The sequence below is a fragment of the Pinus tabuliformis genome, chromosome 3_1 (genome assembly GCF_031772625.1).
Source record: "Pinus tabuliformis cultivar Carrire ecotype Pingquan chromosome 3_1, CPIR1, whole genome shotgun sequence".
NCBI classification, from domain to species: Eukaryota; Viridiplantae; Streptophyta; class Pinopsida; order Pinales; family Pinaceae; genus Pinus; species Pinus tabuliformis.
The window spans coordinates 762,029,307-762,101,395 of record NC_142301.1 but is presented as its reverse complement, the minus strand read 5'-3'; the positions used below and the strand labels follow the sequence as shown (position 1 = coordinate 762,101,395).

The window sequence follows — 72,089 nt, the reverse complement described above, 5'->3', positions numbered from 1 at the left end:
TAACTCCTTCATGAGATACAATATGACCCAAATATTCCACCTCCTGGACTCCAAAGAAACATTTGGATCTTTTTGCATATAATTGTTTCTCCTCCAATAGTTGTAGCACCCTGTCAACATGTTCAACATGATCCTTCCAAGACTTGTTGTAGATTAGTATATCATCAAAAAATACTAACACAAATTTTCTAAGGAATGGTTTGAAAATTGAATTCATCAAACCTTGAAATGTTGAAGGTGCATTGGTAAGGCCAAAAGGCATGACCAAAAATTCATAATGACCCTCATGAGTTCTAAATGCCGTTTTTGGAATGTCTTCAACCTTCATTCTGATTTGATGATATCCCGAACGAAGATCCAACTTGGTGAAGTAAATTGATCCATGCAATTCATCCAGTAATTCATCAATAACAGGAATGGGGAACTTATCTTTAATAGTGAGCTTGTTGAGCTCCCTATAATCCGGACACATGCGCCATGATCCATCCTTCTTGTGCACCAATACTACTGGAGCTGAGAAAGAACTTTGACTCGGTTGAATTATACCAGCCTCTAGCATTTCTGCAACCATACGTTCAATTTCACTTTTTTGGACATAGGGATATCTGTACGGCCTGATGTTTGGAGGAACACTTCCTGGAATCAGATGAATAGCATGATCATGATCACGCATAGGTGGGAGACCCTTGGGAGTCTCAAATACCTTGGAATGATTGTCCAGGACTTTTTGGAGATCTGGAGAAATAGATGATTCCAATGTGGAAACATCTAGCGAGCATAATTGTGCAATTACACCTCTTTGCTCCTTTTTTAGAAGCTTTGTCATACCATGAGAGCTGATTATCTTTCCTGGTTTCCCTGCAATACCCCTTAATTCAACTTCCTTTCCTTCCGTAGAAAATTTGATGAAAAGTTCTTGAAAATTAAAAGCTATTGTACCCAAGGATTGTAGCCATTGGACTCCTAGTACAACATCAGCACCTCCCATTGGAATGGAAAGCATTGGGCTAGTCAATACATATTCTCCCATGGATAGCTTGATATTATGGCACTTTCCAGAGCAATTTATTGTTCCTCCATTTGCAATCATCACTTGACACTCTGGTGCTGGATATAAGAAGCAATTCAATTCTTTTGCTACCCTACAATGAATAAAATTGTGGGTGCTTCCTGAATCAATCAACACTATTACCTTTTTCTTCTTGATTTGTCCTTCTATCTTGATGGTTTGAGGAGTGGTAATTCCCGCCAATGCATTACAAGATATGGTCGGATTTATTTGTTCTTCATCTAGGCTTTGTTCCTGAAGTATATCTTCTTCTTTTGACCTTTCTTGCTCCTTTTCTTCTTCCTCTTCACAATCTATGTAGAATAATTTCTTCTCAGCACACTTATGACCTTTAGTGTATTTGCTATCACAACTGTAACAAAGCCCTTTTGCTCTTTTTTCTTCCAATTGTTGTGGTGTCAACCTTATAGGTTGTGGAAGACTAGGGGCAACAACACTTCCGTCTTTATAGTTGTGAGTGGTATGCTTCCTAGTTGCCATAATTTTGCTTTCCATTTTTCTTGCTAACCTGAATGCCTTCTCTAATGAATCAGGTTCCCAAAGGCGAACATCATGTTGGATATTATCCTTTAAAGACCCTATGAACACATCAATCCTATGCTCCTCTGGAATATCTTTTACCCTTATGTTCAATTTTTGGAACTCCTCAATGTGCTCCATTACTGAACCCTTTTGTTTGAGACTTATCAATTGGCTAAAAAAAGTGTTGCTTTTTGTATCTTCATAATGTGCTATCAATTCTTCCGTAAAAATTGCCCAAGTGATAAATTGTTTACGAGAGCAAAGCCATTGATACCATACAAACTGATTTGGTTCCAAATATATAGTTGCCATACGTACCTTTTGTGCGTTTTGCACATTATTGAGATCGAAGAATTGCTCCATCTGTAATATCCATGTGGCGGGATCCTTGCCATCAAACTTCCTCATATCGATTTTTGGAATATGGTGATTCTTCGATCCAACATTAGCGTCTATGGAATCATGATTAACATTTCTTTTGTTCTCATCATGAGTTTCCTTTACTACCTTTTCACCATTAGTGACCCTTTCTTGTAGCAACTTCTTCAATTCTTCCATGTCTGTCTTCATATCTATCTTCAAATCTGCCATGTCTCTCTTCAAATCTGTCTTCGAATCATCCATCTTAGCTTCCATGCCCTTTATCTTAGATTCCACGCCATTTATCTTAGATTCCACGCCACTTATCTTAGCTTCTGTTAGCATTTGTGAGCGTGACATTTGTTGCACTTGTTCTTGTAATTTTGATATATCATGTAGCATTTCTTCCTCTTCTTCATGGGTCATGCTAGAGCTTTCAGGTTCCTTACTAGGTGTTTTCATTTTCTTTCCTCGGGGCATCAGTTACCGATAATAATGCTTTACTATGCCCTTTGAATTCCGTTAAACCAAGCTTACACAAAAATTTAAAAAAAAAACTACACACCTTTTTTCACTTTATAGAAGCCTGATATTGAATCTGATGTATCTCTGTAATTTCGGATCATCCAATTCTGAAATTGCTACCTGTAGTAGCCTTCTGCGTCCTCTTTCCAATGCCACAAGTCTGAGCCAAATTGGATTCTCCAAAGAAGAGTTATGTGAAATCTCCCACAGTGACTTGTTTTTAGACTGGTTCAGTACAGCGAACTTGTACGACGTGCCACGAGTCACTATTTCAACCTTTGAATCTGAAACACACACACAAGAAACTACAGTTCATCCTCTTTCTGTACCTTCTTACGAAATTTCAATCCGATCCCCAGAGAGAAAGTTATGATGATTTTCCCCAGGTCACCTGTTTTGAAAGTAATTCAGGAGTCTGCAAAAAGACCAACTTCCTCAGATCATATCTCCGCAAATATCGTGCGAAAAGCTCTGAAATTTGAACCCAAGGTTCAGCGCGATTTCTTCTCAAATGGGTTTTTTTTGCGACTTCTGAAACGTCACAGAAAAAAAGTTATAGCGAAAATGCCACGATGACCTGTTTAGAGCAGCGAAACCCTAGAATCCAAAGCTCTGATACCAAATGTTATGAAACCAGCTCAAGAAAAGATAGAAAAGATAGATCAACGCCTTAGAATTCAGCCTCTTCGAGGGGGCAACCTCCTTTACATTACATAAATGAACAATTCTTGGATGATACAAATGACAAAACCTCATTTCTATATATAGGAGTCTAGGGAGTCACAATATAATCCAGCCGACCTAACAATAATAATATAAAGCCACAAAAATAACAATAGAGGGATTCTATGGGGCACAGAAATAACAATATGGGGGTAATAGGGGCACAACAATATAAATAAGGGGTATAACTACAATAGTAATGGGGTAATCACTAGTATTATAGGGACCCAACAAATTCCCTCCTTTACGTTGACTTGATACTGCCAGGGCCAACTTGCACTTTGGGAGTTGCCAAGACTTTCTAGACTCAAAAATAATTCTTTTACAAGATACATTTTGCCCGGAAGGGTCTAGTAAACATGATGTTGACTCTTTGACTCATGAGAGTAAATCCTAGGACCTAACAAACTCTAGAAGCATGAAGAACATGCTTTTACCTATAATACCATCACTAAAAAGCATGAAACCTGTGCTTTAATAATAATAACTTTTTCTTTTCTTTTCTTGTTTGTTACATAGAGTACATATTGAAATGAGTACAACAACAATTATGAAGATCAAAACTAGTTACTTTTCCAACACTCACTCTTAACTAGGGAGGCATTCATAATTCTACAACTAGTACAATATCATATCTCAAACTAAAGAGTTTTCTCAACAAGAGTTGGATTGATAAACCATATTGTAAGCATCACCATTATGACCAGCACTATCTCTAAGGCCTAACTAGACAAGCTCTTCCTCATTCAAGAACATTATGCTGAGAGGCTTTACGTGTGATACCGCACTACCTCTACAAGGCACATACCCCATCCAGATGTCCACAAGGCATGTCCTTTAAGGACTGTTTTTATCTTGGATTGCCATACTTGAGTCCTCAAAGAATATCAGTCCTCTTCGACCACTCTTCTCTTGAATGCATGTCTCATTCTCAAAGAGTGTCGGTACCTTTCCTTTCTTGGATGTTATATCCTCAAGGAAACCACAAATTCTTATCCAATACTTCGCCATTCTCTCTACATACCTGAAGAGGAGAATGCACATGTGATGTCCAACATCACTCCCTCACACTGAGAGGATATTCCAATTCTCCTGTTTGATTGGAGAATCAATCCTTTTTCCTATACAAGGAGACTCTTTTGCTCTTTCTTAAAACCAGAGGAGCTTCCTGACTTCCTTTCAAACTGGAAAGTCAACATCACGAGCCCCATAGCTTGTCTTCATGAGAGTATCAGCTACTTGTTCTTCACAGTTACATGGCTCTCTTTCTTCCACATCTCTTGCATCAAGCTTTGCTTCCTTTTGAGGTATCATGGAGCCATCTTCTCAATCTTGTGACAGGATCAAGGTCAATATTTTTGCTCATCACTTTCATGTTTGTCATGAAGGGATTGTATTGAGCCTTTCCAATTCTTCAAGTCAATTATGAAAGTGGTCTTCTTTGACCTTTAGGTTATCTACTTGCATTGTTACCTTCCAAGATGAACACATCTTGACTTCATAGTTGCCCAGTACTAGATATTGAGCTTCCTTCAATATTCTTTTATCCATAAAGTTGAACTTGCCTCAACTTGTCATCATGTATTCTTGCAGCAACCTTTTCCATGTAGAAAAATAATATGTTAAACAGATAACCAATAGTTAAAAATCAGATTTACCTCATCATGATGACCTTCTTGAACCATCAACATCCTCATCAACCATCTCCACTTGAAATTTCCTTCTTACATCAAAGTGCCCAAGGATCGAACTTGATTACCAAGTTAGAACTTACCTTCCGGAGATTATACTGCATGTTAATCTTTGTTATATATTATTCTAGATAAAGTCTTAATTCTTTATTCAACCTAAAGTAAGTCAAATTCTATTTTCTTCAAGCATCATAAATACTTAAGCATATTTTTATAACCACTTTCTTCAATAAGATTCTTGAACATATGAATCTTATCCAAAGTTTTACTTTCAACATGCATTCCTATGCTTTTATCCAATCATCTAGCTATCTTCTTTATAGAAGCCTATTTCATTCCCTCATCCTTTTGAGGGTATTGATTTCACATTACATGGAATGTCTACTTCCCTTGTCATGATGTTTTCCCAAGGATCATTCAAAATGATGGTCCTTCCTAGATCATGATGATCCATTAAGCAAGATGACAACCTCTAACATAATGTTAGATAACACTTGGATGAACACTATGCAGAAAAAAAGGTCTATCCATCTAGATGGTTTCTATAAAGCAACTTATTCATGTAAACGCTAGATATGCTACTATCACATGCTTCTCTCTATCATGCTCTACATAATCAAGATTTAACAATGCATACTTATCCTAAAGGAAAGAACATTCTATATAAAGAACTTGCCAAATAGAGTGCCTCCTTTAATAGTAAAGATCCTTTACTTCTTTCTTCTTTGGCTTCTTCTTAGGTTCTCCTACATCCTCAGCTACATGGGCTTCACTCCTTTCCTTTCTTTTGTTGTTTTGTTGGCTTGGACAATCCCTCTTAAAGTGTACAAACTCATTCCACTTGAAGCATTGAACCTTGGACATGTCTTTCTTCCTGGACTTACCAAACTTTCCCTTCTTCAGTTTTGACTCGAGCTAGAAAGGCTTGTGACTCCTCATATGAACCAATATCATCTTTTACCTTTGACCCTTGATTCTTCCAATATGCATTGAGCCCACAACTCGTCAAAGGGAGTTGAATCTTTCTTAGAGTAGACGCTTGTTGCAAAGTTGCTCCATTCTAGTGGCAATGCATTTAATACATAGATGGTTACTTCTGAATCAGTAATTGATTCCCCAAGCCCTTGCAGATGGTCTCTTAGCTGAGGGACTCTCAAGAGAAAGGATGCCATTTCCTCATCCTTTGATTTCTTCATCCTATATAACTTATTGTGCAAAGACATCTTATATCCAAATGTACTTAGAGAGTTGTTATCGCTGCTACAACGCCCTCCAAAATTTTGGCCCGCACAAAATTTTGGAGCCTACCTTGATCTTGCATTTTGTCGTCGCAAACATTGAAGTCCATTCCATGTGTTTTCTTTAAGTTTTTTGGTCCCTTTTGCAAGAAAGGCAAAATGTCGTCTTTTCGCATGTTAGTTGTCGCATAATGTGTAGAAGCTTGTTTTGGTGGTGTCAAGGGGTTATCTTTGTGCGAATGAGTTGATCTAACCATGTAAACATTTGTCGCACTCATTCCCAAAGTTTTAAGCACTGTCGCACAAGTATCGTCACGGTCGTCGCAAAGTGTACCTTTGGTGTTGCATTTGTCGTAAGTCATCACAAAGTTGTTGCACTGAGGGAAATGTGTGGTTTATGTGTCACGGATGATCTATGTTGTGTCATCAAGTGTTTAAGTGTGGTCATAGTCAAGTCATGTCATTGATCACATCAGTTCACTGACCCCACACTTAGCCAATTTTCAGAAATTTCCCAACAACTTAGCCTCATCCGGCCTTCCCCAACTACGCATTGTGTAGTTCCAACCCTCAAGTTGCAGTCTTGGCCCTTACCACTGTGCAATGCACAGTTCCCACCTCCCAGGACTGCGCACTACGCAGTTCCAGTGCTCAAGCCTGAATCTTGGCCCCCATAATTGCGCAATCCAATCCTCTAGCCTGGCCTTAACTACGCATTGCACAGTCTTTGAGCTCAAACTCAACCCTTAAGCTCTTAAGTAGCACAATTGCGCAATCACCCAGCCTCTTTTGCCTCCCGGAAATGCGCAGTGGGATGAACCAGTGCCCATCCCCTCAGTCTGTCATATTGATCTCCCAGACTGCGCAGTTTCCTTCCTCAGTCTAGCCTGGACTGCACACTACGCAGTCTCAAGACTCAAGCTTCACCCCTAAGCTCCTGAGCTGCGCAATTGTGCAGTCATTGAGTGTTAAATTTGGCAACTAGGGCCAAACTTCACATTGGACAGCTCATATGAGGCAGCTCATATTTTTCTTGGATTCCTCTCTCCAAGAGGTGTAGGATTGATCTAAAGATCATCCCATTCTGACATGTACAAATGAAGTTATGAATTTATTTTGATTATGGACAAATTGTCAAGGTTGGCCAGCAAACTCATGTAGGCTCAGAAACCCAACAGTCACATCTATTCATCTTCAACGTTTGCCTATAAATACATGATGCCTCCTCCTCATTTGGACACACTTCACTCACTCATCTTCTCTCTCCTACTTTAATTGGGGACGAAAATCAGAAGCTGCTCTCCACATGTGCGAAGGGAAGGAAGGGTTTTTCTATTTCAACGTTAACCAGATTTGACCGAAAATTTCAAAGGCTGTTTTGGACTACGTTGACCTATTTTGGTGCATTTTTGGGTGGAGAAATTATATCTTAGCAAGCCGCAGTTTTGGGCACAAGAACCGAGGCAATCTGTCCTCCTGTTTGACCAGCGTTCACTGTACTAGGGTTGGCCACAGAGTTGACTTTTGTTGACCAGTTTTGACTGGACTGTTTTGGGCTTATTAGACTTGTTGTTGGAGGCCAAAGTTGACTGGGTTTGACTGAGCTAAATTGAGGAAGTATTCTGCACTGTTGACCAACATTGACTTTTTGGTTAGGGCTTTTTGTTTCTGTTGTTTGACTGATCAAATTTTCACTGTAATTAGACAAGTGAGTATTAGACATTGTACACTCTCTCTATGCTCAACTTTTGAAGAATTATAAGAAGAATTGATCAAGGGTTCCCCACATTGGGGTTTGTCCCTGGCTGGTGCCATATCTTGTGTCCTCTTGTCTTGGCTAGTTTTCTATTGTTATTTTACTATCATGTTGATGTGATTGCTAGACTAGATATTGATATTGGACTAATAAAGAAATTGAAGTAAAATTGCTCTAAGCATAGAACATACCATTATTATCCTAAAATTAACAATGAGCCTCTCTCCTAGCCTGCAACCTGATTCTCACTCAGTCAGTGGATCAACATGTGCCATCTTAGATTAGGGGTTTTTCACACTAATTTCGTCTCGTCGTGAGTGAATTGCAAATGCAGGTACTCTATCATACCATGACAAGATGATGAAGAAGGAGATGGAAAAGGGAAACATGCTAATTTATGTAGCGGATTATGCAAGTTCATCAATCAAGAGAAGACAAAAGGGACACCAATTTGCACCCACAACTCAAGAATTGATATCATTGAAGACTCCTTACCTCTAAGCCATAAGGAGGTTGATATAAAAGCATCCTCAAAGAAGGTATTTAGCAAGCAACAGCAAAAGTGGCTTGACATTGCCATGTCATTAAGCAGTCTATGTCAACAATGTCATGTCATGTCATGTGATAAGTTGTCATATGCCACATCATCATTATGGGTTATGTAATTATCTATTCAAAATGTATTGTAAAGCGGAAGTCCAAAGGACACATTCAAAATATGAAGAGACATGTAAAGTCAAAAAAGTCATGGGAAGTCAAAGAGTCATGGGGGTGGTCAGAGAGTCACAAGGAAGGTGAAGCATCACTTCATTGGTTATATATACACCCTCATTTTATGTGCAAAGGACTTTTCACCTTGGCTCCTCCCACAAGGCATTAGAGAGACAAGCTAGTTCCTTTGGGTAGGAAGGAGTGGCTCCAACACTGCACTATTAGAGATAGCGGTGTTCATTGTAACTTTTACTTAATATAAGAAGCCTCATGGCCAGCACGTTCTTCATGCATGGATTATGAATATTTGTTAGACTATTTTGTGGATGTTTGTAATTCATGTTTGCTTTCATCTATGCTAAAGTAGTTGAACTATTTCGGTTATTTTAGTACTTATCATATCGAGAATGTGTTGTGATGGTTACTATTGTTGTCACATCCTTGTGGACTATTCCGTTGGATATTAGACAGATCCCTCTTGTTGATTGGTTCTATTGACCGTCGCATCTTTGTGGACTATTCCGTTGGATGTTAGATAGATCCTTCTTGGTTACGTGTGTCTCTACTAGGTTGGTACTATTACCTCTCTCTTAGAGGCTCACTTTCTTTTCCCCTCCACAATAGAAGAACCTTGACACACTTACAACCAAACACTCACCAGGCACACTCACTTGCTTTTCGAAGGCACATTTGCATTCCTCTCTCTTGTTGACAGTTAGAGCCAAGGAAAATCTTTAAGAAATCGACAATTGGGCCATATTCTAGATGGGGCTCCTATCCCAAACAGTGTGAGGTCTAATTGGGACCACATATCGAGGAGTCCCCTTAAATGTTGGTGAGTCCAACACCATCAACAAGAGTACAAGTTCACTAGCTTGTCATACATGGAATTGGAATTTTTAAGTTTGCAACAAATGGAAGAAGAGAATCTTTAATGGACTCAACTATGATCCTTTGAGCCCTTACTTCCCCTTTCTTGTATTTTGCTAGTTCTTGTGTCTTGTCTTTGCTAGGTTCGATAATTTCCCCAGTAACATACTCCATTACTTCTTGTTCTATTAGTATCAGGTCAACCTTTTTCTTCCATGCTAGGTAATTTGATGCTCCAACGAGCTTATTGCTCTCCTTGCAGAATGAACCCATATGACCTGTAGATTCAGACACGATGTAATAGAATGATACTTACTTGATAGCCAAGATTTTCCTTGATGATGTCTCCAACTTTCCTGATGCCTTCACAATCTTCTTCTAGGAGAGATCAACAACTTTCTTGTAGGCTTCCTTCCAAACCTTCCTTCCTGATTAATAGGTTTTCTACCTCCTTCGCTGAGTCTTTTCTCAAATAATTATTCTTGACAATCATCTTCTTGAGAGTTTCCTTCTTGACAAGTAATTCCTTCTAGTGTCCTTCCAGCTACCTTCCTTGTTCACCTTAGCTCTGATAACATGTTGTAAAATGTAAAGTGGCAGCAATTAATTCTTATTTCCCTTTACTTTAATATTTGCTTGTGAACATATTAGTCTTCTTATTGTTCTTTACTTAGATCTTTTCATCAAACAAATATCAAGAATAGAAACATCAACAATAGAGGACACAGATATTAGGTCTCAACCACAACAAAACCCCTCCAAGGGGAAAACCTAGAAAACTCTTCTCTTCTTAGCATTTGCTTGAAATGAGATACAAAGACCTAAACCCTAGATTAAGTTCTTCTCCTAGTACCATGTCAACCCTACTCCAAGTCCTCATTTTGTTCTGCATCAACCAGCTACAAACTGCAACTTGGACTTGCCAGCTTCAACATTGCAACTTCGACCCTGCAATTTCGGCCTTACAGCTTCCAAGAAAACTCTAATTTAGCCTCCCCCTAAGACCTTCCTAGAGCAAGACAGCTCCTCCTAAGGTCAACGAAGTCCAGATAGAGTATCCTTCCTTCCAGCTACAAGATGTTACACTTCGTCCTACTGCAACTCGAACCTGCAACTTCGGCCTCCTTCTACAACCCAGAAACCCTAGAATTTTGCACATGTGAGAGAGATAAAGCCCAGAAAACAAGATATTTTGTCCTCCTTTCTTCTTCTAGACCTTTGTTCTCCTTTCCTGCTTCTCCCAACTACAGATCAAACTTCTTTTGATATCGAACTTGTGAAGTGAGTGAGTGCCAAATGAGGTAGAACTACTCCTTTATATAGCCTTTCCAAGGGGTCAAATTCCCTCCTTTAGGCTGACTTGATGCTGTCAGGGCCGACTTGTACTTTAGGAGTTTCTAGGATTAGACTCAAAAATAATTCTTTTACAAGATACATTTTGCCCGCAAAGGGTCTAATAAACATGATGTTGACTCTTCGACTTGTGACAATAAATCCTAAGACCTAACAAACCCTAGAACATGAAGAACATGATTTTACCTAGAAGACCATCAATAAAGAGCATGAAACCCATGCTTTAATAATAATAAATTTTTCTTTTCTTTTCTTGTTTGTTACATAGGATACATATTGAAATGAATACAATAACAATAATGAAGACCGAAACTAGTTACTTTTCCAATAGCACTTGGCCCTGAAGTCTTCTCCCCCCTGTTACCATCATTGTTCACATAACACCTAATGATTGAGTGGCGGATTGAGGAAATATTACTTCCCCTTGGGGGCTAGAAACACATAGGTTTGTCTTTTAGCAACTCCAACTTAGGGAGGAAACATCATGGCCAGAACAAAGCCTCAATTTGAAAGGGAAGCCTTATTTGAAGTGTTAAGAAGCCCCTTATATTCAAGCTCAGTTCAATTAGATGCAAAAATAATTATTGTAATTGACAAATGGTTGCTTGCACTAGACGTTATGTTGTGATTGTCAAGTGGTTCCGTAGCCATGACCTGGGCACCTCACCCATAGGTACCCAGCCCTCCCGGGAAGCATATTGACACCCACAAATGAAGTGTTCAGAGCCATGGGACTCCAAGCAACAACAAAGTGTCATGCACGCCCTTGAGCACCTCCAACACTTGGAGTGTTTTGGCACTTTTCCCTACATTTGATGACTTTTTGGGATGATGCACCTAGACCTAGCATTCCCCCGGTCGGCCTTAGCACTTTGTGAGGGATGGCAGCTGATTTGGGGCCCAGATGAGGATGGTCTCACCCCTTGAGACATGGGAGGGCTAGCACCACCTTGGAAGCCCTCAACGTTGGAGCAGAGACTAACACTATGACCAGTTGGAGACCCATGAGACCACCTTTGGTGCCCCAAGTTGGATTTTGGGGTCCATGGAGGAGTATTGACAAAGACCTAAGGGCCAACCCTTAAAAGATGATTTTTAGAGGTTCTACACCTTGTTTGGCACTCAAAAGCCTCAACGCATGCCACATAGAGCTCAACACTAGATGACATCAACATTTTTAGCCCTAGCAAACACACATAAGGGAAAATAATGTGACTTTTTATCTAAACTAGTGGGTTGGCTTATAACCCAATGCATCATTGTGACTATAGTTGTTTTCCTCGAGGCTTTTAAGCTAATAGGCATTATGCCTCCTCGTATAAATAAAGGAGAGGCTCATTTTTAAATCATCATCACTTGGACTTGTGAATTCATCCTCTTTAGAGATATCAACCTCTTGTTCTAATGGGAAAGATGTGATCTATGGAGCAAAATTTGTCTTGAGCATTTGTTCTTGTCTTTGGAGAGGTCACTTTGGATCGATATTTGGATTGCTTCATGCATTTTGTCTTATAAGTAACCATGTTTATTGCAAATTTCTAATTCCATGTCTAATGTATGGAATGAATTAATGACCTAGGTTAAATTGTGTGCCCTAATTTTGTTGGATATCAATTGAATGAAAACTAGGTCATATTATTGGATGCATTACATTATGATATGTGAATATCGATTCCCTTGGTGATCTCATGTTAGCTCTCCCAAGTGATCTTTGATCCCCCACAAAGGTGAGAGTTAGGGTTTTGATGCAAGGGCATCAAGATATCCTTACTCCTTTGCAATATTAAATCAATTTTAAGAACCCATAGATTCCATTGACCCTAGGACTAGGCACTGGCCTTCCTTGTTGGTGATCAATTCAACTTTTTATCCATAAATTTTCTCCCTTTCTCTATTGACCTAATTCGACCCCTTTAAGGCCAAGCGACCAAGCTAAGGCTTGGTATGAATTCCTAGGGAAGAAGAAATTTTGGTGTTGGAGAATTTAAACATCAAGAGAATAGTGGATGCCACAAAATCCTTCCTTTTGGTGGACATGCACTTCAATTTTGTCCATAATTTTCTTTACCCTAGGGTAAACCCTAGTTTGGTTTTAGCTTCAACTTAGGGGCTTTTTGAGGGTTTCATGTTCCTTGCCCTCGTTGGAAAACAATGTGGGAAACCCTTTCTTCTTACCTTGACCTTTGGCCATCCCAACTATCAACTTATCAATCAAGCCCTAGGTCTTTTGTTGTACAAAATTGGCCTTTGTAAGGAAAGCAAATTGCCTTCATTCATTGATTGGAGCCTTGTACTTAAGCCAAATATTTCCCTTAGAATCTCTTGGTCATCTTAATACCCTTATACTTAGAATATCCATCATAGGTGACCTTATACCAGGACTCCTCCCATTGGCCCTTAGAAGCCTCTTGGTCATCCTAATACCCTTATACTTAGAATATCCATCATAGGTGACCTTATATCAGGACTCCTCCCATTAGTGAAAGTACATAAAGAGTAGGGGGTTTTGTTTGTGGTGATAGTGGGCCATTACCCCATTGTTGTCACTTGGTCTAGTTATAGCCTTGTAGGGTACTCCTCTCCAAGGCCAACTAGATTTTGCAGCAACAGTCACCACATCAAACATCTACTTGGGAGTATAGTTCACAGCACCTCAATTTGGTATGCGGCAAACCCTCCAGTCTCGACTTAGCAAAGGGTATGGTTTCGTGGCCATTCTCAAGAGATAGTGCTTCCAAAACCAATTTCAGGACATCTCATCCAAACTCTACCTCATGGATGTGATTATTACACCCACGATCCCCTATGGATTTGAGATTTGGGGACCGAGCTTGGTACAAATAGACTTGGCCTAGATGAAGAGAGTCTAAACCTTGCTTCTCAAGCGCGTCATCAAATGCAAATGTATAGTCTTGCAACCCATTATTCAGGCATAGTTTGGAATGCAAATGTATAGCCTTGCAACCCATTATTCAGGCATAGTTTGGTGCCCACCCCTTCTGCCTCAAATATCATCTTTTGCCTAGTTTCATTCCTCCACAAAGTCAAATCTTTTAGAGATTCATCTGTCGAGAGAGATTGGTACCCCACCTTGCACTTTGTTCCTCAAAGGCCCCCGCTTCGAATCACCCCTTAGGCTGGACATGAGGTTGGTTCTCAGATGATTTTTGACTTCTCCAAACATTGACCATCTCCCCGAAGTGTCTTTCCCCCTTCATATTCTCCCTTGCTGCACTGACCCATCTCATGCCGCCAAAACATGTATTAAATCAGTCCATAAGAGGATATCTACAAATTGTACATTCTAGTCACTTGGACTTCCCCCCCGACAGGCTTGGGCCCAAAGATGTCCTTTTACCTTGAGCATTTCCTGGAGTTACAGGATGGCATCATCGTCCACCCCCATACACATCCATACATTGGATGCACTAACTCAGGATCCCTTTGGGACAACTTTGAGTTGGTTTTCATCGACTCCAAGTGGATATTGACCACTATATACCATGATCTAATAGGATCCACTATATACCTTCAGGAGCCAGAAACAGAGAAACACCTAATTTTTAGGTGCCCCCTATAATACAAGATCAGAGGGAATTACCACTGCCTCTATAGACATTCAGGAGGATCCTTCTCTACCTTCTTTTGATATCCTGACTAAAGATGCCTAGCCCTCTTCATCATGAATATATTCAAACACAAATCTCAAATCCTACATACCCTACCTCACTCGGGAACGATTCGGATGAGCATTTCCTGAAGTTACAGGATGGCATCATTGTCCGACCCATACACATGCAAACATTCGATGCACTCACTTAGGATCCCTTTGGGACAACTTCGAGTTGGTTCTCATCAACTCCAAGTGGATACTGACCACTATATACCAAGATCTAATAGGATCTACCAAGTGTGTCACCTTCAGGAGCCAGAGACAGAGAAACACCTAATTTTTAGGTGCCCCCTATACTACAAGATTAGAGGCACTACCACTGCCTCTAGAGATTTAAGAGGGTCCCTCTCTACCTTCTTTTGATATCCTGACTAGAGATGCCTAGCCCTCTTCATCGAGAATATATTCAAACACAAATCTCAAATCCTACATACCCTGTCTCACTCGGGAACAATTAGGATGATCACATCATACTTTTAGGTTGATATTGTTGATCGTGGCAACAAGCGATGAGCTGAGTTCTAGAGTATTTCAGATAGTAGAACCGTGACACCTTAGGTCTCCCCTCATCCTCCCCTTTAGGAGGCCAACCAATATCCTTAAGACTATTATAGAGATGTTGAACAATACATCAGTTCTCATGATGGGTTATGTCCATGTACTATACCATTCTGCTGCTCATTCCTCTATTTTATACTGTAATTTGTGTCATCTTATGTGTTGTCACGCACACATAACTGTCAACTAATCAAGTATAAACATATTAATTAATCACCTTGGCATATCAACACCAAACATGCTAATATGAAGTTGTTCATGCAATCACAACATTCATCATTTACATATTCTGGGAAACAAAAAGACATATCAACACTTTATCAAGGTTAGCAACCACATCAACTACAAGATTAAAATCAACATTCTTACAATACTTAACCTTATGGATATGTTATGAATATGGGGCTACCACAACCTCTTTTTATCACACTCTTCAAATCTTAACATTAATACCACCATTATATTTAGCTCGCCAAGAGCTTTCAAGCGATATAAATTTACCTCAATTTGAGTCTTGGTTAGAAAGTTATGTATGTTAGAAGTTTAGCCCTATTAGACAAGGCCATGTCATCAAGAAGTTACACGTGGCACCCATGTCGCTCATCTGGCCCATGTGTTGCCACACCACCACCAAGTGGGGCCTACAGGGTACCCAAACCCTTGCGATTGGGTTACTTGATGCGTTAAAATTTCGAGGTAACTAGCAGAGGGCCAATGACCAAAGGCCAACATCAGCCCTTCAACACTGGGCTTATCGATCATGGGTTCATTTACCTACACTCATCATACCCCAATGTCCCAAAAACCTGACAAATCTTCCCTATGGTCCACCCAATAAATGTCACATTGGGTTGGGTTTTCGGCCACAGATTCATCAATGCAGCGCTTCCATCGCCTGATAGCCTAATAGGGCCCACCTGCTTACGTCATGTTAAGTCAGGCTTGCTCCCTACTTAACTACTTAACTCCTTTGACAGTTGGTGGCCTGAGGGCCCGACAGGGCCCACCCAATATACATCACCTTGGCCCTGACATATGTCACCTCAGCATCAGGGTCTATTATCCTCCTCATGCACATATGTTTTGTGGCTAATGGCCAATGGTCGATATTGACCCATTAGCATTAGGCGTCTCCATAGAATGGTTCTTGAAACTACCCTAAGGGTCCAATGGCCCAATGGGGCCCACTAGTCACGGTTATGATGGGTCGAGGTTCTACCATCAACCGCTTAGTGTAGGGTGCCTCCCATATATACGTATATTGAATCATTTCATTCTGCCAATCCCAACGACCAATATCAATGCAAAGTTGGGAGTGTGCATAAAATTAGGAGGGGTGACCACCCCACACCAATTTCCTAAGCATTGTGGCCCAAGGGCCTGAAGCCTTGAACCTCAAATTTCAAGGTATTGAGGCTCACGCCCCCCCTCGAGGTCATGAGACCTCAAACTTTGGTGCATATGTATATATATATCAAAGGGGTGACTGCCTCGAGTTTCATTTATGTGCGATGATTAGTGACAAAATCAAACGTCCCAAAACATACTAGTTTCATAAATAAGGAAAGGGGTGTGGTCCAAATGCCAATTTCACTCAAGATTGCAATGTTGTACAAGGGGAATTACACAATCACTCCCACTCTACCGACCTGTTGCAGGTTGGTTAAACATACTCATAGGCATTTGATCTATCAATTAACCAAACATGAAATGCATATACTTATAATTCAATCATAAACATAACAATCGACAACATTGTCCAGACTAACTGAGCACACAAGGCTTTGATAAAACACAGTGTTGAGTGAGACAGACCAAGCTACTTGAGCATAATTATACATGTTCATATCCCTACCATGAACTAAATTATTGAACAACATATCATGGTCTTTCATTACAATCATAGATAGAAGATATCTTGCCAATCATGAGCATAACACTAAACTTCACAGTTCAGTAAACTTCACAATTCAAGCATTCATTCACATTCATAAACACACAAGATCTTGCACCAGTGATAAACATGACAAGGAACATCTTAGTCTGTAATACAAATGTGCATATGAAATTTATACTCATCTATGTATTTTGAGATGGTTGGCAACTAAAGGAGGGACTTCCACTCTCCACCCAACCATATGCCAGCTACACAACAACTTGCAACTGACCACCCCTAGGCTAGATCCAAAGTCTGAGGGGATGCTTTATCAAGGAAACTTCACCAAGGGCTTGGTCATACACTCAGGTGATGGAATCAACTTTCCAGGTGGTTTATCCATTGCTCTTTGGCAGTAAGCACCACAACGACCCACTCACTCCTCTAAACTCATTCATGAGGCTTCACCCAAGGTCCAGGTGGAGTATTTCTTAGTCTAGGAGATTGAATCCACCGTCCAAGTGGTTTATTAGAGGTCTTTGCATAACAAGCACCACAAGGGTCTACAGTCCATTGTCTAGGTGGTTTATTGGCTCCCTAGCAAGCACCACAATGACTCGGATTTCCTTGTCCAAGTGGTTTATCAACTATACAGCAATCACCGCAATGACTCCAATTTCCCTGTCTAGGTGGTTTATCAGCTATATAGCAAGCACTACAACGACTTAGATTGCCCCATCCAGGGGGTTTATCAACTATACAACCAACACCATGGTGATTTTGTAATCCACTAAGCCTCCCACAGACCGCTCAAGCATGGAAACTCAGTCTAGGGGCCTCAAACAACATTATGGGGAATAACACCCCAACAATCATAGAGCACAAGGTTCAGCGACCAACGCTAGCATTGCTCTATCTGCAACTAACACTGCTCCAAAGCTCCACGCAATTCACAACTTGCCTTGATCGACCTCTTGCCTACAACACAAATGTGAGAAAAAGCTATATGTTCTTAGTTGTGTGTTTCCTCCACTTTCTCCTCTTGCTTGTCCTTTATGGCCTCTCATTTTGTGTCCCTTTGAGGCTGTGGCACTCCTCGATCCACGAGGAGAATGGGGATGGGCACAGTCCTTTGTTTGCATCGCCCAATCCCATCTCATGAATTTTTGTCAAGAAGAGTAGATTGATTGGCCAATAACCAACCTCAGACATTAACTCGAGCTAGCTTGTATTTCTTCAAGGTACACAACAAACCTCCCCTTAGATTGTGGATCTGTGTTGCCCACTCCTTCAGTCAGCCACCAATTAAACTTTAATTTATTTTGTGTTCAAAATCAGTTGTCTTGGCTAGCCATGGCTCCCACAATGGTGCTACACAATTATATTTACAACCATGGCATGAAATGAAAAGGTTGTTACATGTTATATTTAAAATAATATAAATTTTCCAAACTAAATGTACTTCTATTAGGAAAAATAGAATCAATGTTTTCATTTTTTTTATAACGTTCTTTCTGGAAGAGGAAGTTAAGCATATTTAAACATATAGAATAATCAAAATCTTAGAATGCAATGGAAAAAGCCACAAGGGAGTAGTGTTGCTTATTAGCATAATAGTTTATTCATTGAAAGCTATGTATGCTTAATTCCTCAACTTTACCCTCGTCCTCTATGGGACATGCTTTGTGTGTGTGTGGGTGTGTAAAACAATAGGAAAAATCAGCTCCCTGGTCATGTGTGAGAATGTGCATGGAGTTGGATGATGATGCCACTTAGGCTAGAAAAGGATCAAGCTCTAGTCATTTCTAGATGCCTTCAGGTAAGGCAGATTATGTTCTTTTTGCTCTAGGTTGACAAAGAGCCTTCTTTTGATGTCTTGCATGACAACCTACATCGCCAGGCCAATTTTGATGCTTAGGGTCATAACTAGAGATCAAAACACATGTTGTAGCCAAAGGGGTTGAAATTGATGGTCTTTACATAAAACTACAAGCAAATAAACTGAAGCATGGTGCTCTAATACATAGTAGTGACACATTGTGTGAGCTTTGGCATAGGAACTTCGGTCATTTACACCACGGAGCACTTCTTCTCTTGAAGAACACAGTGCAGGGATTGTTAAACTTCAAGATCAAGAAGGATGTGAAGGATGTACACTTGGCAAGCACCCTAAGGTTTCTTTTCTAAGAAATGAGCAAAGATCAAGAGGGATTCTTGAGTGCATCGATTCAAATGTATGTGGACCTATGGTTTCCTCTTCTTTGAATGATCATCTATATTTGTTACTTCCTTTTATGATTCCTCGAGTAAGACCTACATTTTTTATGAAGATTATGATTCCTTTTATCTTGTTGCATCTTGGAATATGTGTGGATATAGCTATTGTAATGAAAGCCCGCATTTCCTTCCCCATTTGCATAGAGAAAGCAATGCAAAGCATTCTAATTCTAGCATACATTTGGTTATCACTCAAAATGAACTTCTTAAAATATTCTCTTGCTGATTTGGAATCAATAATTAGTGGATATATTAGAAGTGGATTCAACATCCATAGTTCATGGATACATCTTGATTGATTAAAAATTGAGTGCTGACATAACACATGGTCACAAAAATTACTTCTCAAGGTTTAACATTGAACATGCTTCTTGCAAATGATATTCAAAGCATTTAAGATTGAACATGCTTCTTGCAAATGATATTCAAAGCATTTTCTTAAGAGGACAACCCACATTCATATTAATATAAAGTTCGACATTTTCTTGAGTTAAATAGGTTTCCCACGATTGCATGTAATGTGTAATACTTGGCATGTGCATGGGAGAGAGTTTTAAATCAAGACTTATGAATTTGGGAAATTTCTATTTTTTTTAAAGTTCAAATTTTTGGAATCTGATCATATTTTTTATACCCCTTATGGAGGTATCCATATACTTAGTTTGATGATAATTGGAGAATATCAAAACACATGGTACATTAGCTCAAACTAGGGTTTCTACCAATTCTAAATATAATGAGTACCCTGGAATTGACCTTCTAATATTGTAGACGGGGTATTAGTTTTCAGAAGATTCCAAATACTTTGATATTTTTCAACGCAATGTATTTTTAACAATAAAATGAATTCCCTACTTTATCTTTGGCATGTGAATTTTCTTGATGTTATTCAAACCTAGAGAAAGTGTGCCATGTTGATCAATGACAAGTTATTTTGATCAAAGGAGGGACGCATGTCTCTTGGAGGACTTGCTTTACAAGTAATTTCCATGTTTATCTATTACTGGGTAGTGCACTCACCTTGAGTGGTTCACTCTCCTTGCACTGCATTTTTCCTCCAAAGTGACCTGCACAACATGCAAGTTGTTTTAGGTTGACTTATGTTATGAGCAACTTTCTATTCTAAGGTTGCACACATTACTTGTGGATGCATGCCACTTGTGATATTTCTTGGAGGACTTGCTTTACAAGTAATTTCCTTGTTTATCTATTCTTGGGTAGTGCACTCTAACTTGAGTGGTTCACTTTCCTTGCACTCCAATTTTTCTCCAAAGTGACCTACACACCATGCAAGTTGTTTTAGGTTGACTTATGTTACAAGCAACTTTCTATTCTAGGGTTGCGCACATTACATGTGGAGGTTACATACCCACTAGTTTTGAGTTCAACTGGTCTATTATGTGTTCGAGGAGAACACCATAAAACAGAGTATCTGGTTATTAAGATGGTTATTAAGATGTTTATTATGATGTTTTCTCCTTCTGGAGAAGCATGTTTTGAAGAGTTTATGTGGCATAGACATGGCCCTAGAAAGTGGGAACCATGTGCTTTTGCTTTCATAGAGTTTAGCATAAGAGACGCAAGTATTAATTCCTTTAAATGGCAATTCAATAACAACCTTGAAAATGGGTATGATAAGATGCATACATTCATGAGTGGGAATTACCTTATTTTACTACTTGAATCAAGTGTTGAAAGTACGCGGGAAGATGAAAATGCCAAAGAACATATGAATGGTAGATTGGCACTTGGCCATCCATTGGTTGTTCATTTTGTGGATGAAAATTCTGACAATCCAAACATTTCTTACATGTCTTCATGCACTGTGAGAAAGCGTACTAAAATTGCAACAATACAAAATAAATTGAAATCAATGGAGCAGGCTACGTCAATAAGTCCAATGTCACCAAGTTATTCTGCTGAATAGATGACCAATATTGGGACTCTACTGGCATCAATGCCATGATAACATGATCACATGTAGGGAAATTTTCAGTCTATACTCTAGATACAAAAATACAAGTTCTTCATACACTTGGAATTTTATTAATAGGAACCATGAGCCAGACCACTAAAATATCTCAGCTCTCTGGCACACTTGCAATCTGTATGATCCCTCAGCATTTTGAATATGTGTTCCCTCTTCCTTTTCATAAATATATACAATCACAATTGAAGAACTGAATGATTTCCTTATTTTCTAAAGTAACCTTGTTAATCCATATATTCTTAAGTTTACATTTCAGTCAGAAGTTGGGAATGGGAATTATTGGAGCTGCAATTATGTTGGATATAGCTTTGTGGATCCCTTTGATTGGCCTGTTTCTCTATATAGTTTGTGGGGGTTGTCTTCTCACATGGAAAGGATTCTCATGAGATGCATTTTCAGATCTCTAGAGCTTCATCAAACTATTTTTTGCTCCTATTGTAAAGATATGCTTGGAGACTCTACAAAAAGAGAGGGAGGTCTCACCTATTTGACTATATTAGAGACAATTCATGGCTCCAGAATTAGAAAGAACATAAACCTCTACAATTGGATTCACCTGGGAGTTAAAGCTAAAGACTCAATTTTCAAGTCCAAATGAATCCTCTACGTTAATGAGAAATTTCTGCACAAATACAAGAACAACTACCATTACACCTAGTATAATCTGCTAGTATAACAGTTGAGAGTGTCAAAGTCTGCAAGTGGTTTTTCACTTGGTTATAAAAAGTGATTCAGGAAGGCTTGATAAAGAAAGTGAGATAAGCATAAAATAATTTATCTTTGGAGAAAGGACAACTGGCAGGTTACCTTGATAACAATGATTAATAGGAAAGATAGTAATATTTTTATTTTATTAAAATAAGTTTATGAGGACTTAAAGAGTTCAAACTACTTCAATCTGCATCAACCCTAATCTAAATTTATAATTCAGTTGTGCAATAGGAGGAAATAAATCAATATTAGGGAAAAGGATAAAAGGAAAGAGGATTAAAAGGTTTAAGTGTGTGCATCAGAGAGGCTGAAGTGTTCAAGAGCACACAGGGCCATTATTTTTGCAATATACCAAGAAACCAACCATTGCATTCATCACCCATTTTGCAGATTCTATCTTCTTCTCTGTTGATGTATTCTTCTCTTGTAAATAACAAACTTCTCTTATCTAAGCAGCTGCAAACTCTTCTATTGTTTTGTTTCAGCCATAAATAATTGTGTTGCAAACCCATTCTCATTATTTCTTTATTACTTTCTTGAATATTTTCTCAGGCAATGACCAATGAAATTTACATTTTCTCCTGTGTTTGTATTGGCTGATATTCAATGTTTTGAGTGATTATTTGTCTTTAAAAGTTTTAAGAATGGGTATAGCATTCATTGCTGCCTATTAGTAATGAAGATTGCATTTCTCAAAAATCAAGATTTTTGAAGGGTTTGTAGTTGTTGCTGAGCTATTGGATTTACGTGAAGATGATTTCATCCAGATTTACCCAATATGCTTTCTTTTTACCAAGAAGTTTAAAGACTTCCACCCTCAATAACCATCTTGATACTTGTTCCTTAGTGCCAAGGATTACCATGCTAGTCCCATTGGTATCTAAGAAATTCTTCTTCATGTTCCATTAATGTTAAAATTGGAAACTAGGGCAAAACTCCATGTGGGTCATCTTATTTATGGCAGCTGATATTTTTCTTGGATCCCTCTCATCGAGAGGTGTAGGATTGATCTAAAGATCATTCGATTCCGATAAGTATTCATGGAGTTATGAATTTATTTGCATTATAAGACAATTCGTCAAGGTCGGCCAGCATCCAAATAAACCCCACATGTGCTCAACGTTTTAGTATAAATAGAGGTGGCCTTCAAATCATTTCAACACACTTGGGATCTCTTCCTATCTCTACTTGTATTTGGGTTTTAGAAGGAGGAGAGATCCTAAGGAATAACGTTGCCCTGATCCAGAGGGCAAAAAGTCGGCGAAGACGGAAAAGCCGGAACTGCCGGAAAAGCCGGAACTACAGGAAAAATCGGAAAAGCCGGAATTGCTGGAACTGCCAGAAAAGCCGGAACTGCCGGAAAACCCGGAAATGCCGGAAAAGCCGAAAAAGCCGAAACTGCCAAAACTGCCGGAAAAGCCGGAACTGTCGGGAAAGCCGGAACTACCTGGAACAACCTGAACCGCCGGGAATAGACGGAACTACCGGAACTGTCAGGAACTACCAAAACAGTCGAAGCATCTATCTCCGAAGGAGAGCAGCATGCAAGGGACAACTAACTAAAATTGGGACCATTGTATGGTACTTAGCAGCAGATACACCAAGCATCCAATGTTACAGCTAGCATGCAAGGGAAAACTAGCATGCAACAACAAGCATGCTAAGGACAACAAGCATGCTAGGGACAACAAGCAAGCAAGGGACAACAAGCAAGCAAGGTGCAGCCAACACATAGGTCAGGATGACAACATGGTGCAGCAATGGCACATAATGCAGTATAGTGATGGGTGCAGTCATGGTTAATGAAGCGTGATGAGATGCAGCGTAGTGATGATGGGTGCAGCATGGTGCAGCGCAGTGAGGTGCAGCGTGATGACAAAATGCAGCACAACGATAGGTGAAGGAGTCACCTTGGAGAATTAGTTGAAGCAACATGTCTTCAACTGATCTCATGTATCATCTTCTTAGAGATGATCTATGCTCTTATCTAGATAAGTCAAAGTGTTGACTTCTGTTGTAAACGTACTATCTCTCTCTCTCTGCTGAACTATTGAAGAACATATAAGAAGAATTGATCAAGGGTTTCCCCACATTGGGGTTTGTCCCTGGCTAGCGCCACATCTTGTGTCCTCTTGTCTTGGCTTGTCTTCTGCGATTTATGTTTATGTTCTATCTGCAGTTTACTTTAATGTTGATGTGATTGCTAATCTGGAAAAGATATGGAGCTAACTGTGAAAATTGAAATAAATTGCTCTAAGCATAGAACATACCTAAAATTAACATGGTATTAGAGCTGAGGTGAAGACAATGCCCAAGCAAGAGTGAAAGAGAAATCACCAAAGACAGTTGGGAAAGGACAAAAGGATCAGTGGATTCCTCATCCCTCTTCAAATTCACCAAGGGTGAATTTGAAATAGAGAATATTATCAGAATGGCGCAGCGGAATATGGCCTACCTAAAGATCACTTCATTGGAAGACCAGATCTCAGGGTGGAAGGAAAGGCAGATAACTAGTTCGTCCATTATGCGAAGGAGTGTCCGAATGGCAAGGACACATCACTTGATGATGATAACAATCATTCCAGGGACATCTTCAATGATCAAAGGAATGACAGGTAATGCAGGTCATCAAGGAAATGGCCGACTCTTCATAGAAATCAAGGAACCCCGGGCATGAAGAATCAAATGTTGTTTCTTATAAGATAAAGAAGCGTTATCTTGTATTGGCCCCCTCCTTCAAATTCTTTGGGAATCTGGCTTATAGATTGTAGTGCTTCAAGGCACTTCATCGGATAGATGGGTGCACTCTCTAATTTGGTAGAGATGGAAACAATCATGGGATTATACTTGGAGCCGATGCCACCTATCCCGGAAAGGGTGTAGGGAATGTTAACTCTCAATTGAAGATTCATTTACAAAATCTCTTTTATGTACCTGATCGCAAGAAGAACCTAGTGTCCATCTCGAAAATGGAAGTCAAAGGTTTCAGGGTGGCATTCATCGATGGAAAGGTACGTGTTAAAAAATATAATTTTCAAAGATGCTTTTTCTCGTGGGTTCAGGGTTGGTAATTTGTATCAAGTTGCAAGATGGTCCATTGGGGATCATGTCAATTGACATATCGCATCTATAACACCGGAGGTCTACCTATGGGGCCCTACCTGATGTGAGTCAAATGGTGATAGGGATGTCTAAATTCAAGTAGAGCATGAAGGTACATGTCTGAGATGTACCAAAGGAAAAAAATCTTATAAGGGGGCCATTCCCCTCATGCAGTAGATCCACAGGTTTGGAACAACCCGAGGAGTTTGAGATTCATGATTGGGAATCTCATGTATACAGGTGGAAGAAAGCCCTCTATGGCTTGAAGCAAAACACCCCATGCGTAGTATGAGAGGATTGATAGCTTTCTGATGAAGCTGAGATTCACTAGGAGTGAAACCGATCCAAACCATTACCCGAAGGTTGTGGATGATAGACCTCTCATACCGGCACCTTATGAGGACAACCTATTTCTGACAGGTGCAGACCCTCTCATTTGCAGAAGTAAGAGGGAGTTGGATTCTGAATGTGGAATGATAAACTGCAAGCATGTGACTACCTCGAGGATCTTAACTTTCAGAAGTTATATGGTAGTGATGTCGGACCAGATTTGGGAAATGCCTCTGAGTTTCATAAACTCATTCGCGTTGATGTTCTTGGTGAACTTCCATACGGACATATGTTTTGCAGTTAACATGGTGAGCTCATATTTGGTTGAGCCTCACTGGATTGGTGCCAAGAATCTTTTGAGATATCTTCGGGGCACAATCTCTCATGAATTTAGATACACTGCCGAAAATATGAAACTGCATGATTATTCGAATGTTGACTAGGCAGGCAGTGTGGAGGATCACTAAAGCACTTCTCAGTGCTGGTTCTCTTTGGATTCTGCTTCGATATCATGGATGAGCAGGAAGCAGAAGTCGATTGCTATAAGCACTGCCGAGACCGAATACATAGCTACGAGTATGATCTCGTGTGAAGCTGCATGGTTGTAGAAGCTCTTAAGTGAGCTATTTGTACACATGATGAATACCACTGTGATTCACTATGACAACCAGAGGGGGGATTCAATTATTGAGGAATCCCGTATTCGATGATTGCTCCAGCAGATAGACATTAGATACTACCTTATCTACGATATGGTAAGTCAATGAGCGAGGAGGCTCCATCGCATTGAGACTAATGTCCAGGTCGCAGGCATTTTGTCAAAGCCTTGGGGAAAGGTCAAATATGTGACTTTCCCGAACGACTTGGAGTCGTTGAGAGACCTTCTTATAAGGGTCTTGCATGTTGCATGCATTGAGCTTTGGGAGCTCTGGGGGCCTTGGGGTATTCACTAGAGCAACATACGACCACAGGGCGACTCACCCTCCCTTGGTGGTGCGTTGTGGAACAGGATGATTAGTTCTCCTGTGCGCCAGGATGATTAGTTATCCCGTGGCAACAGTGGAACAAGATGATTAGTTCTCTTGTGGGCCAGGATGATTTGTTCTCCGTGGCGACTATGGAACAGGATGATTAGTTCTCCTGTGGGCCAGGATGATTAGTTCTCCTGTGGGCCAAGATGATTAGTTCTCCGTGGCATCCGCTGACAGGATGATTCGTTCTCCTGCGGACAAGATGATTAGTTCTCCTGTCAAGGCATCCTACCCATGCAGTCTGGGACTCATGGGAAGTACCTCTCATCTAATCAATGAACAAGGAAATGAGGATAGGGACCATAGTAGTACTATCGATGGACGCATCACTGTATCTACCGTACTCCCTATGCTAGGATGACCTCCATTGATCTGGGATCAATATGAGTGGTTTGAGACACTCTCTTGTGACATTGATCTGGGATCAATGAAACTAATCTGGGATCAGTAAGAGTGGTTTGAGACACTCTCTTGTGACATTTATCTGGGATCAGTATGAGTGGTTTGAGACACTCTCTTGTGATATTGATCTGGGATCAATAAAATTGACTTCGGGTCAGTAAGAGTGATGTGACACACTCTTCAGATGAAACTTACTTCGGGTCAGCAGAGAATGGTATGAGACATTCTCAATCAATTCTTCTTCTTCATGGTTCAACAGAGCTCAGCAGATCAGAGCAGAGCACAGTAGTGCAGGGCACTGATGGCAGAGATAGTACAGTCGGACATATGGATCAACAGATGGAGTTCTCTGTTGTTGAGAGGGAGTGTTAAAATTGGAAACTAGGGCAAAACTCCATGTGGGTCATCTTATTTATGGCAGCTAATATTTTTCTTGGATCCCTCTCATCGAGAGGTGTAGGATTGATCTAAAGATCATCCGATTCCGATAAGCATTCATGGAGTTATGAATTTATTTGCGTTATAAGACAATTCGTAAAGGTCGGCTAGCAACCAAATAAACCCCACACGTGCTCAACGTTTTAGTATAAATAGAGGTGGCCTTCAAGTCATTTCAACACACTTGGGATCTCTTCCTCTCTCTACTTGTATTTGGGTTTTAGTAGGAGGAGAGATCATAAGGAATAACATTGCCCTGATCCAGAGGGCAGAAAGTCGGTTGGGTTTTAGTAGGAGGAGAGATCATAAGGAATAACATTGCCCTGATCCAGAGGGCAGAAAGTCGGAACTGCCAGAAAAGCCGGAACTGCCCGCAAAGTCGGAAAAGTCGGCATTGCCAAAAAAGCTAGAAAATCCGGAACTGTTGGAACTGCCAGAAAACCCGAAAAACCCGGAACTGCCGGAAAACCCGAAAAACTCGGAAAAGCCAGAAATGCCGGAACTGTCAGAAAATTTGGAAAATCCGGAAAAGCCGAAACTGCCGGAACTGTTAGAAAATCTGGAAAAGTCGGAAAAGCCGAAACTGTCGGAAATGCCAGAACTGCCAGAAAAGCCGGAACTGCCGGGAACAACCGAAACTGTCGTAACTGCCGGGAACAACCGGAACTACCAGAACTGCTGGGAACTGCCGAAACAGCCGGAGCATCTATCTCCGAAGGAGAGCACCATGCAAGGGACAGTTAACTAATTGGGACTGTTTGATGGTACTTAGCAGCAAATACACCAAGCATGCAATGTTACAGCTAGCATGTCGGAACTGTTAGAAAATCTGGAAAAGTCGGAAAAGCCGAAACTGTCGGAAATACCAGAACTGCCAGAAAAGCCGGAACTGTCGGGAACAACCGGAACTGCCGTAACTGCCGGGAACAACCGGAACTACCAGAACTGCTGGGAACTGCCGAAACAGCCGGAGCATCTATCTCCGAAGGAGAGCAGCATGCAAGGGACAGTTAACTAATTGGGACTGTTTGATGGTACTTAGCAGCAAATACACCAAGCATGCAATGTTACAGCTAGCATGTCGGAACTGTTAGAAAATTTGGAAAAGTCGGAAAAGCCGAAACTGTCGGAAATACCAGAACTGCCAGAAAAGCCGGAACTGTCGGGAACAACCGGAACTGCCGTAACTGCCGGGAACAACCGGAACTACCAAAACTGCCGGGAACTGCCGAAACAGCCGGAGCATCTATCTCCGAAGGAGAGCAGCATGCAAGGGACAGTTAACTAATTGGGACTGTTTGATGGTACTTAGCAGCAAATACACCAAGCATGCAATGTTACAGCTAGCATGCAACAACAAGCATGTTAAGGACAACAAGCATGCTAGGGACAACAAGCAAGCAAGGTGCAGCAAACACATAGGTCAGGATGGCAACATGGTGCAGCAATGGCACATAATGCAGTACAGTGATGAGCGCAGTCATGATTAATGAAGCATGATGAGATGCAGCATAGTGATGATGGGTGCAGCATGGTGCAGCGTCGTGAGGTGCAGCATGATGACAAAATGCAGCACAACGATAGGTGAAGGAGTCACCTTGGAAAATTAGTTGAAGCAGCATGTCTTCAACAAATCTCATGTATCATCTTCTTAGAGATGATCTATGCTCTTATCTAGATAAGACAAAGTGTTGACTTCTGTTGTAAACGTACTATCTCTCTCTCTCTCTCTGTGCTGAACTATTGAAGAACATATCAGAAGAACTGATCAAGGGTTTCTCCACATTGGGGTTTGTCCCTGGCTAGCGCCACGTCTTGTGTCCTTTTGTCTTGGCTTGTCTTCTACGATTTATGTTTATGTTCTATCTGCAGTTTACTTTAATGCTGATGTGATTGCTAATCGGGAAAAGATATGGAGCTAACTGTGAAAATTGAAATAAATTGCTAGCATAGAACATACCTAAAATTAACAATTAATACTTTTTATGTATCAGCATTGTGCAATAAAGGTGTCTAGTGGAAGGGCCCTAGTCTGAAGATAAAGTTGGAGTTGACTATCATCTCTGGTCATTCATCTATCGATCTTCAAATCTAGCATTTGAGGGTGCTTGAAAGAGTTGTTCTGAGGTGATTCTGAATAGCTATCTTTGTGATAGTTTGAGGGTTACCCCTAGGTCCAAGAGACAGTTTGACGCCTAAAGTAGGAAGGTTTTCCAAAGCCTCCATAGGATGCCTTGGCAATGGGCATTATTTCCATGCCAAGAACACTAGGTAGGATCGTTTTCTATATATTGCTCTTAAGATGTGTGGCAGATGCCTTACTTCCATGTCTCTCTACTAAAAAATTTGAGTCAACGACATCTAGCATCTTCTACAATTAAATCTTTTAAGGATTTTATGGATTTCCTATTCATTTCTACAGCCTCTCTCAAAGTTTCATGGATTTGCATGTGTCACATTCAATATCTATGGGTTTTGACCTCAAAGTTTCAAGGGTCTTCATGTTATGGTTTACCTGATTGCTCAATAGCTACTCTCATTTAGCAATATTATAGTGTGAAGAGAAAATCTAACATAGCAACATCTGCAATAATAATTCCTCAATCCTTGTTCAACAAGTTGTATATGATAAGGAAAGGGTGCACTAGAGGATCCTCTAGGGATGCAACAATAATTATTAGGCATCGAAGAGTGAGTGAGGCACATCCATGGAGATTGCATGGATGCACCATCTTTAAACTTTCTATTTATAGATATGTAAGCACCAACCTCAATGCTTGAGGTGAGGGTGTGTGCAAGAACTATTATAGGAAGGCACAAATCCCTAAGAGGCACATTAATGTTTGGTATCCAATTTGGGGGTGTAGTGCATGCATTCACGCATTCAATCTTCTCTAGTAGGGTGCACTATTACAAGGAGAGTTACCCATGCACTATTACAAGGAGAGTTACCCATGCAGTGGGATGCACTTATCCTTGAACAAACTATGTTTAGGGCGCACTTATTCGTGAACACACTATGTTTAGGGTTGACTCTATCAACTCCATCACATCATGTTTAGGGTTGACTCTATCAACTCCATCGCATCACTATATGTCTAGATACATTGTATTTCCCCTTCATCTCTTATTTTATAAAAGATCTTTAGGACTCTTCATTGTGATTTTAGATAAATGGTGTTTTTGGCATATTACCTTATGATTTTTCCTTTTTAGAGTAATGATGCAATTGAGTGCCCCAAATTCTACTCATTGTGTTTGTCTATTTAGCATTCATTCACCCATTGTTTTAATAGGTTAATTCGTTTTCAAAATAGGGGGGTTAATTCGTTTTCAAAACAGGGGTTTGTTTTAGGAGCTCATGTGTACTTACCATATCATGAAAATTTAACATACTCTCAAAGTTGTGCAGTATCTGTTATTGTTACCATTGCTAAACGCTGGATTTTGTACATGGAATTATAATATATTGTTTAAATCTAAATATGGAATTATACGAGGGAAGAGAATGACGTACCACAATGTTAGGGCAGCAAAGGTGCACAGTTTTGATCTCAAGGAAGCAACAAGTATTAACAGCTAGGTGGTTGGCATGGTCAAGGCAAGGGTCTGAGAGATAGTGGATGACTGAAGCAATGGGCTTGGCATTGGTCATTCATTTTAGTTTGGATTCAACTCATGATATATTTGCTAACATAAATTTATTCACATTATCCTAAAACAAAAAAGAAAATGGAGGAATGAGCCCTAAATTATTCACCAACTACAGTGACTAATTATTTTACCAGTATTGAATGATCAGCATGAGTACCTGAATGTTGTGGCGTATCACAAATTGATGAGAACTAGAACGAAGTTCACTTTCCACCGTTGCAAGAGTAATGCGAAGGAAGTATATTCTAGGCTTGCAAAGTAAAAATTCTGAAACCTAGTTGTCCTGCAATCGTTTTTAAGACAATGGGTATCCCATGAGTATCACATGATAAGTGAGATGATCAAGCAATAGTCTGCAGCAATTGTAGAGGGCTTCACTCCACACTTGAAAATTTGAACTATGCCAAAGATGCAATATAAAAATCGATTTATATCTATTGTGACTAATTCTTTTAGTAATATAAAAATTGATTTATATCTATATATAAAAGCATGAGTACCTGAATGTCGTGGCCATTACAGATTGAAAACCGCGAGTGCACAAGTAAATGTCAATGTCGAGGAAGAATATACGAGGCTTGCAAAGTCGAATTTCTAAAACAGAGTTGTCCTGCATTTATATTAAGGCAATGGGTATTCCGATATTAGTGAGATGATCAAGCAACATTCTGCAAGAAAGAACAATCTACCAGAAGATACCCACAAAGTGCAAGAACAACAACCTGCCGGGAAATGTAGAAGTCATTGTCATTGTGGGTTGTTTGTTTCTGTGAGACATTAGAAAAACCTGCATTTATATTAAGGCAATGGGTATTCCGATATTAGTGAGATGATCAAGCAACATTCTGCAAGAAAGAACAATCTACCAGAAGATACCCACAAAGTGCAAGAACAACAACCTGCCGGGAAATGTAGAAGTCATTGTCATTATGGGTTGTTTGTTTCTGTGAGACATTAGAAAAATATGAATTACATTTGCAGAAATTCAAACAGCAGTTGTAGAGGGCTTCACTCCCCACTTACCCACAAAGTGCAAGGTCAACAATCTGGCAGAAGATACCCACAAAGTGCAAGAACAACAATCTGCCAGAATCATTACTGGTCGTTCGTTTCTGTGAGAAATTAGAAAAATATGAATTACATTTGCAGAAATTCAAACAACAATTGTAGAGGGTTTCACTTCCCACTTACCAGCAGGTTCTCCGGTTGATTCTTAGCTTGATACAGCTGCACTACCGGACTTTGTACCTGCACATAGTGTGGAGGGATTTTGCACATTCCTTCCAGGCGCGCTTAGAAATCCTTGCACCGGGCTTCTTTATCCGATTGCGAATATAGGTTTCTGCAAGACATTAGACAAATATTAATTACATTTGCAGAAATGCAAACAGCAGTTGTAGAGGGTTTCACTCCCCACTTACCAGCAGGTTCTCCCGTTGATTCTTAGCTCGATGCAGCTGCACTACCGGGCTCTGTACCTGCACATAGTGTGGAGGGATTTTGCACATTCCTTCCAGGCGCGCTTAGGAATCCTTGCACCGGGCTTCTTTATCCGATAGCGAGTATAGACTTGTCTAAGGGCGAGCATAACCCAATAGGGGTGTCAGATCGTGAATTCGAAAACATGGGTTCGTTCCAAGCGCAGTTCGAAAGCGAGTTTACCTTGAATCATTTCATCCCGCAGAGGCATAGACAAGGAGAAAGGCAGTAACTAGACCCGCAAAGAGAAAGCGGGAGACATTATAGGCACGGGACAACAATGATTCTGCCAGAGACATTAGAAAAATATGTATTGTGAATTACATCTGCAGAAATTCATATCTATAATCCAAGAAAATATTTAATTAACGAGATGACAATGGACAGGTAAAATATAAATGAATGCATATTAAACCAGTCCTTAGAATTGAAAAAGAACCTAAGGAATTCATTGAGCAAAGGAATTTCAGCAATAATAATTTTAATTCGGGTCGAGTTTATTTTACCTGTCAGTATAGAGCCCATCGGTGCAAGCAGAACCTTCAGAATCATACAAGCTGGCTCTCAGCGTATTTGCATTTCATTTCAGGATTGCCTGTGACGGCACAAGTCATAGCTAGTCATTCGAATTTAAAAGACATTGAAAAGACATTGTATAGGAATTCGAATTTATAATTCAAGCTTCTCCTGAAGAAGTAAATGGTAAGTAAATACATGCAAACCAATCCGGTTAATAGAATCGAGCAGGGAATTTCAGCAATAATACCTGTTATGTAACCTGTCAGTACAGAGCGCCCACCAGCACAAGCAAAACGTTAAGACCATGCCTGCAACATATTCAGATTTAAAGTTTGAACACCAACAGGGCACCCACCAGCGCAAGCAAAACCTTAAGAGCATGCCTGAAACATATTGGTATTTAAAGTTTATCCAGATAACCTAAAAGATCCATATCCAATTTAATTTTCTTTCTAAAGTGATACCATCTCTCATAGAAATTGGCAGTACCATAGTTCTTGTTTTGAGCAGACAAAAATTTGACAGTATCATAGTTCTTGTTTTTGAGCAGACAAAAATTTGACAGTATCATAGTTCTTGGTTTGAGCGGACAAGAATGGATGGAGATTTACTTCCAGTCTTGCCTCGCTGAGTGGCCAAAGCCAAACAAACAGTCATTAGTCATTAAATTCCGATTACCTCTGCAAGCTTATGAACTGCTTTCAAAATGAATAAGCAAGCAGATCATTTATTGACAAAACAGGAATAGCTCAATTGGGAATCTCACTTTCTCCAGAGGATTGATTCAGCCCTGAGCTCCTCTTTGAGAACCCAGTATACATCCCTCTCCTCAACTCTAGGCTTCAGCATTGAGCATCCACAGCCACATTAGAGCCAGCAGGACTGAGGATTGATTCAGCCCTGAACTCCTCTTTGAGAACCCAGTATACTTCCCTCTCCTCAACTCTAGGCTTCAGCATTGAGCATCCACAGCGACATTAGAGCCAGAAGGTCTGGCTACAGCCTAGGCTGTTGTTCCTTTGTTATTTCCATCCGCACTGATCTCACAGCGACATTAGAGCCAGAAGGTCTGGCTACAGCCTAGGCTGTTGTTCCTTTGTTATTTCCATCCGCACTGATCTCAGAATTGCGTCCGCCATGATGAACAGCACGAACCTGGACTGCTCAGCCAGAGCCGACTCGGCTTATACCCTCTGCAAACAGGATTGTATCTCTGCCAACTACACACCTAGAAGTAGACACCCACTACTCTCCCACGCCGCTGCTTTTCCCACTCCCATGTTCCATCATCAGCGCTCGACGCTGACACCGCTGCTTTTTTTTGGCAAGTGACGCTGACACCGTTGCCTTTTTTTTGGCAAGTGAAGCTCGACGCTGACACCGCTCCCGCTCCCATTACCACGTTTTCGTGAAGTAATCATAACATGTCATGGATTCTCACAACTGGTTAGCCGCACATCACTTGAAAACTTTGAAACGGGAGCATCATGTTTTTATGGTAAAATTAATCGTTAGGAATTATAAATAATTAAAGTTTTATATATATTTGAATTTTGTTGATGTATATTGTAATTAGATTTAAATATTTGAATTTTGTTGATGTATATTGTAATTAAATTTAAATTTATTTAGATGGTTGGATTTTCAAAAAACAATAAAAATATTTGGTGTTTTGATTCTTTGAAACAAGATGATTGTGCGCTTTTATTTAATTGAGGTTAACGCTAAATTATAAAATTTGAAAAACCAGACTGTCTAATTTATAATTTTCAGTTGTTTTTTTAAATAATTAAAAAATATAATTGATTATATCTAATATAATTATCAATATTAAAACTGGAGAAAAGAAAACTTATTTAATATTAATAAAAAATTGTAAATTTATTAAAAAATTCAGAATATATTAATTGAATTTAACTTAAATGGTTGAATAGTTTTTAATTTTTGCTTAGGTTTAAGTTTCGTAAGTTCATATGTTTGAGCTTTATGGTAGATAAAGAGTATTTACTCTGGACAGAGAAATATTGATGTTTTTTTTTTCCTCAAGCCCCAAATTTTAAACTTTTTACAAAAATATGCAATATAATTGCTAAAGTCATTGAATTTGACATATTTTTTCGTTTTTATATTTCAAACTTATTTCTTGATATTGGAGTTCTTTAAAGGTTGAAAAAACACAATTAGTTATTTATATTCTAATATTGAAAATTTTAATGAATTATTTAGATTTTTTAACAAAAATAAAAATATTTTAATAAAAAAACAATTATATTACATAATAAATAAAAGCTAAAGAAAATCTAAATCAAGAATATATATTTAAAATTTGGAAGTCATTAGGGGTTTTGTGATTTTGGGAAATTAGGTATAGGTTTTTTTTGTAGGTAGCTAATTTTTATTATGGAAGTTTTTATTGAATTTCCACAACTTTGGACCTAGGTTAGAGTCTTAAAATCGCTGACGTTACCAAATCAAGAATCTTAATTATAACTATTTTGCACAGCAGAAATATAAAGCAATAAATTACACATGCACAAATATACACATTTTTTAACAAATTGTACAATAATGTACAACCCCAATCTTCATTATATTACACCAAATCTGAATAATACAACAATATATGGTATACAAGATACAATGACAAACTTCGTTGCAGCTTCGATGTCGTATCTTGTCTTGTTGGTCCTTCACTTTCGTACTGCTCACTAGAAGTGCCTTAGTTCATCAAGGCCACTACACATTGAGACTCCGAGAGGGCTGCCACCTAACAATGTTGCATGGCTCTTCTGCGGCATGTACACGAGCTCATAAATCAACTCTCTGGGTAGGCCTAATTCCCAAGCTCCAATCTGCCTTCTAGTAACCTCTTTCATCCATAAAGGAGCTACTCATAAGGTTGCAAACTTCACCCAATCAAGCACCAAACAACATCCTTCTTGTATGCTGCTCTAGGGCTACTTTGGGTAGCCAACACACTGCCCTCCAATCAAATCAATGGCACCCAATCCAATCACTGCAGAATTTGCACCAATGAAGGCTTATGGTCACTCAAACAAGCCTCCAAATTGGCTCCCACGGGCTGCATAAACAAGCAATCCAAATTGGTCACTTCTTGACTCGACACTCCTCTAAAACACTGCTCCAAATTAAGTTTGCATATTGTTGTTTGTAACAGTCTTGGTTAGGGCACTTATTGCATCCCTAAATCTACTTAACAGTCCCTAAACAGGCCCTTAAATGGTTGTGGCATACCTTAAGAGACTTCCTCCTCACCCATGTTGTCACTAGGGATAGGTGTCAACTCTTGAAACACCTCCTACGTAGCCCAGTTGTAGTGTTATGGCTTGCAACCTAGCACAACGGCCCTTCTGTAGTGAGACAATCCTCCAAACAATGCCCAAACATACTTAGATCAACGACGTTTTGCCCTTCAAGGGCTCGGTCTAACATCTAGCAGCCTCGACCTCCATAACAATCTCTTACCCTATTTTCACCACTGTTCCAGCCCAAAGACAATCTTCTCCAACCTCAAATTATTCGGCCTTCATTATAGGGTTTGGATCCCTCTCTTTTACGTTGTCTAGGCCTCCTCCTTTGCTACGGCTAGGGCTAGATATTCTCCTCTCCATCGAGTCCTCTTCTAGAGGCAATGTTACACACAATGGATGCTCTAAAATACATCAAATCACCCTCTATTTATATCCAAATGAGGGGCTCCACGAATTAGTGAAGAGGCACATCTATTGGACAAATTTTACTTCAAGCCTACATGGTTTGAAAACCAATAATTATTTTTCAACTTCAAAAATTCATTTATCCACTTCTACAACTCGGAATTTGACGATTCTTAAAGCGTTAGATTCTCCTTTCTGCCCTCTATCGTCTCATGCCATCACATGTATAAATGTGCTACCGAAATTGCCCCAAACATGATTGGATGCAAAACCCCATCCTTGGGTTCCAAGCCCATAAGTGACCCTTGTGGCACTTTGGCCTCCAAACCCTGAACCCTGGGCTTGGAGTACCTCCCAACCTACATAAATCAACACTCCCTCTTAGCGAGGGAGGTACTTCCAAGACTAGGAAGTATCTCATCATCATCATCACTGCTCGCAACACTTGCCCAACTCTTAGCACTCACAATCACAACAATCCCTGTACAATGAACTACACCCTTCTTGAAAGTCTCACTATCACTGCTGGAAGCACCCTGCTTCTTCTTCTTATACCGTAATGTCCAACACTCTCTCCATGGTTCCTTCTTGGAATTTGTAGGAGCACCCTTTCTCCCCACTAGCCATGCACTCTTCTTGGACTACAGAGTCTCCCTCTGAATCTGCAAGCTCCCTCTTGAACTAGACTCCCTCTAAGTCTCTGGAACTTGGACCCTCTCGGGAAGGTGTACCTTCTTCTTGGGAACATGTACCTTCTCCTATGGAGCCTGCACCTGCTACTGCTTCTCTAGAACCTGCACTTGCTCCACCTGCTTCTTTCCATGACCCACAAGCTTTCCGTCAACCTATACAGACCATGCTCTCTAACTCTGAGTACAATCCCATCTAACTTAGAGCCTCTGGGCTTGAGTCTTGCCTTCCCATCCTAGAACAAGACCTCAAACCCCTTCCTCTTGATCATCGAGACAAGGATCACTCTATATTTGAGTCCTAGTACAAACAGTACATCATGGACCCGCATCACACATCTTGTCTCCATCCTGAATGGCACAACACTCTATCCTTGGATCTCCAACTAACTCTTATCGCCTAACACCATGTGCAACTTCGAGTCCCATTCATCCAAAGTCTCAAAAAACTCTTGTGAACCTGTCATATGTTTCGTCGCACCATTGTCCACGTACCATCCATCCTCATCGATATTACCCTGCAAAAAATGAGAGGTCATAGCAAAGTCCTCCTCTTCCAATCTCCCAGTGAGATCATCTATCTTAGCTGAAGTGGCATCATTAGTGGTCTGCTTTCCTTTCCTCTTCTCGTCATATCCCTTCTTCTTCATCGGACATCTTGACGAAAAATGACCCATCTCGCCACAGTCGAAACACTTGACTTTACTCAAGTCCTTCTTTTGCTTACCCTTCATTCGCACTGCAAGTGCCACGTCATCATCAAAAGACTTCTTCTTTGCATGAAGATCCTCATCTCGCAACTCATCCTGAATGAAGTCATCCCACAGCCTATCCCAATCTAGCAACTTCTCCCTAGCAATGATCCCTTTGATGAAGGGCTTCCATTCCTTAGTGAACCCTTTCAAGGCAATCCTTACCATATCTCCATCTGAGATAGTCACACTGATGGCACCAAGCTCATCTTTGACTTGAGACAATCTCATCAGATACGAGGTCACACTTTCATCCTTTATCATCTTGGTGGACTTCAACTTATCCTCTAACACCAGTACCCCTTTTCTCGTTCTTATTCTAGAACAAATTTTGAAGATCCATCCACATCTCATGTGCATTGTTCTTCCCAGACAAATGACGTATTAGGGCATCCTTCACACCATCTAGGATGATCAATCTCGCCCTCACATCCAAATCTTCAAATATTTCCAACTCCTTAGGGTCGATTGGCTTCTTGATCTCTTTCTCAGCGAACTACCAGATCTTGGATTTGAGAGATCTGTGGTTTTTATCTTTTGAATTGATCGGAGAATCCACAGTAGAATTATTTTCATACCAACGTTTCAAATCCCAAGTGGGATCCATCATCAGGGTAGAAGAATGATGATAAAAGAAGAGCAAACAGGAGGAATAAATACTAAGGAGGAAGAAAATTCAAAGGGAAAAAACAAACAGTCGGCTAGAACCCTAAATTTAATGAAATATTTGTTATTAATATTTTTATTTCATATTAAATATTATTAATAAATATCAATTAAAATAAAATAATTTAATATAATAATAATTTATAATAATAACCCTAATTTAATATATTTATTAATTCTATTTATTTAATTATATTTATTTAATATGTTTATTTCATATTAGCTACAAAGAGCATATGATTAAAAAAGCCATAGAAAGAGCTGAAAGAAAGTTGTCATCTCATGAGCATAAGGCGCAAGATCAACCTCAGGGAAAAAATTTTCTTCCTTATATCCTTGGTGTTACAGACAAAATCGCTAAAATCCTAAGAAAGAAGAACATTTTCACTCATTTCTCAGCTCCCGGTACCATCAGACAAGGTTTGAAATCTGTTAAAGATAATATTGACAATCTTCAGCTTAAGGGAGTCTATAAGATAGACTGTTCTTGTGGAAAAAGCTACATAGGTGAAACAGGCCGCTCCCTCCAGACAAGGCTCAAAGAACATGGCGCTGATATCAGGAATGGAAGATCTCGTACCTCAGCACTCGCAGAACACTCCTTGAAGACTAAGCACCATATTTGCCTGGAAAACGCTTCTATTATAGCAAGAGAGGAACACCATCACAGACGAAAGATCAGAGAAGCTCTCGAAATTATGAAGTATCCTCAGAATCTGAACAGAGACAGTGGTTTGGAAATTAGCGGAAGCTGGCTACCCTTGATCAAAGATGTTAGAAGTCGTCAGCCCATCCCCAGGTAATGCGTCCTCAGGTATGTTGTCCTCTGTTATTCTAATATTTTATTTCTTTCCATTTTAGCTATCCTTTAGTATATTCATTACATTAGTTAACTATATTTTTACTATTCATGTTTCTAATAAAATGTAAGTATATAAATATATTAATCTATTCTCTAAAATAATTATTATAAGAATCATTATTTTAATTAATTTATTAATAAGATATTGATTTTATAATAGTATTAATAATATGATAATAAGTGATTAATTATATAATAATTGAATAAATATAATTAATTAAATATAAATATAATTAATATATTGATTAAATATAATTAATTTATATATTAAATTAATATAATTAAATATTAAATAATTAAATAAATATCTTTAACAAATATAATTAAATAGATACAATTAATTAATATATTAAAGAAATTTAAATATAAATAAAAATATATTAAATAAATATAATTAATTAATATATTAAATAAATATAATATAATTAAATAAATATAATTTATTAATATATTAAATAAATAAATTAAATAAATATATAAAAATATATTAAATAAATATAATATAATTAAATATAATTTAAATAAATATAATTTATTAATATATTATATAAATATATTAAATAAATATAATTAAATATATGAAATAAACATATTAAATAAATATAATTAAATAAATAGAATTAATAAATATATTAAATTAGGGTTATTATTATAAGTTATTATTATACTAAATTATTTTATTTTAATTGATATTTATTAATAATATTTAATATGAAATAAAAATATTAATAACAAATATTTCATTAAATTTAGGGTTCTAGCCGACTGTTTGTTTTTTCCCTTTGAATTTTCTTTCTCCTTAGTATTTATTCCTCCTGTTTGCTCTTCTTTTATCATCATTCTTCTACCAGATCTTGTTGACCCACAAGAGCAACTTGATCCTTTCCTTCCAAGGACTATAGTTGGACAACCACTCCAACCTGTCCTCATACTGGAGACCTACCTGCAACTTTGACATTGTAGTGAACCCTTCACGCACAATGTGACCAACTCCATCTCAAGTTGTACTTCGTTGTGCACAACTCTGATTTACTTACTTCCAAAGTAGCTCAGACACGCTCTGATACCATGTTGAATTTCCATGACCTTGGGTCTAGGTTAGAGTCTTAAAATCATTGATGCTACCAAACCAAGAATCTCAACCATAAACTACTTTGCACAATGGAAATATAAAGCAGTAAATCACACATGCACAAATATACACATTTTTTAACAAATTGTACAATAATGTACAACCCCAATCTTCATTATACTAAACCAAATCTAGATAATACAAGAGTTTATGGTATACAAGATATAATGACAAACTTCTCTACAACTTTGATGTCGTACCTTATCCTATCAGTCCTTCACTTTCGTACTGCTCACTAGTAGTGCCTTAGTTCATCGAGGCCACTACACATCGAGACTCCAAGAGGGCTGCCACCTAACAATGTTGTATGTCACTTATGTTGCATGTACACAGGCTTATAAATATGCTCTATGGGTAGGCCTAATTCCCAATCTCCAATCTGCCTTCTAGTAGCCTCTTTCATCCATCAAAGAGCTACTCATAAGGCTGCAAACTTCACCCAATCACACACCAAACAACGTCCTTCTTGTATGCTGCTCTAGGGCTACTTTGGGTAGCCAACACATTTCCCTCCAATAAGATCAATGGCACCCAATCCAATCACTGTGGAATCTGCACCGATGAAGGCTTATGGTCACTCAAACGAGCCTCCAAATTGGATCCCATAGGCTGCATAAACAAGTGATCCAAATTGGTTACTTCTTGACCCAACGCTCCTATAAAACACTGCTCCAAATTATGTTTTCATATTGTTGTTTGTAACAGTCTTGGTTAGGGCACTTATTACAACCCTAAATCTACTTGACAATCCCCAAACAGGCCCTCAAATGGTTGTGTCATACCTTAAGAGACTTCCTCCTCACCCATGTTGTCACTAGGGATAGGTGTCAAGCCTTAAAACACCTCCTACATAGCCCAGTTGTAGTGCTATGGCCTGGGGCCTAGAACAACAACCCTTCTGTAGTGAGACAACCCTCCAAACAATGCCCAAACATACTCGAATCAACGATGTTTTTCCCTTCAAGGGATTGGTTTAGCATCTAGCAATGTTGCCCCCCATAACAACAATCTCAGACCCTGTTTTCACCACTGTTTTAGCCCAAAGACAATTCGTTCCAACCTCAAATTACTCAGCCTTCATTACAGGCTTCAGATCCCTCTCTTTTACATTGTCTAGGCCTCCTCTTTTGCTACGGCTAGGGCTAGATATTCTCCTCTCCACCTAGTCCTCTTCTAGAGGCAACGTTGCACACAATGGATGCTCTAAAACACATCAAATCACCCTCTATTTATATCCAAATGAGGGGCTCCACGAATTATGGAAGAGACACATCTATTGGACAAATTTTACTTCAAGTCTATATGACTTGAAAACCAATAATTATTTTTCAACTTAAAAAAATCATTTCTCCACTTCTACAACTCGGAATTCGACGATTCTTGAAGTGTCGGATTCTCCTTTCCACCCTCTATTGTCTCATGCCATCACATGTATAAATGTGCTACCAGAATTTCCCCAAACACAATTGGGTGCAAAATCCCGTCATTGGGTTCCAAGCCCACAAGTGACCCTTATGGCGCTTTGCCCTCCAAACCCTGAACCCTAGGGCTTGGAGTACCTCCCAAGCTACATAAATCAACAGTTTCGACGTAGGATAGAGCCAAGCATATCTGCAGTCCTTGCACTATCTCTGGAGGTTGTTACTTGGGTTTATCATGTCTAGAGGGGTGATGGCATCATGGGGACATCCAGATGGATGATATTCTCATCAATTATTCCTCCAACACTTATGAGTTTTGCCAAGTGTGGGCAAATCCACCTAGGGATATACCGAGCATAGTTGATATGGGTCCAGAGGAAAAGTCTTTGGAGCATGGTGACAACCAAGTGGTGACAATGTTGGTTGGCTTGCCCCAGTTTCGAGCAAATGTCACAAGTCTGACAGGTGATATGATAGAGACTTTCGACACACACTCACAGGCTCAGACAGGGACCCTGAAGCTTGAAGCAGGGGCAAAGGATTTGGTGGAGGAACACACATCTTTCTCCCATAGAGAAGTTTTGATAATCACTTTAACACTTTCTAAGGATGGTTTTCTATCAAAGCTTATGGTGGATACGGAGGATGACTTGGAATTTTCTTTGGGAAGTAGGTTGCATAGCTCTTTCTTGAAGAGGTTGGAGGCATCTGAGAGGTTGGAACTTTGGTTGGTAGTAGGGTTTTTCTTCTCTATTGCTCCTTGAGAATATGCATGACCTAGAGGATTTCTCCTTTGGGAGCATCTCTTTGGGTTCTTTAGGGGAGAAAACCCATTCAAATTGTTTAGTTGGGCCTCCTATTTGTTGTGTAGGAGAAGTGCTATAGGGTCAGGATTCACAACTGAAAGGAATGGGCGACACCCAAGGGGAATTGGCGAACTCGAAAAGGAAAAAAATTTCAAGATCCAAGAGGAAAAAGGGATAGTGCACCAAGATAAAAAGTGGGGACCCTAAACTAATTATGGGAGAAGACATTCAACTTCCTGAGGTCCTCCATATGGTTGAATTGGTGGTGGTAGGTCGAGCAAGAGGTTGGCATATTTTAATAAAACCCTACAAGAATGGGCTGATGGAAAGTGGGGACAATGGTTTGTAGTCGAGCCATCGGTGGTGACCTCGACACGAAGATGTTTTATGTTTGTGTTCAAGGTAGCTGATGAGGCAACATGGGTTTTGGAGTCAATCTAGAGTATCGATTCAACACCAATATTTATGAAAAAGTCGACACCCCTATTTGACACTAACAAAGAGAGGATCGTTATGACTCTATTTTGGGTGTGGTTGTCGAGGCTACCTATATAGTACTGGTCGATGGAGGATTTTTGTGTTATAGGGAACAAATTGGGAGATTTTTTGGATGTGGATACGTCTTTCATCTCTACAAACCTTATGTCATTAGATCACATTCTTGTAAAGTCCCTCGTGAGGGTTTATATGCTTAATTAGAGCTAGTTTATCTTAGAATGACGCACTAATAGATTTTGGGTTTTGAAGGGATCCCCTTTAGATGCAGACAATGCCATCAACATGGGCACATTGTTCGATATTGTGCACTCCCTTTCAAGGGTCACAAGACCAAAGGGGAGGTATGAAAAGGGGCCTGCCCATACAAAAGAAGAAGGATCATCCTGAGAAGTCACAAAATTTGATGGAAATACCTATGGAAGATCCCATAGCCCCTCGACGTCCATTATGGGAAGTAGAAGTTGGAAGTCAACCACTTATAGAGAAGGAGGTTGAGCCATAGACCTTGGTGAAGATCATAGCTCTGCCTCCATGTCCTTCTGACACTCAGGTTACTTCCTCATCCCTTCAGTCTATTGATTTCTTGATTGATTCTTTATCTGGTTTGGATATGGGTGCAACATTTTCCTCCCAACATGAGCCTCAACGATAGACTTTTCCTTCCCTATAATCTTTGGCTCAAGAACAATGTCCATGCCCCTTAGCTCCCCTTCATATCCGCTCCCCATAAATCTCCTTGTCTAATGGACAAGATGAGTCGGTGGACTTCCTATCCCACTATAATCTCAGACCATGGATATCTAAAGGGACTTCCTCTCACTGTTATGGGAGCCTATGCCCTTTTATTTTGACCCTTCTAGGTGGGATAAATCGGGGCGAAAATCCCACTTGTCAAAAGCACAAAAAAAGGCCAGACTTAATGTAGCTGCTGGAAAATAGTTATCCACAGATGGGGTGCTTATAGCAACAAGGATCCTAGGAGGAGTTTCTCATGATCATACAATCTTTCAATTGTAGAGGTTTAGCAAGGCCATCTCAAAAATTGGCCTTATGAAGTTTACTAAACTCATGTAGCTCGAATGTGTTATTCCTTCAAGAAATATTGGTAGAAGCAGAAAGGGTAGCACTATCACTGAAAGCCTTACACTTGGGGTTAGAATTCCATATGCTTGGATGCTTGAGGTAGATCAGGTAGGTTGGTTTTTGGCTAGAGTGTGAAGTTGCTTAGTTCATGGGGGCTAGAACCATCCTTCGAGGTAGAAGTATTCTCAATCAAGTTGATCCTGGAATTGGTAATTCTAAATGTATATGGCCCTTTCTAGGATAAAGTGCATTTTTGGGATTTATTGATGAAAAAAAATTTTCTCTCCTCAGAAAACCTCATAATAGGGAGGGAATTCAATTTCTCCATTGGAGTCACTAATGTATGGGGGTTGCATGATAGGTTAGACCCTCTCACTACTTTCTTATCCCATTTGTTAATGGAGCATAAACTTATCAATGTGGAACTAATCAAAAGTAATCCAATCTAGAGGAACAAGCGAACTAAGAATGCAAGGATTGATAAGTGTCTCGATTATTTTCTCTTGGAGAAACCTTTGATGGAAAGATACCCCTTTTAAGGAAATGGGTAGGAAGTGGGGGACCTAGAGATTAAAGGGTGTGGAAGGAAGTTGGCAAGCCCCTTCAAACTCAATTCTTCTTAGCTAAAGGATGAGGTTTTAGATCGAGAGAGTTGGGCTCTTTATAACCCATTTTCTAGGGTTTCAGCAACTACCTAGTTCGCAAAAAATCTCTAAAATGTTAAGAGAGAAACCCTATAATTGTCAATGCTTAAAAGGCAAAGGGATGAACTCGAACTGAGGATGGTGGAAGAGTAGTTGAGTATCCTTGGAGAATTAGAGAAAGTAGGTTTTACCATAAATGACACAAAGGAAATATTATTGCAACTAGAATCTACAAAAAGGAAACTTTTAAAGCAGAAGGATGCCCTCTAGAGATTAAAAATCAGAGGTATCTTGTTGGAATGTGGGGATGAGAACACAAAATTCTTCCATAATTTTTCTAAAGGAAGGAAACTGTTTAATGCAATTTGGACTTTGTCTGACTAGGAGGGGGAAATGGCCTCAAATTTTGAGGAACTATCCAAATGGGGGCAATCACTTCAGTTGTCTCTGTAAAGCCCTAGATGAAACCTCCATTTCGGAGGCGGTTCAATTAGTGTAACAACCCCTGGTTGATTTTCTATGTAAATAAAATAAGACCAAGTTCATGGGACATGTATTCCACGCTGAATATTGGGAAAAACATAGTGATGGGGTATCACTTGTGATTAATTAATGGCTATGGGAATTAGCAAAGGCATTGGCAAAGGCAAAGAGGCATTAATTTGCATTTATTTATGAAAATAAAGGGAAATAAGAGAAAATGGATATGAAGGGTCACATATTTGCATGAGGAGAAAATTGAAGGAAAAAAGAAGGAAAATGAAGTAAATAGAGGCCTCAATAATAAAAAGACTTCTTAGGATTAGTTCATAGCTTTTGGTCATTACACCTTTTGTCAGTTCAGTTTTGGATCTCTCTTCTATTCACTCATTCTATCATACTCTTGCACACTTTTTGCATTCTTGGAGCATGCTCAAAGCACGCTAGTATTCACTTGGATTTGGAGAAAGAAGGCAAGGGAAAGTAGGAAAGCGCAAGGGAATAGGTGGATCAACAACTAGAATTGGATTGCTTTGCAGGTAACAAGTTGCATGTGTGATTTCCTTACAGATTTATGGATGCATGGTATATGCATGTAATTTTTTGGTTATGTTATATCATTGGCATTGAGATCTACCTAGATTAACAATGGTTTTAGCCTTGTCTTGCCATTTCTTGGATAACCATGTTGTTGTGGGTTTTCCACTTGATTATTTTCTGATTGTTGCTCATAATTCCTTATGGATGTGGGTTAGAACAAACACTTTGGAAGCCCTGGAATATCTTGGGTTGAGTTACTAGTCCTGGAGCCTAGGTTGGGACAAATTATCTAGAGCCCTTGGTGGGTTGAATTACTAGTCCCTGGAGCCGAATTGGACAAATGCTCTGGAGCCCTGGAAGGTTGTGGGTTGAGTTACTAGTTCCTATAGCCCTGGACAGCTTGGGTAGAGACTGATCTGGTTGATGTTAGTGTTGTCCAATCGTGAGGTGGAATTAATGGTCGAGGGCTGACATGGTTTGGACTCTGGAAGCCCTAGTTTGGTTTATTCTATGAGATCCCACATTTATGCTTGGAATATGGCGGAGGGCTGATTGGCTAAAACGGAGATTTGGTTCAGCTCAATCTATGGTCAGGTGGTACGTGGAAGTCCTTGACTTAATTAGTATTTTCATATGTTAATAGGAGTTATTCTTCTATTGTGATTCATGTATATTTGTAGTGATTATGTTAGCAATATTATGGTTGAGTTGCCATGGTTTCTATGTTGGTTATTTTGTGGTATATGTTGTTGATGTGATGTATATTACTTATGGATCTTGACATGTTTTGATGAATGTATGAATGGTTGATGAATGCATGGACTAACAAATGTTATTGCAGTTATTATGATAGGGCATTTGACCTTCTTGGTGATTTTCAAATAATTCTAAGACATGTTCGCCATATGTTTGATGAAATGATTGTCATGGTTAGGCCTGGTTAGATCAAGTTCTTGTTCAAGTTTTGTATGGTTAGCATTGTCCCTATGTCATTTATCATTTTGAGAAGTCTTAGGTAGTTCTCGGCAAGGGTCTGGAGGCTAGCCTGGAATTGTGGCTCAGATCTCAGGACCATAGGCACTGAACTGAGCAATTTAGGTCACAACCACATGGAGCAAGGATTGTGAGTGTGGTTGGAGGCTTTCAACTGCATGCAGGTAGTGTCAAGGGTGTGGTTGGGAGCCTAGGTGAGTGAAAAGGAGCCCTAACTCAATGTTTGGTCACTTGGGGTGGTTCTTTGGCCCCTAAGTGTATTGTAGCCCTAAGGGTTGTTATGAGTTGTCAGTTTTTGGCCAATTTGTAGGCCCCACTTCCTTAACTGGAGCTTGGAGGTCAGGTCATGTCATAGTAACTCTTGGTCTCATGTTTGCCCTGGCCAAGCGGTGAATTTGGGTAAATGTGGGAGGGGTCGTTATTTGATGGTATCAGAGCTCCCAGGTTCAAACACTTGGACTGGATGGGAAGAATGTGTTTGTCATGCATGCATGTCAATTGTCTATGTGTTGCTATGCAAGCATTGTGATAATCATTGTTGCAGTTGTGTCATAATGTAGAGGTTGATGATGTTGATGTTCAGATAATTGATATGCTAATTTCATTATATATACATATGTTGTGCTAATCCAGATTGATTGTGAAAATGAGATAGCCTCCCCTGAACTTCACTGAGGTATGTTTGATCATGGTTATATTTGGTTTATTTGACATGGTATGTTTGCAAGAAGTAGAAGATCAAGATGAATAGAAGAATGGTGGACTAAAATTCATGTGATTCTCTCTATAGATCAGATGAACAACATGGAGATGAGTACTCCCCTGACATAGAAGATACATTGAGAATTTTGAAAATAGAGATTAGAATTTGTAAGGAAGATAGTGACATGATCATTAAGTCACATGAAAGACTTTCCAGGGCACAGGAAAAGAAAGCGTAAGTTAATGCAGTCATCCTTCAGAGTCTATCAAATTTGCAGAGACAGAGACCGCTTAAGATCAGTCATGGACAGGAGGAAAGGACCAATGGGGCATATGGCAGCAGGTCTCAATCAGGATATAGGTTTGACAGGGATGACACAGTCAGAGATGGTAGGTTCTTAGGTACACCTGACAGGAGGAGTAATGACCATGGGTTCTATTCTAGTTTTGGTTCAAATAGACATCATCATCGTCACCGCCACCATTCATGTAAGAGTAGTGAGAAGCAGTATTTGGCAGAGGAGTTCAAGAAAGCAAAGCCTCCTACATTTGATGTAGTAATGAAAAAGTCACAAGATGCAGAAATTTGGTTGCTTGGGATGAATAAGTTTTTCAAATTGCTTGATTATTCATAAAATATGAAAGCCAATATAGCTACTTTCAGTCTTAAAGGAAAAATAGACATTTGGTGGGAAGATGTGAAGAAAATTAGAGGCATTTGAGAGGAGAAACCAACTGGGAGTGTGTTTGAGAGACTTTTCAAGAAGAAGTATATATCTAAAAGATAATATGATGATAGGGCAAAGGAGTTCTATGAGTTGAAGATGGGATCTATAACCGATGAGGAGTATACTAGCATATTATTGGAGTTGTTGAGATATGTGCCTTATATTAAGGAGGAGAAAGCAAAGATTCAAAGATTCGTTAGTGGGTTGTCGGTATCATTCAAAGATAGGATTGAGTTTGATGAGCCTAGATCGCTAGAGGAAGCCATAAAAAGTTGAAGCACTCTTATGATAAATCAAATCGCAAGACTGTCTCTAAGCAGGATTGGAAAGGTAATGAGAAGAATAAAGGAAAGTGGGATAAGAAGAGAGGAAAACCTCAAGATACAGATTACAAGGAGAATGTAGTGTCACACAAAAAGCTCAATGCAGTTGACAAAGGATAGGGATTTCAGTTTGAGGAGCAGAACAAGGGTGATGGCAGGAAGCCTTTGTAGTGTTGGACTTGTGGAAAGGATCATCACAGGAGAGATTGTCCACAACATCAGGGTCGCAGGCCATAGATTTACAATGCTCAAGAGGCACAGACAATTGGGGATGTTGGACAGAGTATCCCTCATATTTATGCAGCATTGGATAATAGGCAGGTTAATCATCAGACATCTATTATTGGGATGGAAGGTAAGCTTTGTGATCAAGTTGTTTCTATTTTGATTGATCATGGATCTAACTATAGTTGAGTCCTGACCTAGTGGATAAATGTTGCTTGAATAAATAAGTGCATGTAGAGTCCTCGTTGGTGTAGTTGGATACAAGTACCAAGAAAATAGTTCATCACTAGGTAAGATCTTGTGCATTTGAGTTGAATGACATGTCTACAACAACACATCTAAACGTGCTTCCATTGGGATCATACAATATGCTATTGGGTATGGATTGGTTGTACATTCACAAGAATAAGGTACACTTTTATGATAAGGTTATTGTGTGCTTGGATGATGATGGAGAGAGGAGAATTTTGTAAGGTAAAAAGAAGCCTACATCAGTGAGAATAGTTATAGCTATGCAGGTAAAGCGCAGTAGTAGGAAAGGATGTGTATTGTTTGTAGTTCATATTTCTGGTGACAAATGGAAGGATGTTGAGGATGCGGAAGTCCTAAAGAGGTATCCAGTTTTGTAGCAATTTTAGGATGCATTTCCAGTAGAGATCTCAGAGTTACCGCCTCATAGGGAAGTGGATTTTTTTATTGAGTTGATGTCGGGAGCAACACTGACATCGAAGGCACCTTACAGGATGAGCACTTCAGAGTTGGTGGAATTGAAGTTACAGTTTAAGGAAACACTTGAGAAGGGATATGTTGTGGAATATTCTAAAAACAGAATCCTATTGCAGCAACTAGAAATTATTCTCCTAATTGTTAATTTTATTTAACAATTTATTTGTTGTTTGCTACAACAAATATTGAATAAATCACATTGCAACCTACACAAATAAAACTGGGGAAGAATAAATGTTGGAAGAAATGTTAGCACACACACATAAAAATAATACAATTGTTTTTGGACAAAAGTCCCCGGAAAAACCCAATTTGGGAAAACCGGTGTAGCATATGAGGATTTTATTATTATGAAGCAATGAAATAATTTGAGTACAATTTGGATGCCAAATACTGGTAATCCCACAAAGAAAATACTGGCAAAAATCTAGCGAGGAATTTTCCTCACCCCATAAGCAAATCTGGGCTTTGACTACAACTCCAAGTGAGTCGTCCAAATTGCCTTTGTGTTGGCTCTGCATCACCCTAGAGCAGTCCCTTCTGTGCTTAGTCTGAATCAACCTCTCCTCAAGGCATCTAGTCTACTGATGTCTTGGAAAATGTTTCTCTTGGCCCTCGGAACCTCTATATAGCCTATGGCATTGCAACTCGACTTTTCCCTAGCATAATCGAAATTGCCTCTAAAGGCTACTACGTTGCCCCAGCGTCAGCCTCTCTACAAATGCACTCACCAGATCTGGAAATATTTCTTCGACTTCGCTGTCTCTACCCCTCTCTCACTACTTGGACCACTAGCTCTCTCTTTAGCAATTGTCTGCTACTACTTTGGAAATCGATCTACTAAAAAGTCGAACCTCTCAACTGTCTTTTCTATCACCACATTGATCTCCTCTTATAATCCTCTATTGGGGCACCAACAACCAAGAATAAAACTTAAGCAATGGCTAGTATCATCTTTGGATCGATCTATGTGAGATTCTAGATGAGTCTCGCCTTGACTTAATTACTACTGATTAATTAACCATATTCCCTAAGTTTAGACTTAGGAAATATTTAAAAACTAGTTAATAATCTAATTAGGTCATTTCTAGGCGGAATTTCCAGAAACAATTTCTAGGTTTTGGAGATCTCATGTATTTTATCCTCTCCACAAAATTTCAAGGCTATAACACATATGATGCTACAAAAACTAACACTCCCTCTTAGTGAATAATGTGTTATAGTGCTATTGCACACCTTGTAGCAGCACCCTGTCTCTGCATCATCTCTTGTCACGTTGTTGATGTCTAGCCATACTACCCACCAAGCATTGTGCAATTGTTGCATCTATGTTGTTGTTAGCCCTGTTGAATTGCTTCCAACACTGCAACTCCCTCTCATCTGTTGTTGCTGCAACTACAACACCTGCAACTGAAAAGCATCCAAAATATTGAATCAACTGTGATTAGTATAATGCACATGTCACTTGAGTCTTTGACTATTTCTAGTACCTACATTGTCATTGAAATATTTGCATTGTTGTTAACTATGCATTGTGCCAACTGCACTACTGCCAACTCTACATTGTGCTCCCTGGTATCTGACTATTACTAGTCTCTACAACCGTCTCTCTGGCATCCGACTACATCAACTGTCATTGATCCATCCTGCTACTGAATACTATGGGACCCCATGGCAAGGTATTGATCCATGAGGTGGACTCCTCAAGGATCATTCCCATATGTAGTGCTCTGGGGCTACAACATCAAGTCACCCCACCTCACTCTTGCAGGTATGTAAGTAAACATGGCGAAGTCTTCCTCCAACCTAGAGGATAGCCTATCGGTCTCTATTGAAGCTTCCTGATTCTCTTCCTTGTCCTTCCTAAGAGGACATTGGGTACTATAGTGACCAATCTCACCACATCTGAAGCACTTGACCTTCAACATGTCCTTCTTATTCTTCCTTTGTTCCCCCTTTCCCTAACTGAGACCCTTAGATTCGAGGGACACATTCTCCTCCTCCTTCACCTACTTCGATTTTTTGTTGCTGCCACTTATGGAGCTCTTTAGAAGATCTTGCCTCAATTCATCCTGTTGCAAGTCAATCCATGTCCTATCCCAATCTAGTAGCTTGTCTCTACCCAATACGCCTTTTACAAAGACCTGCTAGTCCTCGAAGACACTATTGAGTGCCAATCTCATAAGCTTTATAGGTTGAGGCGTTGCCCCAACAACTAACAATTGGTCCCGGACCTCCTGAATCCTGGTGAGGAAGGGGTATATGCATTCCCCCCTCTGCATCCAGATGAGTCTCAGCTTATCCTCGAGGTACACCTTTCACAGCTTAGAAGTACCCCGATACAACGTGATGAGAGCATCCCACATCTGCTTGGTAGTATCTTTGCTAGCTATATGTGAAATAACATGATCCTGGATTCCATCTAGGATCAACTATTTCACCCATTCCATCTCGTTCCTGTACTCTTTCAGCTCATCAACATCCGTGGGAACTACTACCACTGCATCAATATATGATTTCAAACCAAATTCATCTAGAAGGAAGGACATCCTTGCCTTCCAGATGATGTAGTTGGAAGCTCCATCCAACCTGTCCTGATCATGAATACTAGTAGTGGCCATCTCAATGAACTGTCGAAAACTTCCTCTTTCTTTATGCTTAGTTGTTTCTCTGCTATTTGCACTCCCTTCTATTGAGAGAAAATATGCTCACAACGATTGTTGATCTGGAAAGAAAAAAGTCAAACTTCTTGAGACAAGAAGTTCCCTGAGAAAATTTTTCCCCTCTGTGTGTGCTCTTCTTCCTTCCACCCAACGTTGGCTTTGCTATAGAAAATTGTTGCAAAAACCACTGCGTCTAACTGTAATGCCCTCCTCCCTAATCTACCAAAGTAACTTGCTCCTCCTTGCTTGATCTTTGCTTTCCTTTCTTTTCCTTGTCCTTCATTTTCTTTATTTTCCCTTCCTTGCTCCGAAGCTAAAATGCTCCAAGAAAATTCTAAGTGTCCAAGAGTGTGTGAGAGAGAGAATAATCATAGAGCTCCAAAACTGAACTGACCAAAAGCCATGAACTGGTCCTTAGAAGCCTTTTTATCAATGAGGCCTTTATTTTATTCATTTTCCATTATTTTCCTTCAATTTCCTCCTCACATGCAACATGTGACCTTTCACCTTCCTTTTCTCCTAATTTCCTTTATTTTCATAAATAAATGTGCCAAAATACTTTCTTTTCCTTTTTAATGCCTTAGCCATTGTCTTCGCTAATTTCCCTTAGCCATAAATGCATCCAGTGGTTCCCACTAGGATATCTTTGCCCAACATTCAACTTGGAATAAGTGTCCCTTAACCGTGTTCTTATTATGCCTTTATTAACTTTTATTACATGAAATTTTAACCAGGGATTGTTATAGACCCCTCCCCCATGGGGAACACCATCCTCGATGTTAAACCACACCGAGACCTCAACAAAACTGCTGAAAAGTAAACATACTACCCATGGAGCTTTATAACTTAGCTCGTTGTAACATTACAATGAATGGCGTGGTCAAAAGAAAAACATCATGACAACATGACAAGATAACAACCATACCGCTTATTGGAGCTTTATAACTTATCTCATGGCAACATCTACATCCATATACATATGCACATATACCAAAACATCAACAAAACATATGTGAAACATATACCAAACATCATACCAAAATTGCTTTGCCTCCAGTGGAAAACAAAGAAGGATACATGGCCTGCATTTGATCCACCATCTCCCATGTAGCTTCTTCAGGCCCAAAGTTCTTCCACTACACTTTAACTTACTCTATGGCTCTGTTCTTGAGCATGAGCTGCTTCTGCTGCAATATGCACTAAGGCTTCGGCTGGAATTCTCCTTCTTGCTCCACTTGCAATACAAACCAATGAATAACATGAACAATATCCTTTATATACCTTTTAAGCAATGAAACATGGAAAACATCATGGGCTTTCATTGTTGGAGGTTGTGCAATTCGATAGGCCACTGGTCCAATCCTCTTAAGGATATCAAAAGGCCCGCAATACCATGGTGCCATCTTGGCACATGATCTAATCCTCGAAGAGCTCTTTTTGGGATTGATGCGCAAATACACATGTTCCCCAACTTTAAACTCCTTAAATGCCATGTGATGGTCCACATAACTCTTATGTCTATTGTGTGTTGCCTTTAGATTCTTTTTTATAACCTACATTTCTTATTCCATGTCTTCCAACATATCTGGTCCAATAAATACCTTGTTCACTGGATCACTCTAGTTGATGGGAGTATTACAACTTCGCTTGTACAGCGCCTCAAAAGGACTCATCCTCAATGAATCTTGATAACCATTGTTGTATGAAAACTCAACCAATGGAATATACTCCTCCCATCTTCTCTATTGGTGCACCATGCACATCCTCAACATATCCTCCAAGATCTTGTTGATCCTCTCTGTCTGTGGATGATAGGTTGTACTGAAGGCCAACTCCATACCCAAACCTACAAATAGCTCCTTCCAAAACTTGGAAGTGAACTTCACATCCCTATCTGACACAATCTTCTTCGAAACACCATGTAATCTCACGATCTCCCCGATGAAAAGTTGTGCCACCTCCCTAGCTGAATATATAGTCTTCAGTGGAATGAAGTGAGCTACCTTGCTCAACCTGTCGACCATGACCATAATAGAATCATGTTGTCTCGTTGTCCTCGGAAGACATGTAAAGAAATCCATGGAAATGACCTCCCATTTCCATTTCGAAATCAGAATAGGTTGTAGTAGACCACTTGGATGCTCACATTCTTCTTTTACATGTTGACAATCCAAACATAATCTCCATATACATGTCATCCCATTGTCCTACCTGCAAATCTGTCCCATAAGAGCTCATAGTTGCTATATGATTCACCTGTACCTTCTTGCTAAGAGCATCTGCAACTAAGTTCTCCTTTCCCTTAATGTATTTGATCTTGAATTCAAAATCATTAAGGGTAGCCAACCATCTAGCTTGCTTGGAATTTAGATTCGGTTGGTCAAACAAATATCTCAACCCACTGTGATCACTCATCAATACAAATCTCCTGCCAAGAAGATAATGCCTCCACATCTTCAAGGCGTGAATAATAGTTACCAACTCATGATCATGAGTCATGCAGTTATGCTTGTGCTCATTCAACTTCCAGGACTCATAACACACCATCTGTCCCTCCTGCATGAGGACTCCACCAAGTCCTATTTTACATGCATATGTACACACTACAAACTCTTTATCTGGATCTGCAATCTTAAGGACTGGAGCATTGGTCAACAACTTCTTTGGCTGCTCAAAACTAGCTGCACATTCTTTTGTCCATTCAAACTTCTTACATTTCCTCTGCAAGGATGTCATAGGATATGAAATGTGTGAGAAGTTCTTGATGAACCTCCCCTAGTAACCTGCCAATCCCATGAATGATCTCACCTCATCCACATTCTTAGGAGTTGCACACTCCATGATGGCCCTTATCTTTCCTAGAACTACTATCATGCCTTCCTTGGAAACAACATGTCCTGAGTAATTCACCTATGTCTGAAAGAAGACGCACTTGCTAAGCTTGGAATACAACTGATGCTCTCTTAGAAATCTCAACATTGTTGCTAAATGCTCAACATGCTCTTCTTCATTCTTGGAGTATATCAAGATGTCACCAATGAATACAATAACAAACTTGTCCAGATAAGATGCAACACACTATTCATCAAACACATAAATGTAGCTGGGGCATTGTCAAACTAAATGGAACTACAACAAACTCATAATACCCATTCTTGTTCCTAAAGGCAATCTTGTAGATATCCTCTTCCTTGATGCATACCTGTTGGTATCCTAATCTCAAGTTGATCTCAGAGAACATTGTTTCTCCCTTCAACTGATTGAACAAATCATCAATCCTCGACAATGGGTACCTGTTCTTGATCATTACCTTGTTCAGCTGCCTCTAATCGATGCATAGTCTGAGAGTACCATCTTTATTCTTTACGAACAACACTAGTGCACCCCAAGGCGATACACTTGGCCTAATGTATCCCTTATCAAGCATCTCCTTTAACTGCAATTTCAACTCTACTAGCTATGGGGTACTCATCCTGTAAGGTGCCTTCGATGCTGGTGCTTCCCCTGTCACCAACTCAATAGAGAAATCTACTTCCCTGTGAGGAGGTAACTCTGGAATCTCTACTGGAAACACATCCTGATACTGCTGCAATATAGGGTGCCTCTTGAAGATTTCTACGTCCTAAACATCTTTACCCTTGTCACTAGATATATGCATTGCGAACATCACACAACCTTTTCTGCAACTACGCTTAGCTTGCATAGCAGTAACCATCTTCGTTGATGTAGGCTTCTTCTTTCCCTGTAAAATTATCTTTTCCCCATTATCATCCAAGCACTCACTAGCCTTGTTGAAGCAATCCACTTTGGTCCTATGAAGGTACAACCAATCCATACCCAAAAGCATGCTATACGATCCCAATGGAAGTACATTCAAATGTGTTGTTGTAGGCATACCATTTAACTCAAATGCACAAGCTCTTACCCAATGGTGAACTCTCTTCTTTGTACCTGTAACCAACTGTACGAACCAAGATTATGCATGCACTTCTTTTCTCAAACCGCACTTATCCACCATGTTAGGATTAATATAACTATAATTAGATACATGATCAATCAAACTAGAAACAACTTGATCACAAATCTTACCGTCCATCTCAATGATAGATGCCTAATGCTCTGCCTCCCTGTGGTCCACAACTGCATAAATCTGAGGAATGTTATGACCAACATCCCCAACTGTATGTGCCTCCTGAGCACTATAGATCTGGGGTCTACCACCCTGATACTGCGAACAATCCCTCTTACAATGATCCTTTCCACATATCCAACACTGCAATAATGCTCTACCATCACCTCTAGTCTGCTGCTCTCCATGTCCCTTATTAATTGTATTGAACTTCTTGTAAGGGACCACATTTTATTTCTTGCCTGCATCTTTAGGTCTTCCCCGCTTTGGTGGCCATTTTCCTTTAACTTTCTCATTTCCTTTCAAGTCACACTAAGGCTCAATTTTGCACTTTGACTACTCATAACAATGTTTCAACTTTTGGATGGCCTCATCCAATAATCTAGGCTCATCAAACTCAATTTGGTCTATGTATGCTACTAGAAGTCCACTAATGAATCTCTAGACCTTGGCCTTCTCCTCCTTGAGGTAAGGCACCTATCTCATTAGCTCCAAGAACCTGTTAGTGTACTCATCATCTGTCATGGAAGCCATCTGTAACTCATAAAACTCCTTAGCTCTGTTATCATAATACCTTTCTGATAAATACTTCTTCTTGAAGAGCCTCTCAAACTTATTCCAAGTCAAGTCATCCTCTTGAATAGCTTTAGAATTCTTCACATCCTCCCACCAAATATATGTTTTCCCTTTAAGACTGATTATATTTTCTTTCATTTTCTCTGTATAACTATGCAATCAGAAGGATTTCTTCAACCCAAGAAACCATGCCTCAACATCTTCTGACTTCTTCATCTCTCCATCGAATGTAGGTGGCTTTGCTTTCCTAAAATCATCTGAAAAAGATCCCTTGATACTCCTCCTGTAAGGATGATGATGTTCATAATGCATGTCAAGACTAGAATAGTACCTTTGTCTATCACCCCTCCTATCTGGACTGTCCAAGAATCTGCGATCTCTAATTGTGTCATCTCTATCTGAACTCTACCCACTAGGAGACCTATTTCCATATGCCCCATTAGTTATGTCCTCCTGCTCATGGCTGATCCTAAGTGGTCCCTGTTGCTGCAATTCTGACAAAATCTGAAGTATCACTGCATTTACCTCTGCTTCTTTCTCTTGTGCCTGTATGATTATGTCACTGTATGCCTTACAACTCCTTATTTCTCCCTTAAATATTATTAATGTGTCTGCCAAGTCAGAATGACTCCCATCATCATGTTGCTCATCTGATCCATAGGGAGAGTCTTGGAACTGTAGTCTACCATCCCTCTAGTCATCTTTGATATTCTCCCTGCAAAGTATATCATGTCAGCTAAACCAAATCACAATGAACCAAGGTACCTTAGCATAATCCAAGGAGGATACCTCGTCTGCACGATCAACAAATCAATGTGATACATGTATAACATATCATGACAACGTATAGAAATATAACACATAAGCATATAACCATCATTTTGGCTAGAGTCCAATCATCAATGCATGACCATATTAACTACACGTACCATGACTTCATGCATGAAAACAGCCACCACATCAATGTACACTTGACCACATGTGAATACTAACGTGCATAAACAATGCATAATCAACCATACACTCATGATGACACACTCTAAAACAACACCATCAAATTCCCATGGCGACCTCACTACAACCATAATCCATACCATACAAATGAAACAAGAACATGGTCTTACAACACAATAAACACGTGTGTAACCATCATGAATGCATGACCAACACACAACCCATCTAGTCCTATGGGTGAACCATGCTCTAATACCACTATGCAACGCCTTCCTCCCGCATATACCCAAGTGAACGAACAACCGGGGTAAACATGTGATCAAAAGTTACTATGATATGGTTCAACTCCCTATGTGTCAATTAAGGAAGTGGAATTGACAAAAACCCACAACACAAACCTTCTATACCTGCTACAGGACTCCCAGAAGCCTTCCAAGTCATCCCCATGACCAGTCCCTGGGTCCCACTGATTTTTATACCATTAAACCCCTGGACGCTCCCTTGATATGGACAAGGGTGCATCTAGGAGGCTCTAGTCGCTCGCACAGCAAGGCATGCATGCGTTTGGGGACTTTTTTCCTCAGACCTGTGCCTACGTCTCTGAGATTTGTGCCACTTTTCAAGCCTAGAATCCAGGTCGTTGACCAAAAACCCTTGTAGCTTTTGAAAATCCATAATTTACATAAAAACAAGACTTACAAATCAAAAACTGACTCCAGGACTAGGCTTGACCATCCCCAGCCGGGACTGACATTCCGTCAAACACTTGGCATCAATGCAATCTATAGGACATGAATACAAGATGGAGAATAAATGACTGATAACTCATATGAGACTTGACAAGAAGGATCACCACTCTCTTCCCTTAACTGTTTTTATATCAATTAGGTCTTGCATCCATTATCCTTTAAGTTACAAGTAAATACATAAAATAACCATGACAGTAACCAACCATATAACCAACATTAAACCATGTAAACAACAATGAGATAACATCTATTAAGGCCACATAATAATAAGTACAAAAGAAAGAGAACTTAACTTTTATTAAACATAGGCAAGAGCCGACCAGGTTCGGGACTTCCACGTACTACCCAGCCATAGACATGGTTGAACCAAATCTTTGTTTTAACCAGTCACCCTCGTGCCATATTCCAAGCATGAATGTGGGATCTCATGGATAAACCAATCGAAAAAAAACCAAGGGAATCTAGAGGTTAAACTGTAGAAATTTTGAATAATTTAACACATATTCAATGGAGATTATCCTGATCATGTACTAATGCGGAAAACATACACAATACATAAGCTCCTCTACGTTGATCAAGAATATAGCAGCATCAATAACAATAAAACATCAAGAGCATTCACACATTAACACAGTATGTATCACGGGGAAAGCATCTCGCTAAAAACCCCACACTATCTGTATATTAATGATTGAGTCATGTAACATTACACAGCATAATACTTCTCACAAGTATCTCCACCTCTGTTACACACAATACAGCTCAGATCTGATCTCCAAATCTCTTCCACTGCTTGCCTGCCTCCACTGCTCAATACCTGCTCAAGAACTGATGAGAATTGCTTCCCAAACTCGATTTTCACCTGCAAAATAGTCACTCACTCTTTGTGGACGTGAGCAAAGGCTAAAATGCGGGCCAAATACGTGAGCAAACTCATTGGCATACTCAATCCTTTGATTGTGCAAGATCTGGTGCACAACTATAGTCACAACTGATAGCAATCTGATTCTCTACCACCTGTCCCTGTTGAACTGAACATGCACTGACATGCAACTGAGTTAACTGATGTATTCTTTAGTTGTATTATGAGTTAATAATTAGTTTAACAACTCATCATTAGTCTATCTGCAGTTAGACTAACTACAACCAGTTTAACTAAGTTAAACTGAACACAACTCCATCAACTGTACCTCCAGTCCACTAAACTCAACTCACTTGAGTTCTAACTGAAGTCATGCATGCAACAACTCAACTGACTCATAAGAAAAACGAATTTCCTTCTGACAGCTGCATGTGCCACTTCCGTAGCTCAAACTGAAGTGCTCCAAGAGAATAAGATTAAGTTTATAGTCCAATTATTATTGTGAGATAATAATATTTGACTTTTCTATTTTTGACAGCCAGTCTAAAAATAGACTTGATCACTCACACTGTGATCACTCACACTTTCATCAAAAATAGAAGTCCATCTATTTTCCCAACTTGATCAATCATCCATAAACATAGACATGATCCATATGTCTAAAAATAGACATAGTCTAAAAATAGACTTGCGCCAAAAAATAGCCTGCGGGCCCACTTAGTGAAGGCGACTCTTTTCACTAAGCTCCATCATCTTGTTGCAATCTCAACACTCCCTCTCGACAAGATATGGATTATCAGCAACCCCTATCCTGCCTCGGTGGTACTCGAATTTGCTCCTGGTGAGAGCCTTCGTCAGAATATCAGCATCATGATCCTCCGTTGGAATGTACGAAAGTAACATGATCCTCCGCTGCACACAATCTCTGATATGATGGTACCTGATGTCAATATGTTTAGATCTATCATGAAATACAGGATTAGCCGAGAGTTTAATGCAACTATGGTTATCACAGTAAATCACAGTAGGATCCAAATGAGAACCGAACAAACCAACTAGGATCTTCCTCATCCATATAGCCTCGCATGCAGCCAAACTTGTTGCCATATACTCGGCCTCCGCTGAACTGAGTGCCACAGATCTCTGCTTCCTGCTGTACCAAGAAACTGCTGTCGATCCGATACTGAAGACCCCTCCTGATGTGCTCTTTCTGTCTGTTGGGCTCCCTGCCCAATCTGCATCCGTGAAGCCACATAGCTTCACCTCATCCTCCTATCTGTACCACAAACCATATCCCGATGTGCCTCTCAAGTAGCGCAATACATGCTTGCCCGCCTTCCAGAAGAGCTTGGTAGGCTTAACCATAGCTTGTGAAAGCTGGTTAACTGCATAGCATATATCAGGTCGTGTATTGACCAAATACATCAGCGACCCCACCAACTGTCGATAAACAGTGGCATCCACCTCTTCTCCCGAAGTGGCATCCTCCTTCCTCCAACCTCCAGGAAGAGGAGTATCAACAGGCTTGCAGCCATGCATGTTGAACTTCTCCAGTATCTCCCGAGCATACTTGCCCTGAGAAACAAACAGTCCACCACTGCGCTGCCATATTTCCAATCCTAGGAAATAGTGAAGGAGGCCCAAATCCTTCATCTCAAACTCTGTAGCAAGATCCTTCTTGCATGACAGTATCAACAGCTCATCACCCGTTAGAATCAAATCATCAACATACAGTACAATGATAAGCAACTTACCCTCCACCACAATCTGGTATAGGTTCGGATCCGCCTCGCTCTTGGAGAATCCAAGTCCTGTGAAATAGCTGTCTATCCGTGTGTACCAAGCACGTGGTGCTTGCTTCAACCCATACAGCGCTCTCTTGAGCCTGCACACATGCGACTCGCTGCTGAAGACTTCAAAGCCTTCGGGTTGCTCAATGTACACCTCCTCCTCAATGACTCCGTTGAGGAACGCAGTCTTCACATCCATCTGATGAATGTGCCATCCCATCTGCGCTGAGAGAGCAAGAATCGTCCGTATGGAAGAATACCTTGCGACAGGTGCAAAGGTCTCCTCATAATCGATCCCCTCAATCTGTGAAAAGCCTCGGGCAACAAATCTTGCCTTGTACTTCTCCACACTCCCGTCAGCTGCCTGCTTAACTTTGTAGATCCATCTCGAACCCACCACTGATTTCCCTTCCGGTCTAGGAACAATCTCCCATGCACTGTTTCTGACAATAGAATCATACTCTTCCACCATGGCGTCTACCCATGCGGGATCCTCCACAGCTTCCTCGAAAGAGGATGGCTCAGTCACAACACACTTGCTCATAAGAGCCATGTATCCAGTGTACCGATCAGGTGACTGTCTCTGCCTGCGTTGGGCTGTAGGTGGTCCTACAACTTTCTCTGCATCTTGAGCCAGTCGCTCAGCTTCTGTCAAGCGCTTTCTCCCTCTGATGGTTGGCGCTGCATGAGTGGTCTCTTCCACTCCATGAACCTCGTCCTGTGGCTGATCCACGTCCTGAAGCTCATCCTTAGGAACTAATAGCTCCTCATCTGCATGCAAGTGTAGCTCCCTCTCAAGCGAACACTTCATGGCTTTCTCCTCCTGAAATTTTATATCCCGTCGCACAACAGTTTTACCACTATCTGGCAAATACACACGATAGTTGTGGGGCGTATCAGTGTACCCCACAAATATCCCAACCTCTGCAGTCGGCTCCAACTTCTTTCTGGCATCCTTCGTCACATGCATGTAAACGTTAGCACCAAAAATCCTCAAATGAGAAAGATCAGGCTTCTTACCAGAATAAGCCTCCTCGGGTGTACTCATGCCAAGTATCCTATGAGGACAACGGTTCTGCACATAAACTGATGTATTGCATGCTTCCGCCCACAAGTGAAGGGGTAGGCCCTGATCATGCAACATTGCCCGTGCAGCACCCACAATCGTTCTGTTCTTCCGCTCAGCTACCCCGTTCTGCTGTGGGTTATGGGGAGCTATGAGCTCTCTACGAATCCCTTCTGCCTTGCAGAAATCCTTGAACTCGTCCGAGATGTATTCACCACCATTATCGCTCCTAAGAGCCTTCACCTTCTTCCCCGACTCCTTCTCGACCAGTGCTTTGAATTCACAAAACTTTGAATATGTCTCGCTCTTCTTCTGCATGAAGAAGATCCAGCACTTACGAGAGAAATCATCAACAAAAATCACATAATACCTGTGTTTTGATGTCGAAGCAACTGAGAAAGGTCCACACACGTCTGTGTGAATTCTCTGAAGGATCGTCGTGGCGCGACTATCCTTCTCGTGAAAGGTGGCTTTCACAAACTTCCCCAAAGTACACCCCTTGCATTGATCTGACTGCGCAAGTGTGCCTTTAGGAAGCCCTGTAGTGATCTGCTGCAGTATCTTCAAGGCTCCATGGTGAAGGTGACCCAATCTCCTGTGCCACAACTCGCCATCATCCCGGCTCACCAATCCTTCTGCCTTGCCTGCCATTGCTGCGCATCCATCTACATGCAACTGATAAAGGTTCCTCACTCGAACCCCTATCTTCCGGGTCTCACCAGTTGTCTTGCTGCGCAGGAAGGCCTTTCCCTCGCTGAAAACAACATCATACCCCTTGTCTTCTAACATCGCCACTGAGATGAGATTCTTCTTCAATCCTGGAACATGCATGACTTCCTTCAATACAAAGGGTTTACCAGACTCCCTCTCAAAGGAAATGGCACCGATACCGGTCGCACTGTATCTACCATCATCGCCCATCTCGATGTGCACTCCAAGATCTTTGTCCTCCAGATCAGAGAACAAATCTCTATCTCCCGTCATGTGAAAAGACGCACCACTGTCCAGAAACCACACTGATCCCATCACACTTGAAACCAAGCATGCGATCAATGAAAAATCAAGCTCAAACTGAGAAGCTAAAGCCTCTCCCCCTGCAGATCCAGCAGCTTGCTTGTTCTTCTTCTTCTGCAGACAATTTGTGGCATAGTGTCCGTGCTGGTGACAGTGAAAACACTTCACCTTGGACATATCCTGCTTCTTGCCTTTCGCACCAGACTGAGAAGCTTTCTTGCTCTTCCCTTTCTTTGCTTTGGCAGTCAAAGCACAATTCTCTTCATCAGCTCCCTTTGACGAAGATCCGTCCCTGGTACTCCGCCTGATCTCCTCCTGCACAAGATCTGACCATAGTCTTTCCCATCCTGGCAACTTCTCCCGACCATTGACAGAGTCCTGATAGGAATGCCAACTCTTCGGAAGACCAAGGAGAGCCAAGCTCACCAAGTCCTCATCATCGACAGTAACCCCCACACTTCCCAGCTCATCTCGACACTGAGTGAACTTCGTGAGATACTTGGGAATACTGTCTCCCTTCTCGCATTTGATGTTTCTGAGTTTATCTTTGAGCGCCAGCTTCCTCTGATCACTCTTGCTTTGGAATAATTCTGTTAATGATTTCCACATCAAATATGGAGTAGCCTTTCCATGGAGGCTGGACACAATGTGATCCTTCACGCCCTCCAACAGAATTCTTCGACATTTTGCGATCTTCTTTTGCCAAGCATCAGCTTGAGTAGCATCAGTAGGCTTTGGGATATCCGTATCTATGAATTCCTTCAGCCCGTTATCATCCAATACTGCCTCCATCCTGTCCTTCCATGCAATATAGTTTGAGCTGCCCTCAAGAGCATACTGCAGTCGCAATCCATTGAAAGACATTGCTGCGTTGTCACCAAGAAAACACTGCTGCAAATTCGAATTCCACCAGCAACCAACTCAACTGCTTCCGATCAACCCTCGCTTGATATCCTGTAAAAATCTCTTCTACAAATCAAGCAGCTCCGATACCATGTAAAAACTTTTTCTACAAATCATCTAGCTCTGATACCATGTAGAAATTTTGAATAATTTAACACATATTCAATGGAGATTATCCTGATCATGTACTAATGCGGAAAACATACACAATACATAAGCTCCTCTACGTTGATCAAGAATATAGCAGCATCAATAACAATAAAACATCAAGAGCATTCACACATTAACACAGTATGTATCACGGGGAAAGCATCTTGCTAAAAACCCCACACTATCTGTATATTAATGATTGAGTCATGTAACATTACACAGCATAATACTTCTCACAAGTATCTCCACCTCTGTTACACACAATACAGCTCAGATCTGATCTCCAAATCTCTTCCACTGCTTGCCTGCCTCCACTGCTCAATACCTGCTCAAGAACTGATGAGAATTGCTTCCCAAACTCGATTTTCACCTGCAAAATAGTCACTCACTCTTTGTGGACGTGAGCAAAGGCTAAAATGCGGGCCAAATACGTGAGCAAACTCATTGGCATACTCAATCCTTTGATTGTGCAAGATCTGGTGCACAACTATAGTCACAACTGATAGCAATCTGATTCTCTACCACCTGTCCCTGTTGAACTGAACATGCACTGACATGCAACTGAGTTAACTGATGTATTCTTTAGTTGTATTATGAGTTAATAATTAGTTTAACAACTCATCATTAGTCTATCTGCAGTTAGACTAACTACAACCAGTTTAACTAAGTTAAACTGAACACAACTCCATCAACTGTACCTCCAGTCCACTAAACTCAACTCACTTGAGTTCTAACTGAAGTCATGCATGCAACAACTCAACTGACTCATAAGAAAAACGAATTTCCTTCTGACAGCTGCATGTGCCACTTCCGTAGCTCAAACTGAAGTGCTCCAAGAGAATAAGATTAAGTTTATAGTCCAAATATTATTGTGAGATAATAATATTTGACTTTTCTATTTTTGACAGCCAGTCTAAAAATAGACTTGATCACTCACACTGTGATCACTCACACTGTGATCACTCACACTTTCATCAAAAATAGAAGTCCATCTATTTTCCCAACTTGATCAATCATCCATAAACATAGACATGATCCATATGTCTAAAAATAGACATAGTCTAAAAATAGACTTGCGCCAAAAAATAGCCTGCGGGCCCACTTAGTGAAGGCGACTCTTTTCACTAAGCTCCATCATCTTGTTGCAATCTCAACATAAACCACCTCCACCCTCACCAAACCATGATCTCACCAAAACCGACACCGAGATCAAAAAACAAACTAAGCTTGGAATTCCTTCGGATTCCATCACTATCCTTGAGGAATTTTTCGTCTCCTTGTCTATTGGGCTTTACCGAAATCCACACCGGATCACTAGGACCTAAACCAAGACACTACCCTCAGGCTTTACCGTGTATCCCGCCAAAACCAATCAAGGGATTCCTAAGCCTTTGGGAATTTTCCTGGGACCACCTCTACCCCGAATTCTGAAAGCATCCGGCAAATCCAAAGCTCAAAACTGAGAAAATAATCCCATGACACCATGGCTATTTGGAAAAAAAGGCAAGGCTGAAAAATCATTATCATGACCCGACAAAATCATGCCACCGACACTAAGAGAACCATATACCAACATGCAAAGGCATGCATGTCAAAACTAGCTAAGAAATCACACATGCAATATGTTACCTGCAATTATTCCTATTGAAGTTGCTTGATCCCGCTCTTCCTTGCTTGAGCATTGCTTTCCTTTCTTTTCCTTGTCCTTCCTTTGCTTGTTTTTCCCTTCCTTGCTCAAAAGCTAGAATGCTCCAAGAAAACTCTAAGTGTCCAAGAGTGTGTGAGAGAGAGAATAATGAGATAGCTCCAAAACTGAATTGACCAAAAGCCATGAACTGATCCTTAGAAGCGTGTTTATTAATGAGGCCTCTATTTTCTTCATTTTCCATTATTTTCTTTCAATTTCCTCCTCACATGCAACCTATGATCGTTCACCTTCCTTTTCTCCTATTTCCCTTTATTTTCATAAATAAATGTGCCAAAATACCTTTTTGTCTTTTTAATGCTTTAGTCATTGCCTTGCCAATTTCCCTTAGCCATAAACACATCTAGTGATGCCCATTAGGATATGTTTTCCCAACATTTAGCTTGGAATAAGTGTCCCTTAACCGTGGTCTTATTTTGCCTTTATTAACTTTTATTAGTTGAACTTTTAACGAGGGGTTGTTACACCAGCTAGAGATATGCTCAACAAAAAAATATGGACTGCTCCCTCTGCTTCTGGAACCCCTCGATCTTGTAGGATTGAATTTTTCTACCCCTCACTCAGAAAAATCGAACCTCCACAGGTAACTCGGCCTCCTGGAAGAATGATTGCGTTGTTCTTGGGAATTTCGACCTGCTGCCCATAATAAGAAACAAAATTCCTTCTCTCTTCACCTCTGAGCTCTCCGGTTGATCAACTGCGCTTTAACACCATGAGAAAATTCCTAAAACCGAAATCCTATTGTAGCGACTGAAATTTGTTCTCCTAATTGTTAATTTTATTTAACAATTTATTTGTTGTTTGCTAGGACAAATATTGAATAAATCATACTATAATCTACACAAATAAAACTGCAAAAGAACAAAGACTAGAAGAAATGTTAGCACACACACATAAAAATAATACAATTGTTTTTGGAAAAAAGTCTCTAGAAAAAACCCAACTTGGGAAAACTACTGCAGCAGATGAGGGTTTTATTATTATGCAGCTGTGAAATAATCTGAGTACAATCTGGATGCCAAATACTGGCAATCCTGTAGAGGAAATATTAGCAAAAATCTAGTGAGGAGTTTTCCTCACCCCACAAGAAAATTTGGGCTCTGACTGCAACTCCAAGTGAGTCGTCCAAACTGCCTTTGCGTTGGCTCTGCGTCAGCGTAGCATAGTCCCTTCTACACTCAGTCTAAATCAACCTCTCATTAATCTCTCTAGTTTGTTGCTGTTTGGGAATTTTTTTCTCCTAGCCCCAAAACCTTTGTCCAAACTTTGGCACTAAAACTTGGCTTTTCCCCAACAAAATCAAAATTCCCTCTAGAGGCTAGGTTGCCCCAACGTCAGCCTATTTTTGGCTCTTCTGCCTCTCTGCAAATGCACTCATCGGATATGAAAATCTTCCTCTGGCTTCACTGTCCCTGCCCCTCTCTCACTGCTTCGATCTCTATCTCTCTCCCCGACAACTTATTGTTGCTACTCTGGAAATCAATCTACTAAAAAATTGAACCTCTCAAATGCCTTCTCCACCACCTACATCGATCTCCTCTTATAATCCTTTGTTGGAGCACCAAAAACCAAGATTAAAACTTAATCAATGACTAGGATCATATTTGGATTGATCTGTGTGAGTTTCTAGATGATTCTCACTTTGACTTGATTAATACTAATTAATAACCATATTCCCTAAGTTTACAATTAGGAAATATTCAAAAACTGGTTAATAATCTAATTAAGTCATTTCTAGGCAGAATTTCCAGAAACGATTTCCTGTTTTGGGAGATCTCATGTATTATAGTCTCTCCACAAAATTTCAAGGCTATAACACATCCGATGCTACAAAAACTAACATACATTAGGCAAAGTGTGTCACCTTGGGGTGCACTAGTATGATTTGTGAAGAAGAAGTATAGTAGTCTGAGGTTGTCCATTGATTACAGATAGTTGAATAAGGTAACGATCAAGAACATGTACACATTGCCACAGATCGATGACTTGTTTTATTAGTTAAAGGGAGCACAATGTTCTCGAAGATCGAATTGAGATCAAGATATCATCAGGTACGCATCAAAGAATATGAAATCTACAAGACTTATTTTCAAACCAGGTATGGGCATTATGAGTTTGTTATGGTTCCTTTTGGTTTGACTAATGCTCCAACTGCTTTCATGTGTTTGATGAATAGTGTGTTGTGTCCTTATCTGGACAAGTTTATGATAGTATTCATTGATGACATATTGATATATTCAAAGAATGAGTAAGAGCATGTAAAACACTTAGTAAAAATGTTACGATTGTTGAAATAGAATCAGTTGTATGCCAAACTTAGTAAGTGCAATTTATTTCAGACATAAGTTCATTACTTGGGGCATGTTGTTTCCAAGGAAGGTATAATAGTGGACCTAGAAAATATCAGAGCTATCATGGAGTGGGCAACTCCTAGGAATGTGGATGAGGTCAAATCATTTATGGGACTAGCAGGTTATTACAGGCAGTTCATCAGGAACTTCTCATGAATTTCCTATCCTTTTACATCTCTGCAGTGAAAAGGAAAGAAGTTTGAATGGGCAAAGGAATGTCCAACTAGTTTTGAGCAGTTGAAGTAGTTGCTTACAAATGCTCTGACCTTGAATATTTCAGATCTAGATAAAAAATTTGTGGTATGTACATATGCTTGCAAGAGGGGACTTGGTGGAGTTTTGATGCAGGAAGGATAGGTAGCATGCTACGAGTCAAGGAAATTGAATGAGAACGAGCAAAACTATGTGACTCACTATCTTGAGTTGGAAACTATAATTCATTCATTGAAGATGTGGATACACTATCTTCTTGGCAGGAGGTTCATTTTGATGAGTGATCATAGTGGACTAAAGTACTTGTTTGACCAACCTAATTTGAATGTTAGGCAAGCTAGGTGGTTGGCCATGCTCAGTGAGTTTGAATTTGAGATCAGGTACATTAAGGGTAAAGAGAATAGGGCTACAGATGTTCTTAGCATAAGAGTGTAGGTGAATCACATTGCAGTTATGAGTTCATATGGGATAGACTTGTAGGAGTGGATCTTGCAGGAAGGACAACATGATGATAGGTACCAACAACTTAAGCACATGTTACAAAAACAAGGTACATGTGATCAAGATGTGGATTATCATCTCAAGACCGATGGTTTGGTCAGATTTAGGGACACGATCTATGTGTTGGACGAGAGCGAGCTCAATATGCATATCTTGAGGGAATTTCATGTCAAGCCATATTCATGTACCCGAGATTTCAGAAGACATTGACAACAGTTAAGAAGTTCTATCAATGGGCGAACTTGAAGAAAGAGGTGGCTGAGTATGTTGCGAACTGTTTGGATTTTTGGCAGGTAAAAGCATAATGTAAGCATCCAAGTGGTTTATTGTAGTCGATTCTGATTCTAGAGTGGAAATGGGAGTTCATTTCGATGGACTTCATTACAAGTTTGTTGAGGACATCGAAGCAACATTATTCTACTATGGTTGTGGTTGACAGGTTGACCAAGGTAGCTAATTTCACCGCAGTTAAGTCTATGAACTCAACTAGTAACATAGCTCAGATTTTCATCAAGGAGATATGCACGGTATTCCTAGGAAGATTGTGTCAGACAAAGATGCCAAGTTCACTTCCAGGTTCTGGAAAGAGTTGTTTGTAGGTTTGGGGATAGAATTAACTTTTAGTACAACTTATCATTGCAGATAGATGGACAGACAAAGAGGGTTAACAAGATTCTTGAGGACATGTTGAGGATGTATGTCATGCATAAACAATGGAAGTGGGAAGAGTATATTCCACTAGTAGAGTTTGCATATAATAATGGGTATCAGGATTCATTGAAGATGAGTCTGTTTAAGGCTCTTTATGGGTGGATTTGTAATACTCCCATTAGTTTGAGTGATCCAATGAACAAGGTATTGATTGGACCATATATGTTGGCAAAGATGCAACAGGAAATGCATGTTCTAGAGAAGAATCTAAAGGCAACATAGGATATGAATAAGAGTTATGCAGGCCATCATAGGGTATTTAAGGAGTTTCAGGTTGGGAAGAATGCGTACTTGCACATTAAGCCCAAGAGGATCTCCTCAAGGATTGGATCATGTGCCAAGTTGGAACCTCAGTATTGCGGGCCTTTCAAGATTGTTAAGAGGATTGGACCAGCGGCCTACCCACTTGCACTGCCTCTGATAATGAAAGACCATGATATTTTCCATGTGTCATTGCTTAAAATATATATGAAGGATGTTGATCATGTGATTGACTAGTCTGTATTGCAGGTGGAACCTGAAGGAGAATTTCAGATGAAAACTAAGTGCATTGTGTAGCGAAAGATGCTTATGCTCCAGAATCAACCAATCGAGCAAGTTAAAGTGTTGTGGAAGCACTTTGGGCCCAATGAAGCTACATGGGAGATGATTGATCAGATGTAGGCTATGTATCCTTCTCTATTCGTTGGTTAAGTGGATGTATTTTGATATATGTTTTGATGTTGTGTTTTGTTTATGTCTATATATGCACATGTATGTAAATGCCACATCCAGTTGTGCTATAAAGCTCCAATAAGCAATATGGTGTTCATGGTATGATGGTCAAGGTCTCAACACTATGATATTATGTAAATGTTGCATCAAGTTGTGTTATAAAGCTCCATGGGCAACATGTGTTTTTTTGGTTTAGAAGTGTCATTGAAAACCAAGGACAGTGTTCCTGCAAAGGGGAGGGGTTTGTAACAACCCCTGGTTGATTTTCTATGTAAATAAAATAAGGTTAAGGTCATGGGATACGTATTCCAGACTGAATGTTGGGAAAAACATAGTGATCGGGTATCAATTGTGATTAATTAATGACTATGGGAATTGGAAAAGGCAAAGAGCATAAATTGACATTTATTTATGAAAATAAAGGAAAATAAGAGAAAAAGGAGATGAATGATCACAAATTTGCACGAGGAGGAAATTGAAGGAAAAATGAAGGAAAATGAAGAAAATAGAGGCCTCAATAATAAAAAGGTTTATGAGGATCAATTCACACCTTTTGGTCATTACACCTTTTATTAGTTCAGTTTTGGAGCACTCTTTTATTCACTCATTCTCTCATACTTTTGCACACTTATATCATTCTTGGAGCATGCTTGGAGCACTCTACTAATCACTTGGATTTGGAGAAAGAAGGAAAGGGAAAGTAGGAAAGCGTAAGGGAATAGGTGGATCAACAACTACAGTTGGATTGCTTTGCAGGTAACATGTTGCATGTGTGATTTCCTTGTTGATTTATGGATCCATGGTATATGCGTGTGATTTTCGTGTTATGTGTTGTCATTGGCATGGAGATCTTCCTTGATTGACGGTGGTTTTAGCCTTGCCTTACCGTTTCTTAGATAGCCACAACGTTGTGGGTTTTCCACTTGATTATTTTATTATTGGTGCTCATAATTCCTTATAGCTATGGGTTGGAACAAATGCTCTGGAAGCCCTGTAATAACTTGGGTTGAGTTACTAGTCTTGGAGCCTAGGTTGGGACAAACACTCTAGAGTCCTTAGTGGTTTGAGTTACTAGTCCCTGGAGTCAGGTTGGACAAACGTTCTGGAACCTTGAAAGGCTGTGGGTTGAGTCACTAGTTCTTGCAGCCATAGTAAACTTGGGTAGAAACCGACCCGATTGGTTTTAGCGATGTTTGACCATGAGGTAGAATCACTAGTTGAGGCATGAGGTGG

General features: G+C 39.9%; 1 long non-coding RNA gene across 1 annotated transcript; it reads right to left on the bottom strand.

Moving 5' to 3' along the window:
• Nucleotides 1–31,017: 31,017 nt before the first annotated feature.
• On the bottom strand, nucleotides 31,018–32,632 carry LOC149189614 (uncharacterized). The gene is made up of 6 exons (XR_016256421.1): nucleotides 32,523–32,632; nucleotides 32,282–32,434; nucleotides 32,052–32,202; nucleotides 31,884–31,943; nucleotides 31,361–31,470; nucleotides 31,018–31,143 (listed from the first exon to the last, which is right to left on the bottom strand). It is a non-coding gene; the product is annotated as an uncharacterized LOC149189614 (long non-coding RNA).
• Between the last annotated feature and the right edge of the window lie 39,457 nt (nucleotides 32,633–72,089).